This window comes from Tamandua tetradactyla, unplaced genomic scaffold, assembly GCF_023851605.1.
Source record: "Tamandua tetradactyla isolate mTamTet1 unplaced genomic scaffold, mTamTet1.pri scaffold_130_ctg1, whole genome shotgun sequence".
NCBI classification, from domain to species: domain Eukaryota; kingdom Metazoa; phylum Chordata; class Mammalia; order Pilosa; family Myrmecophagidae; genus Tamandua; species Tamandua tetradactyla.
In genome coordinates this window covers 25599-86546 of record NW_027518267.1, presented here as the reverse complement: position 1 = coordinate 86546, position 60948 = coordinate 25599, and the positions used below count along the sequence as shown (strand labels likewise).

Below are 60948 nucleotides of genomic sequence, written 5' to 3'. Positions count from 1 at the left end.
GGCTGGGGCCTCTACCAGGGAAGTCCCCAAGCCCCAAGGACAGGTTGAGATTGTGACTTGTATCTTCCAGATGCTACCCCTGACTCCCAAATCACCTGGAGGGTCTACTCTCACATGGAAGGCCTTTGGCACAGCTGGCCCTGCTTCCTGCTCCCCAATCCCACACACAGCTCAGTTCACAGCCCTGTAGCCCAGCAAACCTGGGGCAATCACAAGAATTGGGCTGATATCTGGTCCGTTAGAGGAACCAGCCTCTGGGACCACTTGGGGTTTCAACAGGGCCTGGTGAGGTCCGGATCAGGGGTTAGTGCAGCAGGAAAGGTTGCTCTGGCTGGATCCAGCAGGGTGTCTGTCCAGCCCTCATTCCAAGAGGCCATTGATGGCTGCCCAGGCACATCATGTCATGTGCCACAGACACCAGATGGGCCACTTGGCCACTTTAGGTCCTGATGGATCCAAACAGCCATGCACATCTTGCTTCAGAGAGTGTGGCTCTGACTGTAGTGTAGGTTCACACCTGCATGCGAGTTCACACCTGAGTATAGTTTCAAACCTGTGTGCAGGTTCCCATGCGTGCAAGTTCACACACAGGTTCAGGTGTGCAGATACCTGGTGAAACAGAGAACATACCCTTGTGCAGGTTCACACTCATGCATAGGATTTCATAAGTACAAGTTCACACTGTAGGTTTCCACCTGTGTTCAACTTCCCTAGTGTACAGGTCCCCATGTGTGCAGGTTCACACCAGAGTGTAGTTTCACACTGTATGCAGGTTCCCACATGTGCATATTCACACCTGTGTGTATGTCCCCACATGAAGATTCCCACAGGTGCAGATTCTCACATGTGCAAGTTCCCAAATATGCAGGTTACCATCTGGCCTGTCCTTGAACCCAATGACACTGCTGTACCCCAGGTCTTCCCAGGCCACTTGTGACCCCAGGCTGTCAGGCTCTAAGGCTGTTGCCTAGGAGATGAGCTGTGGCTGCCCCTGCACAGGTGGCAGTTCAACAGGCACCAATGCTGCCCTGGCTGCACTGTGCTGGAGACACAACCTCATACTCTAAATGAACATTTGGAAGTCTGCTGGACAGCAGAGGCCACCATCTTCCCTTGCCCTACTGGCTACCCCAGGTGGCTCTATGGGGAATGGGAGGTAATACAGAACTAGCAGATCCCCCAGTAACCTCAGAGAGTATCTGAGCCCATGAAGCCCATGTGTGACCCCCACTCCCTCCCCTGGCCCTCTACTGCCTATGACCTGGTGGGCAGGACACACACCTGAGGGACATGGCACAGAGCTGGGACACAGGGCACATAACTGGCGACATAGGGAACACATCTTGGGACACAGGGCACAGATCTAGGGATGCAGGACAAACACATAAGTACATGGAACACACACGGTGACATGGGGTATGTACCTGGGGACCCAGGGTACAGACCTAGGAACATGGGGCCACACCTGACACAAGGACACATCAGGTATGCAGGACACACCAGGCACACCACTGGAAACTCGCTTCTTCTGATCTGGGACTGGGAAGGTAGGCAATGTGTTGTCCCTGCAACTTGCAGCTTCTCACCAAATGCTTTTTTTGTCCTTCATGGGACAAGGGGAGGCTCACCACTCTTTCCCCTGGCATGGGAGGGAGAAAGTGTGTGGGGTAGACACAGAGTCAGGGATTTCTCAGGGCCCTCTCTGGGCCCAGAGTCCAGTGGTGGCTTCTGCTGTGAACAGAGTATGGCCTCATCCCTGTACCCCGAGTGGCCATCCCCATTTCCAGGGTCGCAGAGCCCTGTCTGGCACTTGCCCTGGGCACAGAGGGGTCTACACCAAATACCTAATGCGAGTTGTTTTGGTTCAAGCAAACATGTCTCACATTCCATTGTGGTAATCCGGGTTTACGTGAAACAGGGGAGAAGCAGCAACCGGTCTCTGTGGCTGGACTTTCTGCTCTGCACATCCTGACCTGCTCCTTTGGAGGCTGGAGGCTCTCACAATCCCTGCCCCCACTGCACCTATGCCATCAGGGGACACCCCTGCCCTCCCTCACCACAGAACCAGCCCCTCCCCCTTCCCCCACTCCTCCCTCAGCACAGGTCCAGCCCCCCTCCCCCACTCTCTCAACCAGCACAGGATCAGCACCCCTCCCCTCACACCTTCTCCCAGCACAGGATCAACCCCTGCTCCATCCTCCCATGGCAGCTCTTTCTCAGGTCCCTGACATTTCATGTCTGAGTCTTGTGTGGCCAGAATTGTGTGTCTCTCTCAGGGTTGAACATCTTCTGAGACATGGCCTTTGTGACCCCATGAGTGGGCAACCAAACGTGCCCCCAAGTCCTGTGGCACTGACATGTGTTATTTCCAGAAGGAAATTCCATCACAAAGTGGCCTGCTTGAGGGGGAGCTGGCAGTGTGGGAGGCCAGAACTGGGTCTCCTGGCCTGATTCTTCACTCCAGAGTTCCCTTCACATCCCCCACTTCCCAAGCCCCTTTGCACCCTGCACCTTATAGCATGCACCCTTCACCCCACACCCTGCACCCACCCCATACCCTACACTCTGAACCCTGCACTCCACATCACACACCCCTCACCCTGTACCCTTCACACTACACCCAATGCCTGGCACCTCACATGCCACACCCTACATCCTATTCCCCACAAACAGCTGTGACCCCTCTCACCCTCAAGCCATAGCTCATAGAGCAGAGAAGTCCTGGAGATCCTGCCTCCCTTGGGCTATTCAAGGCCCACCCTCACTGCCCTCGGGTACTTGCATGGCTGGGGTCATGGCCTCTGTCCCTGCAGACCCTGCTGTCCTGCTGGGAGCCACCAGCAGTGCTTGACTTGGAGCAGCAGTCAGCCAGGGACATGGGTCAGTAGAGAGGTTCTGTTCCTTGTCCAGGGAGCCAGAAGTCAGTGGTCTCTGCTTAGCCCCCTTGGAACTCCTGTGACACCACCCAGCCTCGGGCCCACATGGCCAGCTCCTCCCTCCTACGGCTGGGTCCAAAGCCCCATCCAGGTCACCTTATGAACTAGTCACATTTGCAGACACCCCATTTCCAAACAAGCACCAGCCACAGTGAGGGGTCCCTGGGGAATGTACCCACACAGACTCCAGACTCCCACTCCCTAGGGCAAATTTATCTGAGTGTACCTGTCCTCACCTGGCAGATACACTTTATGAGAGGAGGATTTTACTTCCTCCTTCAGCCTTCTCACCACCTAGTTTACTGAAGGGCTGATCCAACAGCCCATTGCAGATGTGCATAAACCCAGCAGGCCCGGCTGCTGTGCCCTCCATGAGGGCTCCTTGGTCTCTGCTCCACTCTGCTGACCATATTCCCAGACACCCAGCATGCCAGGTGGGCCTCAAGTTTGTCTGTTGTACTCAGGGGGCCCTGCCATGATGCACCCTGCCTGCCAGCTTAGTAGAACTTGCAGGACTCTGGCCTGGCTCCTGAGCATGGATCTAGGTCCCAGAGGAACCGTGCCTCCAAGCATGACCCAGCAGGTGCCAGCTCCCTGCATGGGTAGGGGGAAGTTCCGGAAACTGGCCTATGCCTTTGGTGGGTGTCGGAGTGTTTGGGTGTAGGGGTGCACTGCTCTTTTTTAAAAAAAAAATATTGTATATATAACATAAATACAAACCAAAGGAAAAAAAAGCACTCTTTTTCAAAGAGTTCAAAAAAGAGTTTTTAAAGCACTCTTCAACAAGTAGTTACAGCACAAATCTCAGATTTTCTCATGGGCTACCACATGATCCCCTCAGATTTTTCCTTCTAGCAGTTCCCAAATATAGGAGGCGTGAAGGCATACATATTTTTTATCATCACAATCAACTTTTTTTCTTTTTTGTGAAAAATAACATTTACAAAAACCCAATAAATTTCAAAGCACAACACAGAGGGCACATTGCTCTTTAACACAAGGCTACTTTTTCCTAACTACAAAGCACCTGAAGGAAGCCAAGGAGCCAATACCAGGAGCACATCCAGTTCTGATCCTGTCTGGGTGCTCTCCACCTCCAAGGCTCCATGGGCGCACCTATGCCTCCTCATCAAGTGCAGGTGCATGGGTCCCAGTGGTTTTCCCCTTCATGCTGGGCCCACTCACCTTACTCATTCTTTCCTTCTTGTGCCTGGGTGCTGGTGAGGTCCCAGAAATGCAGCATATGGCAAGAAGTGGGGGCAGGGCTCCAGCTTCAGGTCGGGGCTTCTTGGGCCCTGGGTGTGGGGGCACAGCCCTCTAAGTACTGTGAACAGCATCTGGTGGTTGAGCTTCATGGGGCTCATTTCCTGATGGTCAGGATATGGTCTGGTCTCAAGCACATCCAGGGTGGGGTGAGACCCTCCAGTCTGTGCCTGTCCCTGTATGGATGCAACTCCACACTCAGCTGCTGGGAGGTTGGAGGTGAAAGTGCCCCTCTCTGTCCCACACAAGCAGTGCTGGAGACCCTTGAGGAGGCAGTGACAACACTTACGTTTAGGGCCACATGGGTTGGTGGCTCCACGGGATCAGGCCATGAGCTCAGGAGTCTCCACATGGCTGTGTCCCCAGAGGGGTGCCTGGGCCTGGCTACAGACACATCTGAATTGCCTGACTGGGGATACAGTGTGGAGCAACTGCAGCTGAGACATGAGGTCATGGGGAACAGCTGGACCCCATAAGAGTGACCCATGCCTCCTGTTCCAGGTCTGAGAGAGGCCCAAGTGCCCACCACCTCCAGCCAGACGGTTTTCTACAGTAACTTAACAGCCCAGGGCCATGTGTGGATGGAGGCATTCCCAGGTTCCCAAAACTACAGACCAGTGTGGCCTTAGGTGGGAAGGAATAACAGATAGTGGGGGCTGGGGATCCCACTGCCTGACTGGGCTTGGGAGGGGCTTCACTCCACAGCCCTGCACTGGTAGGTGGGGCCTGTGGGTGTTGTCATCTGGGGGTACCCTCATTCCTCCAGGAGAATTCTGCCATCCTCCTGCTTACCTGGGTGCTTTCTCAGGGAGGTCGCTGGGCCTTGGGGTGTCACCCACAGGGTGAAGCCTGCCCATCTTTGCCTCCTAGCCCATCCTGGGAGCCGTGGAGACCTGCTGAGCATCCTGTCCTGTCACAGGCTAGTAGGAACATGGCTTCAGGCAATGTGGCAGCAGTGACACCTCCTCTCCCCCCCAGGAGGGTGGCCAAAAGCAAGCTAAGTTGGCCAAAGCTGCCAACAAGACACCCCCAAGTCTCCTGGGGGCCCCACAAAGTATAGAGCAGATAAGAGGCTGTTGCTGGGGTCAGAAGACACCCAGGAGGGCACAGCAGGCATGGGAAACAATGCACTGGAGGAGGTCTTCCAGAGGTTCACCATGCATGGGGAAAAAATGGCCAGTGGGAGGTATATGCATAGGAAAAACTGGTCAAAACTGTGCAGTGATTGCTGGGTGATTGATGGGAAACACTACCATTACCAATGTGGACATCATCTTCATCAAGATCAAGTAGGTGCCCAGTGGGTGGCATATTTCTTACCAAATGGGGTGGGGGGTAAGCATGGTATGGTGAGAATTTGAGCTGCCTGTCCCTCTGCATGAGATGCCAGGCATGTGCATGTGTGCAAGTGTGTGGACTACATGCATCTGTGTGTGCCTGTGTGTGATCTGGGTTCATGTGTGTGTCCACCTGTGCCCAGCCCTGGGACAAGCTCCCAGGAACCTTGGCCTTGGCCTGAGACTCTTCCCAAGCAAACAGCACAGAGCGGGACCTGTAGGAGCTGGTGGGAAGGTGTCTATGCTTCCTGTCCATGGTGCCAACATGCTCCCCACTTGCCACACCCTGGAGGGGTGGCTTCCCCAAGGTAACCCTGAGGTCGGTGAGCAGCTGTCTACCTCTGGCTATGGGCTGGACAACTGCAGGGACTATTAGGGAGGGGGGTCTGCAGGAAACCATGAAGGGCTAAAGTGACTCCTGAGAGTAAATAATGGGAGCATGAGGCAGCCCCAGGCACAGGCCCCCAGGAGGAGGGAGAAGGGGGGCCCAGCAATAAGGAGAAGATAGCCTGGGAGGAGAGAAAATGGGGGTGAAGGAGGAGAGAGAGTGGCACCAAGGACATAGGGACCATATCCAAAGAGGGTTCTGCTTGGTGATCATGGCTGTGACCCCAAATGCTCTCCACAGTTCTGGCTTGTCCTCTCTGCAACCATGGAAATTTGTGGCCTTGATGGACATTTTCCAATGCTGTCCTGCAGAGAAGCTTCACTTTTTGTCCAGAATGTGAAGGTGGAGGAGGGTTTACTCATTTTGGGAAGTCATACTGGAAAGGGTGTGACCCCTGCCTGGGGTTGACTCTTCAAGGTCAGGGCCGTATGTGTTATGGGCTCATCTGGGCTAAAACCATCAGTTACTTCTTTACTTAGGTCCCCCATTATCTCCCCCAGATCCACAGGAACCCCTCTGCCCCAGGAGTGGGTGGGCCAAATTCAGTCTCCCTGGGCAGCTCTTGCCTGGCCACTATGTAAGGTATCTTGGGGTCACTTTTGCACACTTTAGTGTCCTGAGCCTTGGGAATGATAGACCCCCACCCCCAGGCCTCTGGCAGGCACTCCCAATATGGATCTACTGGAGACCTAAGGCCACAGGAGCCCACTCCCTTGTTCTCACTGGACTTGTTGTCGAGACTGTGGCTTCAGCTTAGCACTACCACTCATCTCCCCACAGGATCACCTCACCCCACAGGGTTGCCTCCCTATAGGGACACCTACCTGTAGGTTTATCCCCCCCAAAGTGTCAGCTCCCCACAAGGTCACCTTATCATAGGGTCACCTCCACCAACAAGGTCACTTCCCTGTAGGGTCACCTTCCCACAGTTACCTCCCAGGCCTTCCTGCAGTGGTGCCCAAGCAGAGCAGACCCCTCTCCTTGAAGGCTTCTGCCACCCCACCCTGGCCCCCTGACCTTGCATCATCTCTGCTTCAGCCCTGGCCATACCTACAGTGTCCTGGTTGTACAGGTGAGGACTTAGCCCCATGTCTCCCCTCCTATGATATCCCATTTGTCCACAAACAGGTACAAGCATGCCATACTGGGACCCTGTGCACTGGGGGTACTGGGGCACTTTATAGACATGTGGCTGACCATGGGTCTTGGGCTGAGGACTCATCCCAGATGAGGTAGAGTCCCTGGAGAGCCTCTGGTGACCATGAGGAGAGATGCAAAATGGCCCATGCGTGGGGTGAGCAGGGGGCTTGCCTCAGTGCTGTGGGTGAACCCCATCCTGCAGGTGCCATCAAGGGTAGGAGGAGCCAGGCCAGAGTGTCATGTTCATGTGACATGGGGCAGCTGACACCTCCTGCCCCATGGGGTCCCTGCAAGTGCCTTCTCACTTGGCATCAGGCACTACCAACCTGGCTCCCCTCCCCTGCCCAGGGCTGACACCTGCATCTGGCTGAGCAGTGTGTCTAGAACATGGCTGTTGAAGCAACCAGTCAAGGAGGAGCCTGGAGACCAGCAGGGCAGAAATATTAGAGGGGCCCCTTAGAGTCTCAGTGGGACTTCCCTTTACAGGGGGCCTAGAACTCTCGATGCAGAAATAAAGGACCCAGATTCTCACCCTTCCCTTTGTCCCCAGGGAAGGGAGAGGCCCTCAGCAACCATTACCCCAGGTGGTCATGCCCAGGGTGGCTGTGATCTCAGATGTCCATGACCTTGAGTGATCATGACCTGAGGTGGACATGGCCTTGAGTGGGTGTGACTCTGGTTGAACTTTACTCCAGATGACTGTGACCCTGAGTAACCATGACCCTGGGCAACTATGGTCCCAGGTGGCTGTGACTCTTGTTGTCCTTAACTCCCCATGGCTGTGACCCCAAGTATTGTGACCCCAGGTGTATATCATCCCTGCTGTCTGTGATCCCAGGTGTCCTTGATCCCAATGGTTTCGACCCTGGGTGTTCTTAACCTCAGTTGGCTGTGACACCAAATAGACATGACCCTGAGTGGCCACGACCCCAGGTGCCTACAGTCCCAGAGGCTGTGGCCCTGGGTATCCTTGACCCCAGTGGTTGTAATCCTTGTGGCAGTTAGTGGGGAATTGCTCCTGGAGTGGGTCAGAGCATGGGGGCAGTGGCACAACAGAGAATGTCCTGCAGGCTGGGGAGGTGGTCCTACCCTGGCTCATGGCCCTTCACATGGAAGGTGCATCCCAGGTGGGCATGATGGAAGGCAGCAGGAAGTGACAATGGGTACTAGCGAGGGATGTGCATTTGCTTCCAGGCAGTTGGCATGGCAGCGAGAGTGGGAGCAGCAATAGTCATGACATGTGCAGCTACTGTGCACCCCATAAGCCCCAAAAGCTGTGGGGCCAGGCCACACTTGCTAACCAGTCTGGGCTGCACAGTGACCCAGGGTCCCATCTGTGACCAGGGCCTCTGCAGGGGGCATGGCAACTGACATCTCGGGTCCCATCTGTCCCCAACTGTTTTCTGTCCCCCTGCTCAGTGACTGCACAGCCACTGGCAGCCTCTTCAGCCTTTTCTCATCTCTTTTGGGGCAGGAACAGCAGTCACATGAGGCCCTTAGGCCCTGCCTCACAGGTGGGTGGACAGGGGAAAGGGGCTGAAAGGGGTGGACAGATGGCTGGGCAGCTGAGAGTGTCACCAACATGGGTCACAGGCCAGGGCCTTCCTCCATCGCTGATGAGAGTCAGTGGGTTGGGCCCACAACTGAAGGTCTCAGGAACCCCCTCATTTCCCTGCTGTGGGGTGTCCCTGCTCTGCATGAGCACCCTGGGCCCCTTGTCCCTCAGTGTTCTTCTCAGAGAAGTGTGGGCCAGGCCAGTGGGAGTGGCTCCAAGGGCTGGTGTCACATGTTAGCTGGGACAGAGAGGCCCTGCTAGCTGGGGGACAGCCACTCTACCTCTGCCTCCTCCATCTCCACAGACAGGCCAGGGCTGTGTCCTAGGCCAATGAGCATAGTTCATTCCCAACTGCCCATGCCCACCACATCACAGGTTCCTTGCTGTGGGCACTGCTCACCACCCCATCACTGAAGGTTCCAGAATGTGCCAGGAAAGACTAGTCATGATTCAAACCTTGTGTCCCACTACCTGGACTTGAGTGTCCCCTCCCTGGCATAACTCCCCCTGACTCATAAACAAGGTCGTCAAGATGGGGCCACTCCCAGCCTCCATGGCTGTGTGTACCAAGTATGCTGTCTCTACCCTTCCCCGCAGGCCAGCCAACAGCATGCTGACCAGGGCCTGAAGAATGTGGTCTGGAGCCCATGGCATGGAAGGGCCAGGCAGAGCACCCCATCTTCTGCTGCAGATATTTGGGTGGTAGTGATGAGTAACATGACCTGGATGCCTGGGCTGTGGGTCCAGTGGAGGTGCCACAGGTCCTCTCTCTTATTTTTACATGTCCAGCCATCCTGACAGTGTGCAACAGCTCCTCTAGGCTCTGTGTGCTCCCCTGGGATACACAATGCTGGGCCACCTGTGTCTCTCTGCTGAGGTGTCAGTGCAAATATTTTGCCCAATTTTAAGAATTGGGTGTCTTATTCTTGTCAAGTTTTGAGAATCCTTTGTTTTAGGTACAACTCCTTTATCACATACATGTTTTGCAAACATTTTCTCCCAATCTGTGATTTGTCTTTTCCTTCTCATAACAGTGTCCTTCAAAGAAAACAGCTTTTTAAATTTTGGTGAAATCTGGTTTATCCATTCTTTTTTCTTCTATGCTCTGTGTGGTTTCTATGAAATCTGCTTAAAGTCAAGTCACAAAGACTTTCTCTTAGGTGATCTTCTGGAAGTTTTAGGTTTACAATTCCAAGACCAATTTTGAGTTATTTTTTTATATGATGTAACTCAGATCAGTTACTTTCTTGTTTCATTTTGTGTATGGTTGTGCCATTGTCCCATACCTCCATGGCCACCAAAGGCCCCTCTGCCTACCGGGTCACCTTGACCTAGTCACACATGGTCCCTGATTTACAGGGGGTGGGACACATGTTTGTGTCTCTGCCCCCCAGGGTCCCCTCCAGAAATTCAGCTCTGAGACCAGAGGTTACACACATGGTCTATCTAAAGCCAGATCAAACTTTTGTCTGAGGTCCAATTATTCTTAAAGGATGTGCTTCAAATTTTTTCTAAGAAAGTCTATACTAGCTGCAGTTGCCAACAGTGACCACCTACTGGATGTAAATAGCTGTGGATGCAGACTGGGTCATGGCCACACTGGGCCTTAGGTTCATAACCAAAGCCAGACCCGCAGCTCAGAGGAGTGTGGTCTTCGATCTGGGCCCAGGCCAGGGGCTCCTGGCATAGGTAGTGAGCAAGGCCCCCATCCCTTCTCCCATACTGTGTCCCCTTTTCCCTCCCTGTCCCCTTTTTCCCCCACCCTGCATCTCCTTCTCCCCCATGTATCCTTCTAACCCCACCTTGTATCCTTGTACCCCCTGCATTCCCTCCCCCTCCACCCCATGACCTCTGCTCTCTCCCCACCACAGCCTCAAATCATATCTCTGCCCTGGACCTCTGCCCTGCTGTAGGGTCTATACATGGCCATTGTCTTAGGCTCCCATAAGTTATGTGGGACTTGAGGGCCAAACACTCCCCAAGGAAGCATTGCAGGATAGGAGACTATGGCAGGGGCCCCAGGCATTTATGACCCCATGCTTGCTGCTGCTACACCTCATCTCATGATCTCCTTTCATGGATCCTCCCTTGACTCCACATCTTGATCCCCATTTCTGGACAGGAGTTGGGTATTGCCCTTATGGACAGATGAATGGGCAGACACACAGAAGTCTCAGCCTTCACCTCAGAACTGAAGCTACAGCCTGAGGTTGGCAGCAAGGTGCCTGGTGGAGGTGGTGTCCCCCCCTGTGCGCCCCACCCTGGATGTGTCTGTCAACACCCTACTTGTGGGGGACAGTGCAGACCGCGGCTGACTGATGTGGCTCCCAGATTATTCTGTGGCTTAGAAGCTGGCACCCAAGGTGGGTCCTGGCCCCATTCCTTCCTGACAGACCTGGATGCCCTGGAGTGTTGCTTCCTGTTGAAATGGAGCTCGAAGGATATTAAGGAATGATGAGAATGAAAGAAAGGAAGAAGGAGAGAAAGAAAGACACAGACGGGTTCAGGGGTTCTGAAGCTTGAGTTTACTTCAGACAGACTTCAGAAAATTTTATTCTTAACCAGATCCTGGTTATATACCACAGGATGACAATAGGCATGCATGCATTTCCTGAGGGAACAAAGTTCTTATCTTTCAGTGTTCTTCCTTCATACTTAAAAATAACCATTTGGGATAAACAAACATTCCCTTCCTCCCAGACTGCTCTACATAACAATCTCCACAGTTTACTTCCACCATCCTGAGGCCAGCTTCTTCCAACAAATTCTGCAGGTCTTGTTTTAACACTTGGCTCCTACACTGCAGCCAGAGATATCCTTCTTGGGATGGCACTGCTGCACTCCATGTCCCCCCAAGAGGCAGCAGCATGTTGGGGTGATGGCTCCTTGGCTGCAGGCTGTTTCCATGTGGGTGATCCCTATCACCCCTGGCCCCCTCCTAGATTCCTTGTCCCCACCCAGAGGGCCTGGATCTGAAGTTGGGGCTTCTGCCCACCCCCTTCTAATCTCCTTGCCCCTCCTCCCTTCTAGCATCTGCACAGCCCCTCAGCGAGTATTTCAGGGGGTGTCCACCTGCCTTTGGGAAGCCCCTGCCACCAGGTCCATTGTCTAAGCCTGGGATCACCACCTTCACCCTGAACAGAAGGGCCCTCTGCCAGTTGTCCCCAGGAAATTGCAGGGGCCAGGGAGACCCCCATTTCCCCATTTCTGCTGGGCAGGGGGACTGTGGTCAGCAGGCAGCAGATCTAGGCTGCTGGTTGCCAGGCAAGCCCTCAGTTGCCAACATGAGGCCCTCTGAACCTTCTCAGGGATGGGGTTCCCTTGTCACTCTCAAGTCCCAGGGGAATAGAGCCCCCTTGCCATCAGGTCTCTGGGTTGGTTCATTGGGGAGATGGGGTCTCCCATTTTTGGGGCCCCTGATTCTGGGCTCAACCAATGCTCAAGGTGGAATCCCCATCCCCCAGGTTTTTTCCCAGGGCTGCCCCATCGCAAGGGTCTCCACAGCCCCCTGGTTGCCATCCTTAGTGCCCCTCTCACTCACAAGGGCAAGTCCTACCAAACCATCACATTTGAGCAGGAGGCGCTGGAAGAGCTGGCCAGGAAGTGGCTCCAAGACAAGAGCAGGGAGGAGGCCGTGGGGGAGGTGCAGAGGCTGGAGGAGAGGAAGTTCCCCATCACTGCAGAGTGATGATGAGCACAGGGTGTGTGCGCTGTTCATAGGGGGTGCCCAGAGGTTCCAGGCAGGTGGTGGAGGTTCATGTCTTCCATCCCCTCCCTGTATCCTCTTCAGAAGGCCATCTCCTCTCCCACCCATGTCACAGTTCGTGGTCACCAGCAAGTTCAGTGGCTTCCACAAGGAGTGGTTCGACCTGTCCAACAGGGCCAAGGGCAAGGTCAGCCATATGGATGTGGTGGCCGTGTCAGTCTACATGCTGGACTACAAGCCTGCCGGGCACCTATGACCAGAAGATGCAGGGGCACAAGTAGAACCACAGGGGCCTGTGTGCCAGCGCTGTTGACTCTGCCTCCACTACTTTACTGTCCATCCTAGGTAGCCACAGAAAGGATGCTGTGGTCCCCTCCCCACTGCACCCCCCACTCCTTCTTTCCCCCAGCATGTTCAGGATCTGAATCACCCCTCTAATAAACCCCATCCTGAGCCTTAAACTCACCAAAGTTGGCACATATTGCCCTTTTGTTTTATTACTTGTCCTCCTCCTTCTAACACAGTAGCTCTTAACTAGTGGCAGATTTGTCCCCAGGGGATATTTGGCAATATCTGAAAATGGCCAGAGGGTAGAGGACAGGGATGCCAGGAAAACTGCAGCTCACAAATGACCCCACCAGGGAGAATGACCCACCCAAGGCATCAGTGGTGCCATGACTGGGAAACCTGTCTGGCTCCATGGCACCCCCTTCTAGGGGGACTATGGCTAACTCATGTTTGTATCACCTTCAGCAAAGCCAGCCCTTTAGTAGAGTAGCTTCCCAGTGATACTCATTGAGTAGTATTTCTTGAGTTGATTTTTCAGATACTTTTGGGCATGCAGCTGGCCTCAACTGTCATGAATCCTTTCTTGTTTTCAGAGCTCAGTTTCTTTCTAGAAGGTTTACTGTTATTTCTGTGCAGTAATAGGCCAAGGAGGGTAAACCAAGGGTATTGGGTTGACCACTGGTTAGGAATGAGAAACTTTTATTTCTTTAATTACATTCAGGAACAAGTACATACTAGAGAGAAAAGAAGGGTTTGGGGGTGAACAGTTGTGAGTGTTGGTTGATCAACCCAAAAGAAGAAAAATAGAGTACTATATTTCCCCACTGATTATAATTTGAAAAGTCTAAAACCGATTTCTTTTGCTTTTCCATTTTCTCTTACTATTAGTTACAATTCTCTCTAATGCAAATACTGCACTTTCCATGTGAAATAATTTCATGTTTGGTGACTTGAAGTCGGATGAGGCAGAACTGCTGTAGTCCACCTGTGGAGACAAGATGGGCATGCAGTGTGTGCTGAGGTGAGCCTGGCAGGCTCTGCTGAGTGAGACTTCCAGGAAAACCTCTCACTTTTTCTGTGGAAGGAACTTCTGTTGAGTTCATACATGTCTGTGAACCTGCTGGATGAGAGGCTGCCTCTGGTTATGCACAAGAATCTCCATGTGCTCATCAATAACCATCTGGGTTTACTGCTGGCCCCTTAAGGTCCATCTGTAACTCAACCACCATTTTGAGACAGAGCAGACTGAATGCATATGTGTCCTGATCCTGCCTTTACCATGGGCCTTCTCCTGGACCATTCCTGGAGTATCTGCAGGGAAGTGGAAGCAGTTGTGCCAGCCATACTGCTAGGCAGGAGCTGGAGTGCCTGTGTCCCTCCCCTTGGCATGCTCCCCCACATTCTTCTACAGATGGCCTGCACCTCCTTACTTTGAAACCATGTTTGTAATGATATGATTATTCACTGCTCTACAGCGCACTGCTCTACAGTGAATGATTAAGTCTTGTTGCAAAACTTGCTATGAGAGAATCTCAGTTCATCACAGAGTAGCTTCTAGATGAGCTGTTTGGTGTCCTGGTTCTAGGTTGAGTCTGCCCCTTATTTTCATCTTTCATATCTTTGCTTTCTCAAAAGGTGATACACTCATGTGGTCACAAATTCAAGCAGTAATGAATGTGCACTGCCCAGCGTCTGTTTGCACCCCCAACTGTCAGGGTCCCACTAATCACCATGTCCCTCCACAGCCACTTGTGTTTCTTAGCACATGCCAAATAATGGATTACACATTATTATTGTGCCATCTCACATAAAAGATATCACAATACTGTGTTGAGTATGTATATATGCTGTCCTTCACTTCACTTTAAAAAGAAAATTACTATTTCTTGGTAATCTTTTTAAACTTTTGGGTCTTGAGCCACTGTGAAAATCTACCAAAGGCCATTGATTCACCCTGGAGAGAAACACCCACCTGGAAGGCTCAAAGATTCCCTAGGGACCTGTCTTACAGCAGAAGTCTGATGAATTTTGCTGATTCCAAACATTCCAGGCTTCTGGATTCATGAGGACAAAACTTGATAGTGAAGTCTTGATAATTTTGGATCATGAGAGATTGTTTCAGGATGTTCTCTCACCTGGACCTTTTCCATCCTTCAGGACTTTGTCAAGGATGCCAGGAGCTACAGTAAGAAAATGGTGGATGACCTCCTGGACCAGGTTATAGGTAAGGGCAACTCCAGGATGCTGTCCCAGTTGAGGCAGGTGGGCAGTGGGCCAAGCTATCACATGTTGAGCAACTTAAACACAGCTACTCCACACATACAAGTATGACTGCACACTAGAATTCCAAAGACCAGCACACAAAGGGAATGTAAAATTTCTCATTTGTCACTATCTTATATGGGTTACATGTTGGAAGGCGATAACTTCAATATGTTGGTAAAATGAGATAAGTAACTAAAATTAATTTTAATATGGTTACTAGGAAATTTCACAGTAGATTTGTGCTTCCATTATATTTCTCTTGATTTGGATTGAATTTTATCATCATCCTTTAAACAATGTTGATAGTAGTTTTGGCAGAGAATACAGTTGCTTGTGGAATGCCTGGTTCTTAGTTATGGTTTGTGTTTAGGCTCATTAGAACAGGTCCAATATGGACTTTATTCTAGGCTAGTATACCTGACTGCCAAAGAGTGGCCCTATTGGATTCTCTTCTGAAAACTGAAATTTTTCAGTGAGGTCTCCACTCTGGTTGCATGGAGCTTAGGCATGTCCCAGCCCCGTGTGAGCTCTGAGAACTTTTTGGCTCACAGATATCTGGCAGTTTTTCCTTGGCCTTGTGGATTTTTTTTCTGAATGTGCTTACCTCTGTGAATTATGGCAGAGCTGAAGGCACCTCTGAGTAGATTTCTGGAGCTCTTTCTCTAGCAGAACCATCCTCTCCAAGACTCTGCCCTTCCCTGTTCCCCTCTCCTTGTAGACATTTAAGTTGCTCAACAGCTACATGAGCTAGTGACTTTTGGATCAGCCCAAATGTAGGTTCTCAATAACTTAACATTCATAATGTCCAACATCCATTTGGACATTTGGTGACCACCCATCCTTCCTCACTCTCTTTTCTCTCTCAGAGTTTGTGGTTCTATGTTGCCTATCAGCAGTGTCTGAAATCAGCACTTCATATGCTTTGTTCAGCTTTGTGGTTGGTTCCAGCAGGAGGCAAGTTTACTCCCTCATGGCTCCTTCAAATTGCTTGCACCATTGGCCTACATTCTAATTGCAACTTGATTACTTTTCTATAAATAGGCTATTGTTAAAAGGTTAATTTTGACTGCTCACATCACATTAAATAATAAATGTTTAATACTAAATGGACATTTTGTGGCCTTTTAATGTGTAGTATTAAAAGAAGTTTATATGAAGAAACACACATTATAACTATGGCAGTATTTATTTTTCTGATTAAAAAATCATTGTAAAAACATGAGTGAATCTCAAAATATTATTTTGAGTAAAAGATCCCAGATTCAGAAGCATGCAAACTGAACGATTATTCACTTTTCAGGCACATTCCTTACATCAGGATATTTTTAAGGTAATGTTTCTGCCAGATTACAGGACATATGCTCAGAGGTGGTGGGGTGAGGGTCCTGTAGGGACAGACAGTACCTGCTGGGGGAGGCACCCCTCTTCTGTGGCCTGTGCTTAGGCCAGGAGTGGCTTCTTTGTTGTTTAGTGCATGTTTCATTTTCCAGGTCTAACTACCTGGCTCCATTTTGTTCCTGAGCTACCCTGGGGAAGGTTTTATGTATGATCTTATCTGTTGGGGAAGTTTCCTTCTAGTATGAGTTTTTACTTTAATAAGTGGAAATGCTTTGTCTGCGTATTTTTACTCATATTTTTCAATGTGGCTTATTACATTAATTTATTGTCTTATATTGAAGTGCTCTTACATAACTGGAATAAATCCCACTGTATAATGTTATATAAATGGAAAGTTAACTATTTTCATTTACTTTTGGATTTTGTATGCTAGCATTTTGTTGAAGATTTTTGTTTTTATATTCATAAGGGATTTTGTTCTGTAATATTTTTTCTAGTTATATCTTTATCTGGGTTTGGTTTGAGGTTGCTGCTGGCCTCAGGAAATGAGTTTTTGAGGAACTTTGATGGAGTTTAAGCAGGACATGTGTTGATTCTTGGAATCATTGGTAAACTTCAGTAGTGAAGCCACCTGATCCTGGACTTTTCAATTTTGATTACTGCCTTAATATCAACTATTTATTTTATGTTCATGTATTCTATTTCTTTTTTATTCATTGTAGGCATGTTAATGTTTCTAGGAATTTTCCATTTTATCTAGGTTATTTAATTTGCTGGGATTTATTTGTATAATATGGTATCCTCCTATAATTCCTTTTATCACTGTAGGGTCAGTAGTAATGCCCCCACCCTTTGTTAGTATAGTTAAATATTAGACAATTTTATTGACCTTTAAAAAAAAGACAATTTTATTGACTTTTTCATGATTCTGGTTTTTTAATCTTCTATTTCATTTCTCCTGTTCAAACATTTATAATTTCATTCCTTCAGCTCACTTTGGGTTTGCTTGGTCTTCTTTGTCTAATTTTTCCAGTTATGAGCTTAGATCTCTATTTCAAGATCTTCTTTTTTGGAATTTTCAAGCATTATTTCAATATAACTATGCTTGCAGAAATATACTCATATTGGCTAGTAGAAAGAAATTTAAATTTAACTTATGCTAAACAATTTGAACCAAAAGCTTCATGCATAATTTACGATTAAAAAATAAAAATGATTTGCAATCTGATTTTATTTTCATCTATTAGAAATATATAAAAGATTCTCTTCTCCCTCAAATGCTGCTGTAGTAGCCAGCAAGAATCATGAGAAATTTGTCTTTGCATCAGAAAAATAGCATGCATTGCACTGTGAAAATTTTAAAAATTAGTTCAGAAACATATTATTTTCCATTTGTTTCCCAGAGCCTGCCAATGCAAAACAAAACAAAGCATCATTTTAATGTTTCAATGCTGGTTTACATAATTCAGTAACTAGATGTGTGTGGGAGAAAGGGAGTGGATAGGCAAAATACACAGTAAAATTGTAAAAGCTGTCTGATTCCATTAATATTGCAGGTAGATTGCCCATTTGCACAAACCAGGATAGAGATATTTTCTTGAGTCTAAACATTATCAGCTCAGAGCAGCTGTTAATGTACAATGAGGAAACACGGCACACTGAGTGCCATATTTACTGATTTATAGAGGAAAGGACAAAATTAAGTTTTATCTCCAGCTTTTCAGGTCAGAACTGAAAACATTTCTACCAGAAAATTATTCCATCCTACAGAGTCAACATTCATGAGGTGACATGCCATGGATCTACTGAAATTTAAATTTGTATCAGCACTCATATGTAAAATAGTTACAAAATTTCAAAGGCCACTTGTCTTTAGAAGTTACTCAAAAATAAAAAGGGTCTTTCCAGAATGACTGTAGCAGAATATCTACCCAGTTATAAGAAATCCTTAACAAAAGCATCTAGGTCCTTGAGGACTTTACCTCAGAAAAAGGAGCCCAAAGTGAAGAATAAGCTCTGACAAGGAGAATAAAATATAACTTACAATATCTTGAAAATAAATGTGAATATATGCTCAAAAGATGGTAAAAGAGATAAATTTTCATAATCCTATCTAGGATTAGGCTTATCATGTTTGTAGTACAACCTCTATCTGATTACTGAAAATCAGTTTACAAGGAGAATGCTCATGTTTTCCTCCTTTTTTCAAAAGGTAAAATTCTATGGGAAGGGACTGATAATATTAAATCTTCCACAAATTCATCACATTTTTCAAATGGAAAAACTCCAATTGGACTAGAAAGTTCATTTTATCTATATACTTACATTGTTTCCAAAATGTGTGATTATAAGTATAATTTTGCATTCTGGTTTTTCATGAAATTTGTGTTATCATTCTTCATACCAGGAAATAATAACAAATGGAAATTATTATAGATTTTATCATAGATTTTTCCAACATTTAGACTTGACAGCATTTATCATGATATTAGTATTCATTTTTAGTTTTTAAATATTAGCCAAAAGCATATATTTTCTAATATTTGGAGTTGCATCTACATCAAATGTCATTTTGAAGTAACTTCTTTTTAACTTTTAATTCAAAGTAATATCTGGCTGTGGTAGTTAGGTTCAGATGTCAAGTTGGCCAGTTGAATGTGCCTAATTCTGTTTCTGTGGACACGAGCCAATGGTACATGAACATCATCTGTTGCTCATTACATCTGCTGTCAGCTAAGAGGCGTGCCTGCTATAATGAATGATGCTTGATTTAATTGGCTGGCGCTTAAATGAGAGAGTTCAACATAGCACAGCCCAAGCAGCTCAGCATACCCCATCTCAGTACTCACAACTCATCCCAGGCCTTTGGAGATGCAGAAAGAAATCACCCCAGGGAAAGTTGTTGGACTCCCAAAGCCTGGAGAGAAGGCAAACAGAGATCATCCCTGTGCCTTCCCACATAAGAACGAACCTCAGTTGAAAGTTAACTGCCTTTCCTCTGAAGAACTAATGAAATAAATCCACTTTTATTAAAAGCCAATCCATCTCTGATGTGTTGCATTCCAGCAATAGCAAAGTAGAACACTGGCCTTCATGAATCAATGAGAAAATCTTTTTCTTTACCTAGTGATTTGCAAAATAAGGCAAGAAAACTTTAACCCCAGGGAAAGTTGTTGGACTCCAAAGGCCTGGAGAGAAGGCCAGCAGAGATCATCCCTGTGCCTTCCCACATAAGAAAGAACCTCAGTTGAAAGTTGGCTGCCTTTCCTCTGAAGAACTAATGAAATAAATCCCCTTTCATTAAAAGCCAATCCATCTGTGGTGTGTTGCATTCCAGCAGTAGCAAAGTAGAACACTGGCCTTCATGAATCAATGAGAAAATCCTTTTCTTTACCTAGGGATTTGCAAAGTAAGGCAAGAAAACTTTTTTTTTGACATACCACACTACATCCACTCAACTGTAGACCACCCCACATAATTGAAACAATGAAATACCTAAATCAATAGACTAAAAAGCTCTTAACCAATATAACTGGAAACAGTCTCTCAATTTGGAAGATTATTTGGTATCTTTGACTGACTAATATTTTTATTCACCCTCATGGGTCTGGCACTAATAGAGGAGAATTATAAATACAGAAGAAATTGTAGAAGGTGGGGCAACTGCTACAGATAGGTTTATTCCAAATTGTTTAGTCTATGGGTGTCTAAATTACTCAGATGTAAAGATAAATGCAGTCAATGAATGTTCAGTTATTTTTTGAGCTCAAGGTATTAAGAATTTCTGAAATCTGCCCAATATCTCCATTTCATTTTTCAGAATCTTACTCTTTCCCAATCAACACAATTAATCAAAAAATAGATAAGTTGGCAATATTATGATTACAATGTTCAATGCAATTCAGCCACTCATAGAATAAGAAACTATATATGGTACCCACAACATCGACTTGTAGCTAAAAGAAATAAAGGATTATATTAGCTAAGGCTCAGCAACCCTTTGCTTTCCTACATTTGCCTTGAGCTTGGAATTTAAAGTCCTAAGGGCATTATTTTCTTTCTTCAGAGTAGTCAGAAAAATCTACACCACCTCATTTTTGTGAGCTATACCAATCAGGATTCGTCTTGGAAATAGTCACTCTAAGTATCCAGGAATTAAGTCTTTAAAATGTTAGAGGAGTTGGAAGAAGCAAAAAGTGAGAAAACTCACAAAAAGCTCTGAAATTGCCTCTTAAGATTTTGGTGGGTAGCTATTGTAATCTAAGGGTTCCAAGGAAATACCCACCAACTATCATAGTAAACACGAAACAGATGGTTCTCAAAAGTTTCCAGGAATGCTTTATTAAACTTATATCCATCCACATGTCTGGCTGTAATATCTTGGAGAGAAAAATCCTGGTTTTTGTGCTTAATTTCCTCCCTCAAAACTGTGTTATTGATAAATTCTTTCCCAGAAACATGAGGGAAATGAGACTCTGGAATAGGTGGCTTTTGCTGTATATCTGGAAGGCAGCAATAAAATTAGAAGCAGGTAATAATGATTCCAAGTTGTTAATATTCAATTCCACATTGAAATCATTCAATCTGGATCTGGATTAGATAAAAATCCATGTCTTAATCATGATATTATGCTTCTTAATATATGGATTATATATGCACAAGTTTTCTCATATTACTTGTAGACTCATCAATTTAAATTCCTTTGGAATCCTCTGAATCCTTACTAAAAAGAAAAACAAATGAAGAATTCATCAACATTCAAATAAACAAGCTCTCTACCATAACAGAATATTTCAGTCCTAAGTTGACCTTTTTTTTAGACATTCCTTCTGAAGAATTCAGAATTGTTTAATTCCTGGTGATTTTCCATAACTTTTGTGGGAAAAGTCCATGACTGACTGTTCTTACTAAATTGATAATTTTGTCAGGACAGTCTACATTCATCATTACCTTTATCATTATTTGTTTTAGTTTGCTAAATCTTCCAGAATGAAGAATGCCATAAATGGGTCTGCTTTTTTTTTTTGTTTGTTTCTCACTTTTTATTTTAAATTGTTCTAGATTTACAAAAAGTTGTGTAAACAACACTCATACATGCTTCACCCAGCTTTTCCTAATACTAACATCTTGTCTAAGCTTGGTACAGTTATCAAAGTTAAGAATAAATGGGTCTGCTTTTAAAAAGAGATCTATTATATTACAAGTTAACAGTTGTAAGGTCATAAAAATGTCCAAACTGAGGCATCTTTCTTCTCCTAGCTTCCCTTGGCTCTCTCTAGGTACTGTCTTGCTTAGGCCATTCTAACACGTTTGGTATTTGCAAACCACAGCAGCAGCACCTCACTCTCCAGTACCAAAATCTGTTCTAGTTTTCTAGCTGCCAGAATGCAACATACCAGAAACCAAATGGATTTTTAAAAAGAAAATTTAATAAATTGTTAGCTTACAATTCTAAGACTGAGAGAATGTCCCAATTAAAACAAGTGTATAGAAATGTCCAATCTAAGGCATCCAGGGAAAGATACATTGGCTCAAGAAAGCCAACAGCATTCAACATTTCTCTCTCAGCTGGAAAGGCACATGGTGAACATGGCAGCATCTGCTGGCTTTTTTGTGGCTCTACCAAAAAGGGACTTTCTCCAAAATGCTTCCTCTTTTAAAGGATTCCAGTAAGTAACTCCACCTTCAGTGGATGGAGACCCACCTCCATGGAAACCATCTAATCAAAAGTGACCACCCACAGTTGGGTGGGTCACATCTTCATGGAAACAATCAAAATGCTCCCACCCAGCAATGTTGAACAAGGATTAAAAGGCATGGCTTTTCTTGGGTCCACCACAGATTCAGACCAGCACACTGAGAAATTGCCAGACTGACTTCCATAATGTCCATTTTACGTTACCACTAGCACTGAATATGACCTCCTACTTCACCAAATCTCAAATTCTTTGTAGTTTCATGTTTGTTTAATAGTAGCCTTTGAGAGTATGGGAGGTGTCATCTCATTGTGGTCTTGATTTGCATTTCCCTAATAGCCTGTGAGGTTGAGCATTTTTCTTGTGCTTTTTTGTCCTCTGTATTTTCTCTTTGGAAAAATATCTTTCCTTGCCCTTTGCCCATTTTTAATTGAGATATTCATCTTTTTATTGTTGAGTCATAGGAAATGTCTGCCTTTTTAATTTTAATATTTTTATTGTAAAAACTTAATATACAAACATATATTTTTGATATAAAAACATTCCATCATTCCATACATGGTTTTCCAACAACGGCTCACAATATCATCACATAGTTGTTTTTTAACATTTGCATAATTACCGGAAAAGGAATAAAAAGAAAAAAGAAAAAAAGTCATACATACCATAAACCTCAGTTTATTTTACACTTTTTCTGCCCTATTATTTCTTTATTTATTTTAACCATATTTTTTACTCATCTGTTCATATCCTGGATATAAGGAGGATCAGACACAAGGTTCTTACAATCATACACTCACATTGTAAGTGTTATATCTTTATACAATTGTCTTCAAGAATCTAGTCTGCTGGAATACAGCTCAACCATTTCATGTACTTCCCTCCAGCCACTCCAATACACCATAAAGTAAAAAGGGATATCTATATAGTACATGAGAATAACCTCCAGGATAAATCTCATCTCCGTTTGAAATCTCTCAGCCACTGAAACTTTATTTTGTCTCATTTATCTCTTCCCCATTTTGGTCAAGAAGAAATATCTGCCTTTTGACTGACTGGATAGTTTAATCTATTTACAATTAAATCACTACTGACAATGCATTCATTCTTCTGCTATTTTGCAGGTTAGCCTTTGTATGTTTCATGCATTTTTGGTTCCTCAATTCTCCTGTTAATGCCTACTTTTATATTTGTTTGATTTTTGTTAATCCATGTTTAATGCCTCCTCTTTTCTATCTGGATATATTTTCCCTCCATTTCCTTGTGGTTACCATGGGGTTAAAAATTAACATCCCAAAGATATAATAATTATATTTGGTTGGACACTGATAACTTAAAAAACATTCACATATACTTTTCCTATAACCCTCTCTGCCTGAACTTTTTTTCTTGTTCCTTCTTATATCTTTATACATTATATGAATTTATAGATAATTTATAGATATATGTCTATATGACTATATATCTATGTAATTATTATATAGATTTATAATTACATTTTATGCATTTGCACCTTAGCACCTGTAAGAAATAAGAATCACACTCATGTACCAAACAATATAAACAACAATACTGGCATTTAATTGACCAAATGGCTATCTTCACTGCAATCTTCATTCTTTGTGCCATTTTGAACAATTTTCTATTTTATTTTCCTTTCACATGAATACATCCCTTTAACTTTGCTTGTAGGGCAGCTCTAGTGGTGATGAACTCACCTTTTCCTTATCTAAGAATGCTTTAATCTACATTTTGAAAGAAAGTTTCACAAATTATAAAATGCTCTGCTAACAGCTGTTTTCTTTCATTATATTAAGTACTTCAACTAACTGTACTCTTGCCTCCATGGTTTCTGAGAGGAATTTGCACTCACTGTAATTGGGACTCCCATTTACATAATATGAGACGTTTGTCTTGCAGCTTTCAGAACTGCCTCCTTTTCCTTTGTATTGGATAGTGTGATCAATATATGAACAGATGCATTTTTCTTTATGTTTATCCTGCTTTTTGTTCTATGAGTTTCTTAGAAGTGCATATTCATGTCTTTTGATGTCATGAAAGTTATTAGTAATTATTTTTAAAAATATTATCTTTGCCCCTTTATTTATCTCTTTTCCTTCTTGGATTCCCATAATGTAAATGTTGTTACACTTGATGGGGTGTCCCACAGGTGTCTTAGTTATTATTTGCTTTTAATAATTCTTCTTTTCCCCCTCTGAATCATTTCAAGTGTCTTGTATTTAAGTTCATGGATTCTTTCTTCTACCAGCTCTAATCTGTGAAAACTTCTGGGGAATATTTCTATTTTAGTTTTCTTCAACTACAGAAGTTCTGTTTGGTTCCTTTTTAAAATTTCTATAACTTTACTAAGATTTTCATATTGTTCAATATTTGTTTTCCTGATATCCTTTAGTTCTTTCTCTGTATTTTCCTTCATCTCCTTAGGCATTGTTAAGAACATCTTTAAAGGTTTCTTTCAGTATGTTGACATTCTGGTCTTCCTTGGGTATGCTCTAGATTTTTATCCTTTTCTGGTGGATTGACCATTGTTTTCTGTTTCTGTATTGCTTTGTGCTCTCTTTTGGGGCAGTATACATTCTAATATTTTTTCAAAAAATAGTATAAAAAATTTTGAGGAGATCCAAGATGGCGTCTTAGTAAGGTACATGCGTCTTAGTTCCTCTGACTCCAAATCAACTAATAGGTGAACAGAAACAGTACAGAACAGCTCCCGGGGCTACAGCAGGGAATGGACACACAGCGTAACCCAGTCTGGGCTGATTAGTCTGACTGCGAAACTCGGCTGCGGTGAGTGAGATCCCTGAGCGGCGGGTGATTTCCTGAGCAGCCGCAGCTGCGGTGGTCCGAGCTAATCCCTCCCTCCTACCCGGGCTGGCTGAGAGACGCGGAGAGACAAGCTTCCCAGCCGAGGCGGCCGCCACCACACTTTTGCGGGCGGCTTCGAGTCTCGGCTTCGAGTCCACGACTACTAGTCTCAGATCAGAGGGCTATCCAAAGTCTGGGCTGGCAAGTCTGACTGCGAGACTTGGCTGCGGCGAGACCCCCAAGCGGCCGCAGCTGCGGCGGTCCGAGCTAATCCCTCCCTCCTTCCCGGGCTGGCTGAGAGACTCAGAGAGACAAGCTTCCCAGCCAAGGCAGCCGGCGCCACACTTTTGCGGGCGGCTTCGAGTCTCGGCTTCGAGTCCGCAGCTACGAGTCTCGGATCAGAGGGCTATCCAAAGTCTGGGCTGGCAAGCCTGACTGCGACTCTTGGCTGCGGCAAGACCTCCGAACAGCACGCGATATGCCGAGCAGCCGCAGCTGCGGCGGTCCGAGCTAATCCCTCCCTTCTTCCTGGGCCAGCTGAGAGTATCGGAGAAGCAAGTTTCCCAAGCCGAGGCAGGCGGCGCCCTTCTTTTGCGGGCAGCTTCGAGTCTCGGCTTCGAGTCCGCGGCTACGAATCTCAGATCAGAGGGCTATCCAAAGTCTGGGCTGGCTAGACTGACTGCGAGACTCGGCTGTGGTGAGACCCCCCGAGCGGCGCGCGATTTCCCGATCAGCGGCAGCTGCGGTGGTCCGAGCTACTCCCTCCCTCCTTTCCGGGCCGGCTGAGAGTATTGGAGAAGCAAGTTTCCCAAGCTGAGGCAGGCGGCACCCCTCTTTTGCGGGCAGCTTCGAGTCTCTGCTGCGAGTCCGCGGATACGAGTCTCGGATAGGAGGGCTATCCAAGCCGTGGTAGCCCCCCACAACGGGAGGCTTCCTGGTCCAGTGGGGAATCCCCCAGGCCCGCTGCGGCCCGCAACCAGCCACAGGGTCCCCTCAAGCTGTGGCAGCTGATGCCCTCACCACGCACAGCCCCTGAACCAATGGAGAGAATTGGATCCGAAATCCCCAGGCCACGGAGATCGGTGACTGGGGGAGACCCATTCCAAACACTTGAGACAAACGTGTGCCACGTGCGCCATGTACTGGGCAAGATAAGAAAAACAGATCCCAGAGATTTCACAGAAAAATCTTACAACCTTGCTGGGTCCAACACCCAGAGAAATCTGAATAAATGCCCAGACGCCAGCAGCAGAAGATAACTGTCCACGCTCAAAAGATTGAGAACATGGCTCAGTCAAAGGAACAAACCAATAGCTCAAATGAGACACAAGAGCTGAGACAACTAATGCTGAATATAGGAACAGAAATGGAAAACCTCTTCAAAAATGAAATCAATAAATTGAGGGAGGACATGAAGAGGACATGGGCTGAACATAAAGAAGAAATAGAAAAACTGAAAAAAGAAATCACAGAACTTATGGAAGTGAAGGATAAAGTAGCAAACATAGAAAAAATAATGGATAGCTACAATGATAGATTTAAAGAGACAGAAGATAGAATTAGTGATTTGGAGGATGGAACGTCTGAATTCCAAAAAAAAACAGAAACTATAGGGAAAAGAATGGAAAAATTTGAACAGGGTATCAGGGAACTCAAGGACAATATGAACTGCACAAATATACGTGTTGTGGGTGTCCCAGAAGGAGAAGAGAAGGGAAAAGGAGGAGAAAAACTAATGGAAGAAATTATCACTGAAAATTTCCCAACTCTTATGAAAGACCTAAAATTACAGATCCAAGAAGTGCAGCGCACCCCAAAGAGATTAGACCCAAATAGGCGTTCTCCAAGACACTAGTTAGAATGTCAGAGGTCAAAGAGAAAGAGAGGATCTTGAAAGCAGCAAGAGAAAAACAATCCATTACATACAAGGGAAACCCAATAAGACTATGTGTAGATTTCTCAGCAGAAACCATGGAAGCTAGAAGACAGTGGGATAATATATTTAAAATACTAAAAGAGAAAAACTGCCAACCAAGACTCCTATATCCAGCAAAATTATCCTTCAAAAATGAGGGAGAAATTAAAACATTCTCAGACAAAAAGTCACTGAAAGAATTTGTGACCAAGAGACCAGCTCTGCAAGAAATACTAAAGGGAGCACTAGAGTCAGACACAAAAAGACAGAAGAAAGAGATATGGAAAAGAGTGTAGAAAGAAGGAAAATCAGATATGATATATATAATACAAAAGGCAAAATGGTAGAGGAAAATATTATCCAAACAGTAATAACACTAAATGTCAATGGACTGAATTCCCCAATCAAAAGACATAGATTGGCAGAATGGATTAAAAAACAGGATCCTTCTATATGCTGTCTACAGGAAACACATCTTAGACCCAAAGATAAACATAGGTTGAAAGTGAAAGGTTGGGAAAAGATATTTCATGCAAATAAGAACCAGAAAATAGCAGGAGTGGCTATACTAATATCCAACAAATTAGACTTCAAATGTAAAACAGTTAAAAGAGACAAAGAAGGACACTATATACTAATAAAAGGAACAATTAAACAAGAAGACATAACAATCATAAATATTTACGCACCAAACCAGAATGCCCCAAAATACGTGAGGAATACACTGCAAACACTGAAAAGGGAAATAGACACAAATACCATAATAGTTGGAGACTTCAACTCACCACTCTCATCAATGGACAGAACATCTAGACAGAGGATCAACAAAGAAATAGAGAATCTGAATATTACTATAAATGAACTAGACTTAATAGACATTTATAGGACATTACATCCCACAACAGCAGGATACACCTTTTTCTCAAGTGCTCATGGATCATTCTCAAAGATAGACCATATGCTGGGTCACAAAGCAAGTCTTAACAAATTTAAAAAGATTGAAATCTTACACAACACTTTCTCGGACCATAAAGGAATGATGTTGGAAATCAATAATAGGCAGAGTGCCAGAAAATTCACAAATACGTGGAGGCTCAACAACACACTCCTAAACAACGAGTGGGTCAAAGAAGAAATTGCTAGAGAAATTAGCAAATACCTCGAGGCGAATGAAAATGAAAACACAACATATCAAAACTTATGGGACGCAGCAAAGGCAGTGCTAAGAGGGAAATTTATTGCTCTAAATGCCTATATCAGAAAAGAAGAAAAGGCAAAAATTCAGGAATTAACTATCCATTTGGAAGAACTGGAGAAAGAACAGCAAACTAATCCCAAAGCAAGCAAAAGGAAAGAAATAACAAAGATTAGAGCACAAATAAATGAAATTGAAAACATGAAAACAATAGAGAAAATCAATAAGGCCAGAAGTTGGTTCTATGAGAAAATCAATAAGATTGATGGGCCCTTAGCAAGACTGACAAAAAGAAGAAGAGAGAGGATGCAAAAAAATAAGATCAGAAATGGAAGAGGAGACATAACTACTGACCTCACAGAAATAAAGGAGGTAATAACAGGATACTATGAACAACTTTACGCTAATAAATACAACAATTTAGATGAAATGGACAGGTTCCTGGAAAGACATGAACAACCAACTTTGACTCAAGAAGAATAGATGATCTTCACAAACCAATCACAAGTAAAGAAATTGAAGCAGTCATTCAAAAGCTTCCTAAAAAGAAAAGTCCAGGACCAGACGGCTTCACATGTGAATTCTATCAAACATTCCAGAAAGAATTAGTACCAACTCTCCTCAAACTCTTCAAAAAAATCGAAGGGGAAAACTACCTAATTCATTCTATGAAGCCAACATTACCCTCATACCAAAACCAGGCAAAGATATTACAAGAAAAGAAAACTACAGGCCGATCTCTCTAATGAATATAGGTGCAAAAATCCTCAATAAAATTCTAGCAAATCGTATCCAACAACACATTAAAAGAGTTATTCATCATGACCAAGTAGGATTCATCCCAGGTATGCAAGGATGGTTCAACATAAGAAAATCAATTAATGTAATACACCATATCAACAAATCAAAGCAGAAAAATCATCTCAATTAATGCAGAGAAGGCATTTGACAAGATTCAACATCCTTTCCTGTTGAAAACACTTCAAAGGATAGGTATACAAGGGAACTTCCTTAAAATGATAGAGGGAATATATGAAAAACCCACAGCTAATATCATCCTTAATGGGGAAAAATTGAAAACGTTCCCCCTAAGATCAGGAACAAGACAAGGATGTCCACTATCACCACTATTATTCAACATTGTGTTGGAGGTTCTAGCCAGAGCAATTAGACAAGAAAAAGAAATACAAGGCATCAAAATTGGAAAGGAAGAAGTAAAACTATCACTGTTTGCAGACGATATGATAATATACATCGAAAACCCGGAAAAATCCACAACAAAACTACTAGAGCTAATAAATGAGTACAGCAAAGTAGCAGGTTCCAAGATCAACATTCAAAAATCTGTAGCATTTGTATACACTAGTAATGAACAAGCTGAGGGGGAAATCAAGAAACGAATCCCATTTACAATTGCAACTAAAAGAATAAAATACCTAGGAACAAATTTAACTAAAGAGACAAAAAAACCTATATAAAGAAAACTACAAAAAACTGCTAAAAGAAATCACAGAAGACCTAAACAGATGGAAGGGCATACCGTGTTCATGGATTAGAAGACTAAATATAGTTAAGATGTCAATCCTACCTAAATTGATTTACAGATTCAATGCAATACCAATCAAAATCCCAACAACTTATTTTTCAGAAATAGAAAAACCAATAAGCAAATTTATCTGGAAGGGCAGGGTGCCCCGAATTGCTAAAAACATCTTGAGGAAAAAAAACGAAGCTGGAGGTCTTGCACTGCCTGACTTTAAGGCATATTATGAAGCCACAGTGGTCAAAACAGCATGGTATTGGCATAAAGATAGATATATCAACCAATGGAATCGAATAGAGTGCTCAGATATAGACCCTCTCATTTATGGACATTTGATCTTTGATAAGGCAGTCAAGCCAACTCACCTGGGACAGAACAGTCTCTTCAATAAATGGTGCCTAGAGAACTGGATATCCATATGCAAAAGAATGAAAGAAGACCCATATCTCACACCCTACACAAAAGTTAACTCAAAATGGATCAAAGATCTAAACATTAGGTCTAAGACCATAGAACAGTTAGAGGAAAATGTAGGGAGATATCTTATGAATCTTACAATTGGAGGCGGTTTTATGGACCTTACACCTAAAGCAAGAGCACTGAAGAAGGAAATAAATAAATGGGAACTCCTCAAAATTAAACACTTTTGTGCATCAAAGAACTTCATCAAGAAAGTAGAAAGACAGCCTACACAATGGGAATCAATATTTGGAAACGACATATCAGATAAAGGTCTAGTATCCAGAATTTATAATGAGATTGTTCATCTCAACAACAAAAAGATAGCCAACCCAATTACAAAATGGGAAAAGACTTGAATAGACACCTCTCAGAGGAGGAAATACAAATGGCCAAAAGACACATGAAGAGATGCTCAATGTCCCTGGCCATTAGAGAAATGCAAATCAAAACCACAATGAGATATCATCTCACACCCACCAGAATGGCCATTATCAACAAAACAGAAAATGACAAGTGCTGGAGAGGATGCGGTGAAAGAGGCACACTTATCCACTGTTGGTGGGAATGTCAAATGGTGCAACCACTGTGGAAAGCAGTTTGGCGGTTCCTCAAAAAGCTGAATATAGAATTGCCATACGACCCAGCAATACCATTGCTGGGAATCTACTCAAAGGAATTAAAGGCAAAAACTCAAACAGACATTTGCACACCAATGTTTACAGCAGCGTTATTTACAATTGCAAAGAGATGGAAACAGCCAAAATGTCCATCAACAGACGAGTGGCTAAACAAACTGTGGTATATACATACAATGGAATATTATGCAGCTTTAAGGCAGGATAAACTTATGAAGCATGTAATAACATGGATGGACCTAGAGAACATTATGCTGAGTGAGTCTAGCCAAAAACTAAAAGACAAACACTGTATGGTCCCAATGATGTGAATTGACACTCGAGAATAAACTTGGAATACGTCATTGGTAACAGAGTTCAGCAGGAGTTAGAAACAGGGTAAGATAATGGGTAATTGGAGATGATGGAATACAGACTGTGCAATAGGACTAGATACAAAAACTCAAAAATGGACACCACAATAATACCTAATTGTAAAGTAATCATGTTAAAATACTGAACGAAGCTGCATCCGAGCTATAGGTTCTTGTTTTGTTTTGTTTTGTTTTGTTTGTTTTGTTCTTATTATTATTACTTTTATTTTTTTCTCTATATTAACATTCTATATTTTTTTCTGTTATACTTCTAGTTCTTCTAAACCGATGCAAATGTACTAAGAAACGATGATCATGCATCTATGTGATGATGTTAAGAATTACTGATTGCATATGTAGAATGGTATGATGTCTAAAAAAAAATGGTCAGCACAATACTGCCTAATTGTAATGTAACTATGTTGGAACGCTGAATGAAGCTGCATCTGAGCTATAGTTTTTTTTTTTCTTTCTCTTATATATTTTTGTACTTTTTATTTTTATTTGTGTTTTCTCTGTGTTATCACTTTATTTCTTTTTCTGTTGTCATGCTATTTCTTTCTCTAAATCGATGCATATGTACTGAGAAATGATGACCATACACCTATGTGATGATATTAAGAATTACTGATTGCATATGTAGAATGGATTGATTTCTAATGTTGTGTTAGTTAATTTTTTTTAATTAATAAAAAAAAAATTTTGAAATATTAAAAAAAATCCCAGAGAATAGGATTCATTTTCTGAGACATCTATTTCATGTGTTTTGTAAGCAGCTGGGGATAAGAAGAAATTTTCTTGAGCCTTACATCTCCTATCAGGAAGTTATGCAAAAGATGAATGCAGTGTACAGGGTTTCCCCTGTCTTTTCCTGTGTATTGTCCTAGCCTTTTGCTTGTTATTTGTTTTGGATTTCCCTTGTTTAATGAAGACAAACTATTTCCCAGAAGATAGACCTCCATCTCCAGGGTGTTGTGAAGCTGGAAAGCCTTTGTTCCAGACTGTCCAGCACTAAAGTTTCTTTCACTTTTTTCATTTTCTCAAGCCACATTTGCCTGAAGTGAAAATTCTAGGAGGAAGGACATACTGGGGATGCCTTTCTCCTGTCAATTTCCCAGGAGAAAAGAACCAGGAACTCATAAAATAGGTGTTTAAAAGCTCCAAAATGCCCTATAGAAGAGGTTAGGGATGGGACCATTAACTTCTTCCATGACTCCCCAAAGCTGAATTTTCTTGTACTCTAAAAAAAGGGAGACACATAGAGCCTGGAGATACATAAAGCCACATACCAACTTAAAGTTCTTGATTGACAAAATTTTAGAAGCAGGGGTCCTGTTCTGAAAAGGATTATTTCTTTTTTGCTCAGTTCCTATTGCTTAACAGCTCAGTAAAGGCAACTGCAAGTCTTCTCAGTCCAGAGCACTGCCCTAGGCAAGAGCAGAGTTAAGCTCATCTGAGAGACAAAGTAACTAGTCAGGTGAAATGAGTTAAATCAGTAAAGGTCCAATAAGACTATATGTGTATTTCTCAGCAGAAACCATGGAGGCAAGAAGGAAGTGGTATGACATATTTAAGCTTCTAAAATAGAAAAACTGCTAACCAAGAATTATATATCCAGCAAAATTGTCCTTCAAAAATGAAGAGGAGAATAAAACATTTTCAGGCAAACATTCATGAGAAAATTTGTGACCAAGAGACCAGCTCTGCAAGATATATGAAAGCGAACACTACAGGTAGATAGGAAATGGCTGGAGAGAGAGGTGTGAAGACTGTAGAAATGAAGACTATCAGTAAAGGTACTGTGCTGGTCTGAACCGTGGTAGATCCCAGAAATGCCATGCCCTTTGATCCCCATTCAATATTGCTGGGTGGGAGCATTTCGATCATTTCCATGAAGATGTGACCCACCCAATTGTGGGTGGTCACTTTTGATTAGATGATTTCCATGGTGGTGTGGTTTCCACCCACTGAAGGTGGAGTTGCTTGCTGGAATCCTTTAAAAGAGGAAACATTTTGGAGAGAGTCCCCTTTTGGTAGAGCCACGTGAAAGCCAGCAGATGCCACCATGTTTACCATGTGCCCTTCCAGCTGAGAGAGAAATGTTGAACATCGTTGGCCTTTTTGAACCAAGGTATCTTACCTCAGATGCCTTTGATTGGACATTTCCATACACTTGCTTTAATTGGGACATTTTCTCAGCCTCAGAACTGTAAACTAGCATCTGATTAAGTTCCCCTTTTTAAAAGTCATTCCGTTTCTGGTATATTGCATTCTGACAGCTAGCAAACTAGAACAGGTACAAAGAGGGAAAAAAGACTAGATATGACAAATAAAATCCCAAAAGCAAAATTATAAAAGAAAGTATTGCATTTAAAGTAATAACACTCAATATTAATGGATTAAACTCTCCAATCAAATGGCATAGAGTGGCAGAATAGATTTAAAAATGGCCCATCTATATGTTGTCTCCAGGAGACTCACTTTAGAGCCAAGAACAAAAATGGGCTGAAAGTGAAAGGTTGGAGAAAGGTATTTCATGCACAGAAAATCAGAAAAGAGCAGGAGTAGCTGTACTAATATCCAACAAATTAGACTTCAAATGTAAAACAATTAAAAAAAGACAAAGAAGGGCAATATTACTGATAAAAGGAACAATTCAACAAGAAGATACAACAATCATAAATATTTATGCACTGAGCCAGAGTGCTTCAAACTATATGAGGCAACCACTGAAAAAACTGAAGGGAGAAGCAGACACCTCTATCATAACAGTTGGAGATTTTAATTCCCTGCTGTCATCAATGGATACACATCTAGAAAGAGTATTAGCAAGGAAACAGAGAATGTAAACAATATAATAAAGGAATTGGATTTAACAGACATTTATAGAACACTACACCCCACAACAGAAAGGAAACACCTTTTTCTCAAGTACTCAAGTATCATTCTCAAGGATAGATCATATACTGGGTCACAAAGGAAGTCTCAATAAATTTGAAAAGATTGAAATCATATAAAACACTTTCTTGGGTCATAAAGGAACGAAGTTGGAAATCACTAACAGACAGAGGGCCAGAAAATCCACAAGCATATGGAAGTTAAACAACACACATTTAAACAACAAGTTAGTCCAGGAAGAAATTACTGGAGAAATCAGTAATATCTCTAGGCAAATTAAATTTAAAACAAAACACATCAAAATTCATGGGATGCCACAAAGGCAGTATTGAGAGGGAGCTTTATTGCCTTAAATGCCAAAATTAATGAAAGAAGAGGTTAGTGCAATGGTGGCACAGTGGCAGAATTCTTACCTGCCATGACAGAGAGTTGGATTTTATTCCTGAGGCCTGTCCATGCCAAAAAAGAAAAGAAGAAGAAGAAAGAGCAAATATTGAGAAATTATCTGCTCAGTCGGAAAAACTAGCAAAGAACAGCAAACCAAAAAACAAACAAAAAGAAACAAATAACCATACTTAGAGCAGAAATACATGAAATTGAGAAGACAAAAACACTCAAGAAATTCAACAAAACCAGAAAGTTGGTTCTTTGAGAAAATCAATAAAATTGATGGACACTTAGCTAGGTTGACAAAAAGAAAAAAAGAAAGGATGCAAATAAATAAAATAAAAAATAGAAAAGGAGATATAACCTACTGACCCCCCAGAAATAAAGGAGTTAATGAGAAGATACTAAAAGCAACAATATGCTAATAAACTAGACAATGTAGATGGAATGGATAGCTTCCTAGGAAGGTATGAACAAACAACCTTGACTCAAGAGGAAATAGATGACCTCAACAGACCAATCACAAGTAAAGAGATTGAATCAGTCACCAAGAAGCTTCCAAAAACAAAAAGACCAGGTCCAGGTGTCTTCAGATGTGAATTCTACCAAGTATCCAGGAAAGAATTAGTGCCTATCCTACTCAAACTGATAAAAAAAATTGAACAGGAGGGAAGGATAGCTAAGTTATTCTATAAAGCCAAAATCACCCTCATACCAAAGCTAGACAAAGATAAAGAAAATTACAGACAAATCTTCATAATGAATATAAATGCAAAAATCCTCAACAAAATGCTTGCAAATTGAATCCAGCAGCACATTAAAAGAATTATACACATGGCCATGTGGGATTTATCCCTGGTATGTAAAGATGGTTCAACATAAGAAAAGTAATTAATGAAAAATACCACACCAACAAGTCAAAGCAGAAAAATCACATGATCATGTCAGTTGATGCAGAAAAGGCATTTGAAAAATTCAACATCATTTCTTGATGAAAAGAGTTGAAATTCTAGGAATAGAAGGGAATTTCCTCAACATGATAAATGGAATATAAGAAAAACCCACAGCTAACATCATACTCAATGGGAAAAGACTGAGAGCTTTCACTGTAAGATAAGGAACAAGACAAGGAAGTCCATCATGACAACTGTTATTCAACTTTGTGTGAGAAGTTCTAGCCAGAACAATTAAACAAGAAAAAGAAATAAAAGGCATTCAAATTATAAAAGAAGAAGTAAAACCCTCACTGTTTGCAGATGATATTACACTACCTGTCAAAAAAACCCAAAAAATCTACAGCAAAGCTACCGGAGGCAATAAATGAGTACAGGAAAGTGGCAGGGTACAAGATCAACACCCCAAAATCAGTGGTGTTTCTGTATACTAGCAATGTGCAATCTGAGATGGAAATCAAGAAAAAAATCCATTACAATAACAACCAAAAGAAGAAAATACTTAGTTGTAGACTTAACTAAGGATGCAAAAGACTGATATACAGAATACTACAAGAAATTGCTAAAAGAAATCACAGAAGACCTAAATGAATGAAAGGGCATACCATGTTCACGATTTAGAATACTAAATATAGTTAAGATGTCAATTATAACTAAATTGATTTTAGATTCAATGCAATACCAATTACAATCCCAAAACTTATGTTGCAGAATTAGAAAAACCAATAATGTATTTGGAAAGGCAGGATGCCATGAATAGCTAAAAGTATCTTGGGAAAGAAAAATGAAGTAAGAGGTCTCACATTACCTGACTTTAAACCATATTACAAAGCTACATTGATCAAAACAGCAGTTTACTGGCACAAAGATGGATATATTGACCAATGGAATTGAATAGAATGTTCAGATATAAACCCTTTCATTTATGGACAATTGATCTTTGATAAGGCAGTCAAGCCAACTCACCTAGGACAGAGCAGCTTTTTCAATAAATGGTGCTTAGAGAACTGGATAATCCATATGTAAAATAATGAAAGAGGATGCATAACTCACACCCTATGCAACATTTAACTCAAAATAGATCAAAGACCTAAAGATTAGAGCTAAGACCATAAAAATTTTAGTAGAAAATGTAGAGAAATGCAATACTAGATCTTACACCCAAAACATGAGCATCGAAGAAAGAAATAAAGGGAACTCTTCAAAATGAAACACTTCTGTGCATCAAAGAACTTTGTGAGGAAAGTAAAAAGGCAGCCTATGCAATGGAGACAATATTTGGAGACCACATATCAGATAAGGGATTCTTCAACTCAACAACAACAACAACAAAAAAGCAACTCAATTAAAAAGTGGGCAAAAGGTATGTACAGCCACTTCTCAGAATAGGAAATACAAATGGCTAAAAGGCTCATGAAAATGTGCTCAGCTTCACTTACTATTGGGGAAATGCCAATCAAAATAACAATGAGATATCATCTCTGACCCACCAGAATGGCTGTTATAAAAAAAAAAAAAACAGAAAACAATAAATGATGGAGAGGATGTGAAGAAAGAAACACACCAACTGTTGGTGGGAATGTAAAATGATGCAAACATTGTGGAAAGCAGTTTCATGATTCCTCAGGAAACAAAGTATAGAATTGCCATAAGATCCAGCAATCCCATTCCTAGGTATATATTCAGAGGCCATGATGGCAAGGACACAAACAGACATTTCCACAACAATGTTTATAGCAGTAATATTTACAATTGCCTAGAGATGAAAACAGCCTAAATGCACATCAACAGATGAGTGGCTAAAACACCTGTGATATATACATATGATGGAAGACCATGCAGCTGTAAGACAAAATAAAGTCATGAAGCATGTAACAACATGGATAGAGCTTAAAGATATTAGGCTGAGTGTAATTAGCCAGAAACAAAAGGACAAATAGTGTATAGTCTTACTGGTATGGACTAACATTAATAAGTGAAGTTGGAGAATTTCAGTTAAGAACAGTGGTTATTAGGAGGTTGAAATAGGGGAGAATACTACCTGATTGTAGCACAATAATGTAAGCACATTGAATGAAGCTGAATGTGGGAATGATAGAGGGAGAATGGCTGGGGGCATGTATGAAATCAGAAGGAAAGGTAGGCAATAAAGACTGAGATGGTATAATTAAGGAAGGCCTAGAGTGTACATGATGGTGATTAAATGTGCAAATTAAAATTGTTTTTACATGAGGAAGAACAAAGGAAATGTCAGTATTGCAGGGTGTTGAATATAGATGGTCATACATATTTTGAGACTTCAATTTCTGTGTAAAACTAAAGGGAGAAATGTTTACTTGATGCAAAATTTATATTTTGACTAGGAGATTTCTTAATTTAACTTGTACAACCAGTTTAATTCAACCCCATAAGTACATGAAACCTTGAATAGGGCATGAGATTTTGTTGGCTTATCCAGGTTAGTGTGATGGTCTGATAAATCCCACAGTGATTTGAACCGAAATAAAGTATTTGAAAGTCTCCTTGGGGAAATGGGGAGATAGGAGGAAATATTAAATCTCCTCTTTTGGAGAATTACTGATTTTCTTGCAAGTAGTGGGGAGAAACAAATCAATAGGTCTTGCCCTCAATCCCCGGGTTCACCCCTATGAAACTTGTCCCTGCAAAGGATATACAAAGCATTTTTAAAATTAGGCCTAAGAGTCATACACAGAGAACCTCTTCTGTTGCTCAGATGTGGCCTCTTTCTCTCTAAGTAGACATGGCAAGTGAATTCACTGCCTTCCCCCTCTATATGGGGCATGACTCACAGGGGCACAACCCCACAACCCAGCAATGTGGGTCAGAAATCCTGGGATGAGGTGGGACTTGGAATCAAGGGATTGAGAAAACCTTCTCAACCAAAAAGAAGAAGAGAAAAATGAGACAAGATAAAATGTTAGTGGCTGAGAGATTTCAAACAGAACTGAGAGATTATTCATGAGGTCATTCTTACACATAATATAGATATCCCCTTTTTAGTTCATGGTGTATTACACTAGCTAGAGGGAAGTACCTGAAACTGTAGAACTGTGTTCCAGTAGCCATCTTTATGAAGATAATTGTATGATTATATAGCTTTTGCAATATTGTAATAGTTGACTGTAGGATTGTGAAAACCTTGTGTGTGATGCTCCTTTTATCTATGATATGGACAGATGAGTAAAAAATATGGGTAAAGAAATTAAAAATTGGGGAAACAGAGATTAAAACAAATTTGAGTAGATTGAAATATTAGTGATCAATGAGAGGGAGGGGTAAGGGGTATGGAATATATGAGCTTTTTTTCTTTTTGATTTCTTTTGCTGGAGAGATGCAAATGATCATGGTGATGAATACATGACTATGCAATGATATTGTGAGTCACTGATTGTACATCATATATAGAATGTTTGCATTTCAAGAATGCTTGTATGTTTGTTTGTTAAGGTTAACAATAAAATACATTTTTAGAAAATAAGATTTATCAATAAAAATATATTTGTAAAAAGCAATCCTAATATTATCACAGTTGGTTGAAGTAGGGAATGACAACATGCATCCAAATCACTAGAAAAACAAGAGAAAAGAAAATGTAATACATAAAGTAGAAGGCAGGGAGAAATGATGTAAATTTTTAAAAAGTATGAAAATCAATCCTTATTTTAAAAAGGATGTTATATTATTTATGACTATGATTATAAAGAGAAAATAATTCTATCAAGGCACCAATAATCTCATTTATGTGAGATATAGCTACTGGACGCTTTTAACCAGTAGTCCACCTTGTAAATGACATAGAATGATTGAAAATAAAGGTATGGACAAAGATCTATTAGACCATTTCAAATCAAAGTAAACCGGGGATAAAAATATCAGTGAACATAGAATTCAAAGTAAGAGGAAATAACATGCCAAGAAAAAGTATTGCATGGACAGGAGGTTCAAGCCATAATGAAGATACAATATTGTGGAGATTTATGTAATGAATAGCATAGTTTCAAAAAGTATAAAGCAAAGACTCTAAAAAATGAAAGTAAGGAATATAAAGAGAAATAGCCAAACCATAATTTATTGGAATACTTTAGCACTCTTCAACACATCAAGAAGATAAAAATTAGGAAATTTTAAGTAGTATGTTCATATTAAACTTTTAGCCTCCTGAAGAAAAAAAAGATTATTCTTGAACATCAGTAGATCATTTATAAGAAATAAATCTCCAAACTCAGAAATTCTTAAACTGTGGCTGAGGCTGGGATGCCTTACACAGATTCACCTTCAAGAATGAAGGATTTGCTCTCCCAGCCACTGGGAGTCAGCCATCAGTTTACTATAGGGTGGGCATCCACTGCAGAGTCCAAAGCCATGGCCATTGCCTCAGACAGCCTGCATTCAATGACTGATTTAGTGGGTTTTTAAATAAAGATCTCTTCTCTCCCACCTTCTCCAGTCTTGATTATAGTGTGAAATATCTTCCCAGCTTCAAAGCTGCTCATGGGATTCCCCAAGGCCTATACAGAGGCTCCATCACAGCCCAACTTCTTCTCCTGTCCAGACCAGCTTCATCCCTTTCCCTCCAAAAGTGTTGATCCTTGAGCCCAAGGTCACTTCCTCATAATTCACCTGCACACTAATCTCCATCTCAAGTCCTGCTCCCCAGGGAAATAAACCTGAGAAACAGACCATGATCCAATAAAATAGAATTGCTTCTAAAATATTTAAACAAGAAAATGAGAAGGATATATATGAACATATATATTCTAATAGATATAAGACTGAGACTCAAAACTTTAATTGTAGATGACTTTGAAACTACTGCCACGGAGAATTTCACAGAAGAAATCATTAATATATGCTAATTCTGTATTCAGAAGCACATTCATAATCTTAAATGCTTTTTCTATAACATATAAAAAGGTATGAAAAATCTGTAAGCTAAGAAATTCATCCAAAAAATGTGAGAATAGAACCACAAAAAATATCTAAGGAGATAAGGAATATAGAGTATTTTGAGGTGCATTCTGAAATGAATAGGGGACAAATGACATGATTTCTAGGGTTTTCTTTAAGATATTTTGGCAGAGAAAGCAAAATAAACAGAGAAACATGAAGTAAATGTCATAAAATTTTGATAATTATCTAGAATGATGGGAATATATGGGTGCATTATATTAATTTTGAGTATTTAAATATTTTCATAAAATTAAAATGAAAAGAGGAGAAAGGAATAAAAAAATAAATGAAGACTAATGTATTAGGAAAAATTATAAACCAATAGAACTGATAAATATAAAAATTGGTTCTTAGAAAAATCAATAATATAAATGATTCATCCTATCAAATCAAGGATAAAAGAGAGGATAAATGAATGCATATAATTAACAATATGATTGCAGATCAAAAGTTAGATTTAAGACTAGTCTTAAAACTTTTTGCTGATAAATTTTAAATTCCCATTGAATTGGCCAATTTGTGGGAGGAATATAAATTACCATATTAGCATAGGATGTAGAAGAGTTGGCTAGATCTTTAATGGCAGATAATTTTAACAACTGTTATAGAATTGCTAGGAGCCTTGGGCCCAAATCACTGAAGAGTAAGATCTTTCAAACTTCCAAAAACTAGCAATGCTAAATTTTACAAACTGAACTAAAACATAGCCAAAACTTAAAGTGTCATCTTTGGAACTATGAGATTTGCATAACCTTGGCATCAAAAAAGAAAATAGCCAATCAGTTTTACATTGAATATAATTGCCAAAATCCTGAATAAAATGTTAGCAAATGGAGACCAGAAGTTTATTAAGAGGTAAATGCAGCATAACCAATGAGAGCTATCTCAATATATCAAATAAGAAAAAATATTTTGATCATTCATATTATCATCCCTGTGTCTGAAGCCAACATCCATTACCAATTTATTTCAAATGTTCCTGCACTGGGAATAAATTTGATAAAGAATCTCAAATCTACAAAGAACATCATGCTTATAGGTGGAACAAGCATTCTTAACTAAATCACATGCAACCATCCCTTTTATATCACAATTTCCCCCAGAAGTTCTAATCAATGCAATGAAGCAGGAAACTGAAATAACTGGATCATTACTTCCATTTCAATTCTTCCCCTCTATACTGAGGTGAGAGATTCTGAAACCCCTTCTTGGAAACTGGGCCACTCATTACCAATCAGGAATCAACAACAATGAGAAACTATTATATCATCACTTAGGACAGAGAGTTGGGGAAAGGTGAGCCACTGAATTGAACAGTTAAATACTGAAACCCTGATGTAACTATACACACACACACATATACACTTTAGATGATAATCTACCTGATTTTGGGGTGAGAGACATTTTAGAAACATAAGCAAAAGAAAAATCATAAATTAAAATATTGTTAGATTTGACAATGTAAAAAATCAATATTTTTAATTTCATAAACAAGTTTTTAATACGAATGACAAAACCAGAAAAATATTTAGAACATGTATGAGCAACAATGGTTAATAGAACCCTTGTGTTAAAAAAGGATGAATGGCCTCTTAGAACAAATAGGTAAAATGCATGAATTAGTAATTTACAAAATAAGAAATATGACTAATTAATAAACAAAAACCCCACATTATTTCTCAGACACAAATACAAAAAATACCATCACTTACCTATTAAAATACAAAGGACTTTTTTTCATTTCCCTGTGCCTGTCCATGTAAAACAATGCAAAGGATTTTTAATTGAAAATAGATAGTGTTGGAGAGACAGTAAGCAGTGAGGTTCTTTACTGTTAGCTAGTGGCAAGACAAATCCATGCCACCATTCTAGAGGACAATTCATCAATACATTTCAGAAACCTAAAATTGGTTCATATAATTTTACATAGCAATTCCACTTCTAGAATGTGATGGCAGATTCTAAGATCATCCCTAATGATACCCAGCACTCGGTGTTCACACCCTTCTGTAATCCCCTCCCCTTGAGTGCAAGTGAAAGAACAGGATTAAATTTAGCTTTTACACAAAATGACACACAGCAGAAAAAATAAAAATAATTAAACAAAGGGCTGAAAAATTAGCTCAGGCCAGTCCCATAGACAGCAGAAGGAGAGGGCCTCTAATGTAAACCCAGAATTGTCATCAAATCCTTCCTACTAAATTGCAAAGGTTTTAACAATGAAAATAGATGGTGTTGGAGAGACAGTAAGCGATGAGGCCCTCTACTGCCAGGGGGAAGACAAGTTCATGCCAAAATACTGTGGGTAAAAACAAGTCTAAATGAATAACAACCAGAGTCACTGGGATGTAAAAAATAGTCAGAAGTGAAAATTGTCAGTTAGTTAGACTGCCCAGATGGCTGTAACCTCTGGAGCATCCAATCAATGGAGAAACAGGGGAGAGACCTGTATGTTAGGCTTAGAGAATAATTGTTAATGCTTTATGTTGCTCAGCACACAAGCCACCACATTTTAGTCATGCACCCATTCTTGCAAGATCATGAATAAATTATTTTCTTCTCCACAATTGAGTGAGCATTTATTCTCTTTCAGGCATGGCTTTCTTTCCAACACAGGTGAAAACTCCACTTGCTTTTAACAGTAAAATATGACAAAAGTGATGCTGTGATCAAGTGTCATCAGATTGTAGCTTTCATCTTACCAACAGACTCTTTCTCTTGCTGGCTTTAATGGAGAAATTTATCATGTTCTGAGCTATTTTATGGAGCATAAATAGCAAAGAAATGAGGGACATCTCATAGCAACAGCCAGCAAGTACCTGAATCCTGACAACAACCACATAAATGAATTGGAAACAGCTCCTTCCCCAGTTGAATCTTTGGATGAGTTGTGGCCAAAACCTGAAGGTCCCTCAAGCCTTAAGAGAGACCTTGAAGTGTGAGACCCTGTTAAGCTCAACCCAGAGAAAGCATGAGATGACAAATGTTTGTTGTTTTAAGATGGTAAATTTGTGGCAATTTGTTACATAGTATAGATAACTAGTACATAAGGACTTGCCATAAGGAAATAATCATTGATGTGTACAAAGGTTTGGAAATGAAGAAGTCCATTGCAACATTTTAATATTTGGGACACTTTGGAAATAGCCTAAATGTCAATGAATAAAAGTCTGGAGAAATCCATTACAGTATAGGTGAACCATGTGAGGCTGCCATCTTTGTAGGTTAAAAAGGCCAAATATCACTAATACTATATATTTCAACCTAATGCATTCATACAGCCAATGTTCAAATAATATAATAAAAATGTATTTCACAATATGAGGGACATCCTTATGCAATTTTCAAGATTTTTAAAGAGAGAAAAACAGCTTATAAAACTATGAAAATATGGTTTCAATTTTACGAAAAGAGATATACAAACATGCATAGAAGAAAGAAAACAAGTACAGAAATAAGATTAAAATTATCTTTGGATTATGGGATTTTAAGTGATTTTTCTTTCCTTTTTTCCTGTATTTTACACAATGGGCATAAGTTAATTTTTCATTTTTCTTTTTTTTGATGCATGGTCTGGGAAATGATAAGTTAATTTTTTTGTAATCAGAAATCAAAGTTAATTAATGAACGTTGGCAATGAAATAAATTCCTAAGCCAGAGCTAAACTGTCTGTTGCTAGCAGATTATTCTGCCTGACTTCCTGGGCTCATAAAATCATGTGGAGTGGGTTTATAAGTGTCCTATGATATCATCATAAGCTCTACAGGATTAGTTTACTGCTTTCTGGAAATCTGTCACCCCTCTTTTGTAGACAGACTTTCTCATCCTGTGACAAACTCTGGGTTATTTGAGACACTCTCTTCGAATCCCATGGTTTCTGATATTTCATGATGCTGGGCAATAGAGGGATTTTGAGGAAAACAAATGAGCTGTGATTTTCCATGTGTCTTCATCATTTTTTCACTCAACGATTATGGAGAACTCACTGTGTTTGTTCTTTGCTTTGAATAAGGAAATTAGAATGGGAATAAGGGGGCATGTTCTGGAGAGACAGTATGCAAGCCATGTTCCTCATTCTCACTTTAGGAAACAGGATGGTGCAATGCCTACTCATCCTCTCTCATTGCAAAAATATCTTGAATTGGAGAATAGCCTCTGTCATGGGTATAGCTTGGAATGGCTGATTTATTTTCCTTCAAGGTCCCTTCCTCCCCTAGGAAGGCTTCCCTGAGTATACCAACTGGCTGTCTTCTCTCCTCCTAAATTTGTGGCGCAATTTAGATCTGGAAGCAGAGTGGTGCAATGGGCAGTGCATGAACTTTGGAGCCAGGCTGAGTCAGGTGTGGGCAGATGAGTTGTTTCCTCAGAACCAATTTCCTCACCTACAAAATGGGGACAGTAATTCTGAGGCAATGTTTCTCAAAGTGTGGAGCCCAGACCATCGTTATAATCTGGGAACTTGTTAAAAATATAAATCCCTAGGGCTCTCATCAGTTCTATTGCATCAGAAACTTTTGGGGTAGAGCCCTGTAAGCTGTGCTTAAATAAGCCCTCCAGGTGATTTCCATTCATGCCCAAGTTTGGTTAGGGACAACTCATGCAAAGCACCTGCACATAAAATGTGTTTAAGAATATTGGCTATTATCATACCACTTGGCTTGGTGCTACCTTATATTATTAGACCTCTATTATGGGGCAGGTAATATTACAGGTTCTGCATAACAAATGTGGAGTTTCTGAGAGCCAGCTCCCAGAAAAACAGAATAAACAACAGAGATAGATGTTGTGTTTTTGCAAATAATGAAATCTATACAACAGGAGGGATGAGATAGATTGTTTCCACTTTTGGTTAAGCAGTGTGACTTTTGGTTTGTTTCCATTTTAAATCACTTCCCAGTAGCTGAAGTTAACATTTACCCAGTCCAGATTAGGTATGTGAGTTCATTCAATACATGTATGTAACCAGAATTTCCAAATGATGGGTGAAAAACAAAGCCTATTTTAATTAATAATTCTCTAGATGACAGGTCTGATTAAGGAAAATTTAGTCATGTCAATGATCACAAGTCAAGTTACAATGAAGATCTGTCAATGTTACAAGTCTCCATTGTAACACAGTCATGCAAATAGCCAATTTCGTTCTCCTTCAAGGAATTGTGAACTGTATTAATTCGCTTAGCCTCCTCATAGTCCTCATGGTTCCATGTGGCAAAGAATATCATTTTCATACCACATGTGCATATTTCCCTGAAATAAAATGAAAAAGGCATAGAAGGGAAATGTACTTACAATTCCTGTTTGTTGGGCTGTGACAGATATTGAGTTCAGGTGAGAGCTCCTGTAACAATGGCCCTGACTTGTAATGTATATTTTGTTTAACTGTTCATGGCCCTTTTAAAGCCAGTAAGTGGGCAGTGAATTCACAGTTGTAAGAATCTTTAGAAATTCATAATTTTAGAAAAATGTTATTTTTACAAGCTTACTATCATTATTGTTTATTGTGCAAGCAGTCTTATAGCACTGTTAATAGAAATCAAAATAAAAGAGAGAATCCATCCACAATCCTGCTTGATCAATTGTTTTGGTTTTTAGAATTCTCCCCTAAATCTTATTCAGGCACTGAAATAATTTTTACATAGTTGTAACAGTAGGGTTACTATATTTTAACAGAAGGGTTAAAATATAACATTTTGTATTTTACTTTAAAATTAAGATGTCATAGTATGACAATTTCTGTAAAAACATATTTTCTGCAAAATATTGCTGCAAAATATATTTCATTGCATAACTTTTTTCCTTTGGAGTTATTTCCTTGGTATAAAGTCCCCAATATGGGGTCAAAGGTATCCATATTTTGGCAGGTGTAATGTTAGTTCAGTGGTAGAATTCTTGCCTGCCATATGGGAGACTGTAGTTCAATTTATGGCCCTTGGATTCTCTCCCCTAAAATTCAACAAATAGTGGTGCAATAACTGGATAGTCAGGGAAACAAATTAAATGTGATCCTCACCAAACAGCATTAAAAAATTCATTTTGGGGATAAATGGGGCATATTTGAATATGGTCCAAATATTAGATGACACTCTGAAATTATTGCTGATTTTTATGTGTGAAAATGGTTTAGTGGTAGTAAGACATTTTAGAAATACATGCTAAAGTATTTGGGGGTGTAGTAGTTAGGTTCAGGTGTCAACTTTGAAGGTAATTGTGCCCAGGGGATTTAATATCAGCATATGTATTTCATCTATGATTGATTACATCTGCAGTCAGCTAAGAGGCGTGCCTGCCACAGTGAGTGAACCTTAAAAGGAGAAGTCAGAGGAGGCTAAAAACAGCTCAGCACAGCTCCTGGGATCTCAGAGCTCAGGAGCTTTGATACAGACATTTGGAGATGTAGAAAGTAATCACCTGGGGAAGCCATTTGAACCTAGAAGCCTGGAGGTAAATCCACCAGACATCACCATTTACTTTCCTAAATTAGTAAATTTATAATGAACCCCCTTTATAAAAACCATTTTATTACTGTTATATTGCATTCTAGCAGCCTTATCGAATTACAAAAGGGGGTAAAATGTCAAAATGTTTCCAATTTATTTTTTTCAAAGATGAAGAAAATATAGCAAAATGTTAAATCTAGATGATGGTAGTATGGGGCCTATGAAACAATATCTATATTTCTTCATGTTTGAAATAGTTCATAATATAAAGTCTTTCTTTAAAGGAAAAATTAATTGGCAGAGGATTCCATTTCTTTATCTATTTTTTAGCAAATAATATGGGTACTATTTCTGGTTAAAATTATGGAAGAAAATGCCATCTATAAGTCAGGTAGATTTAAATGAACTTAAATTTGAGTTATTGCCACCCCCACTGTGGCTGGGGATCTTTAGACTATGAGAGTATGAGGGAAACAGGAGCAGTGAGTCAGGAGTCATATCTGCAATGTTTAAAGATTTCAAAAATAGTAATACTAAGATTTACCTAAGTTACTAGTAGTGCTGTTTTATACTGTATGCAGAATTAAGATTTCCTCTTATTGAATATGCACCTTAATGATTAAGAGAGCTCTCTGTGTAAAATAATTCACCAAAAACTATGCAAATAGAGTAAAAAGTGATTAAATCCCCATTATGTTTCTAAAAACTCTTGCAATATTTATAAAAATAATAATGTGACAGTATTTGACTCAAGAAATTTCACTTCTACTCTAAGTACATATTATACTGATACTTTGTTTATTGTAGTATATTTAAACTATTAAATAATAAGTGGCTGGATGACAATTTAAAGAAAAAATGATTACCCTTACCCAGCCAAGATGAATTTTAAATAGCGTGGTCTACAAGATGAAGTGGTGCTAAAGTGAAATACAAGTAAGCTTAATTTTTCAGGAACTATTAGAGTTCTAGTTTTGTTATACATGGAATCAGTGCCATGGTTGAAACTCAAATTTTACTTGATATTAATTCTTTCACTAAGAGCTGAATGTGATGAAAATGGATCTTATGTTGCAAGATGGAATGATCTTATTAGTATGGCATTTGAATAGTTATTCAGAACAAGATTAAATTAGTTGTGCATCCATAGCCACGTAAAGGCATTTGGTGTCAGTATCTTAAAAGATTAAGAAGCTTTAAAATGAAACTCATATGAATATCATATTTATGGAATTATCTGCATAAATAACTTGAAATGCCTATGGCTTCAACTGTCTGCCTTACTGCTGAGGTAGTTGACCAAGATTCATCAAAATATATAACAATAATTTGGAAATTTCCCTAAGAAAAACCTTGCATAATCAGTTGGTGTCTTAAACCCATGCCCAGTTTTCTTTTGATGGCTATTCTATTTTGTTCTTTTCTTTCATTTCCACCTTTTAAAAGAGGATGTCCAAACAGCTGGTTCCTTAAACTCTCACTGGATCACATCTCATGTATTCTTTTGTCCATGGGCTATCTATGGAGGAAGGTTTAACCTTTATGTTTTTCTCTATATTCACAGTAGTGTTGATGTATTCTATCTTAGTTTTCTCATATTTTGTTATCTTTTCAGTCTGGGTGGTATTTTTTGAAATAAAATTTCAATTTATGACCTATAGTTCACTTTATCTTTGTAGTTATTTATTTGCTTTAAAATTTCTATGACAATAAGACAAATTGCTATTTTAATCATTTTAAAGTATACAATTCAGTGGTGGTCATAACAGTTACAATGTGTGCACCAATCACCACTGTCTACTACCAAAACTTTTCCATCACCCCATCAGAAAATCCGTACTCATTCAGCAATAACTTCACTCCCCTCTTTTTCACTCCTCCCCTGCCCCGGGTAACCTGTAGTCGACTTTCTGTCTCTGCTGTGAATTTGCCCAATCTAGGTATTTCATACAATTGGAATTTATACATTTGTCTTTTTTTGTGCCTGGCCTATTTCATATAGTCTGCAGTTCTTTTACTACTTAGAAAGATTTGGCTTTTTTCTAGCCATTACCTTTGTAATTTTAAGTTTATAAAATGCTTGTAGACCTTTATTTCATTGAGGAGTATCTATTTAATAACATACTATGAGCAAACATATAATTAACATACCCTCTTCCTCCACTCCTTTTCTCTCCTTCCACCACCTGAATTTAGGCAATGATATTTGGCTTTTTATTGTTTAACCTGAAACTATTAAATGTGCCAATATTTACATTACAAGATTCCTGGTTTTTAAAGGATATTTTTTTACCTTCTGCTAGACCAGATTCATAAAACTTCCCTACTTCCTCCCTCCTTTCACCCTTTGTCTTCCCATATGTTAAGTGCCTCTTTTCTACCTTGTTGGCATAAATAGCTTTACCTATTGTCCTAACTGTTTGGTCTTAGTTCTACTGTTAAATACATTCAAAATTCACTTTTTGTCCTTTTGCCATAGCTTCTCCAGGCATTTCTTATTTGGCTAAGGTTTGTTTTTTAATAGTTTTTCAAGAAAGTCTCATATATTGCATTTCTTGAGAACTTTCTTGTTCATCACTGTTTGTATGTAGCCTTAATACTATAAAGTCAGTTGGTTGAAGGTAAAGTACTTGACCTAGACTTCTTACCTTGAAAATCTAATGGTAATTGCTCCATTATCTTTTTGTCTTGAATGTTACAGTGGAAATAACTGAAATTAGTATGATTTTCTCCCCTTTAAGCAACTTTATTGGTTGCTTAGCTATGCAAGGTATACTTTCTTTATCTTGAAAGCCCAGTTTCTTTTCCAGGAAATGTCTGATAGTTAACCATTTATATGGTTATATATGGTTGTATAACCAACTTATATACTACAGTTGCCATTTCTATATGTCAACTTAAATTTTCTTATGTTTCTGAGTAATTTTATTCAATTCTATCTTTAAATATTTCTTCTGTTCCCATTGTCTTCTGATTCCATTGTTCCAACAATTCATATGTTGAATCTCCTTTACCTACTTTTAATAAGCTCACTTTATTTTTAATATTTTTAATTTTTTCTGTTTTCTTCTATAATTATTATTCTTCATATACTTTATTTTGTTTTCTGAAGTTTTTATTCTCCCTTATGACCTTACCAATTTCTTTGGTAGCTTTACCTTTTACTTATAATTGTTTCCTGAATTCTGAAAGCTCATGCTTCATCTCTTCTTGTTGTCTTATCAAATCTTTTCTCAATTCATGCATTTCTGCATTGTGGTCTTCCAATACTGAGGGAGATTACTTCATTTGTTTTTAAAATTCGTGGTGAAATATTTGGTTAGGATTTTCATCTGCTCTCTGGCAACATTTTCCTGGTGAGTGTTCTTTATTTTTTGGTAAGTTTTGTTACAGATTTCAAATTTTTAAAGCTAGAAATTTTATACTGATGCTGTGCCAGTGATTATTTCAGCTTCTCTCACACTTCTGTACATCATCAGCATTTATAATTGCACCTGCATGTGGTAAAAGCATAATAAAAACTTGAAAGTGGATGATAGGTAAATAAGATAAAATACAGAAATGTAAATATACTCTTTAAAGTGATTATGAAAACCACAAAAAATCTAGAAACAGAAATTGCTACCAATCATTTCCTGTGGAGAGAAGGGAGACTTTACATCTCATTTTTTACTTTTCTATACTGACTGAAATTATCTTAAAATTAAAATTTATTCTCATACATTGGTTCTATAAAAGAAGTGATGAATAAGAAAGTGAAAGAAACAGCAATTTCACTGATTATGAAGGGATATGAGAGATCTTCGTTATATATTTTATTTGATAAGAACTGTATTAAAGTATTAAATTGTCATAATGAAAATATATATGAATGAGATATTTTTGGATAATGATTTCTGTAGTTAAGGTATTAGTAGTATTTTTAACAGCAGCATTATATTACATAATCTACCATGCCTTATCTAACCAGTACTCCATGATTTTTTCTTTAGATAAATTATTAAAATTTGCAAAGTGTTTTTGCAAAGAATGTGCAAATTTGTGTATTACATCATGTTTTCACTTTAATTCACATCTGTTTTAGTTTGTTTGACTGTTCAGGAAGACATCATTCAATGGTTTGGCTTAAACAATGTAATTTATTTGCTTAGGTTGTGAGTTTAGAAAAAATGTGCAAATCAAAGCATCATCATGCAATGCTTTCTTTTCAAAGTTTGTGGCATTCTGTGGCTGACTGCTGGTGATCCCTAGTCCTTAGCTTGTCACATTTCAAGGCATATGGTGGTCTCTTCTGGCCCCTCCCTCCCCTTCTGTGTTCTGTTGCTTTCAGCTTCTGCCTACTCCTTCTGTGGCTTTTTCTCTAAGTTGGAATGTCATTTGGCTTATAAAAGGCTCTAATAATAGGATTAAGACCTATCTTTAACTAAAGTAAATTCATCAAATGTTTGAACTTACAATAGGTTCACACCCACAGCAATGGATTCAGTTTAAGATTTTTTGGGGGGTACATACAGTTTCAAACCACGAAAACATCTTATAGAATGTTTGTCAAGTAAATTTTAATTATTTAAATTAGTTTCTGTTTAGACACCATACTTCTTAACTTCAAACATTTACCATTAAGTGTATGATTATTAAAACTCTAGTATAAAAAGGCTACATTTATTTGAACATTTATAACATTTGAACAATTAAGCTATTTTATGATAGATGACTTCTGCACAATGTGTGCAATAGGAATAGAACATTACTGAAGGGAAGGGCCAGCTAATGAGGGGCCCCTACACTGTCCAAATAGGCTAAGAGGACCAGCATTAACAGTTCAGCTTGTGGATTTCCAGTTCCATGTTTATATACTCACAAGCTATGCAGTGAAATTTATCTAAAAGTACACCTATAGTATACCTATATCTATGCTTTAAAAAGATAAACAGAAGCAGGTTCAAACTACACATATGAAGTTCTAAACACTTCTTTTTACACACTTAATACTTTTACTTATAGACAGCTTGCCATGTATACCAGTCAGTACATAGATGTTTGCCTCCTCCTTTATAACAGTGACATGAAATCCTATTACATGATAAATTACGACTAATTTTACCAGTCTTCATTTGAGGGACACTAAGAAACCTTGCTATTTCTTAAAATGTTCCTAAAGAAACTGACCCAATCCTGAAAGACATTTTTCTTAAAGCAATCTACTTTCTATAGAACAGACATCCTTAGATTCAGATATGGAAAAGGTGTGTTATTCATGTATACTTCTTTTTTCTCCATTTGGATCAATGTTTTGAATGTAAAATAAAACCAGAACAGTAGCCTCAATGTATATTGTAATAATTCATTTAAGTGCTGCACATTTTACCTAAGAAGCCTGTTTCTCCTTTAAAGGGATTGGTGCCAAGAATTGCATTGCTCTGTGTAAGTGTGGCCATGTGTGTGTGTAGCCACTGTTCTCCAGGGACAAATGTGGTGAGTAGTAACTGGTTTAAATGAATCCCCACAATCAAATGCCACATCTGCCTTGCTGTAAGAGAGATTGCTTTTTGAACACAAAGTAACTGAAATGTTATGGGTGATCATACAGGCAAGCACACTTGCACACAAGCCATCAACATCTATACTCATGTGCAGTCAGCCACACTCTTGCACTCATACACATGCTCACATATACAATCATGTACTTTCCCACACATGTACTTACATTCAGACATGCACACACATACCCACACTCATGCTACAACCTCAGACCCAGACATAGTCTGCTCATATATATGATCATTGTAGTCAGTGAAACAGGACAGCCACCAAACAGAAGACCTTGTGCTAGGGTATGGGGTTAGAAGAGGGCAGACAAGGGCTGGAGAAGCACACAAATCTTTCAGGTGATATTCCCTGCCCTTGGCCAGCAAGAGTGAGTGAGCTGAGGCTAACAGCCATTGGGTCAGCTGCTCCTTCTAGTCCTTTCTCTGGGAAGGATCTGTGCCACTAACCAAGAAGCTGCTCCAAATTGTGGCCAGCTCTGTGGTACAGGGGCATGTTCAGGGCAAACATTTCTGTCTGTAACTTTTTATGTTTGTTGGGGCCCCAAGGGTTCCTTTCCTCAGTCTGTGGTAGGCATGGAAATGTTTTGAAGGAGCATCCAATTTGGCTGTGTTTAGCTGATGTTGCTTTAATGCAAGGAGCTTTGGCACAATGACCTGCCCTCAGGACTATTTTTTTTTTGGTCAGGAGTGGGTTTATGACATAGCAATCCTGCTTCTGATAGCAGAATGTTTTTTGTAGCATCACAGTAAACTTTCAGCACATTCTGGCTACTAAGCATCACTGAAGGAAGAGAAATAATGTTGCTGCTCTATGGCAAATAGAATTTTTTACGATGGCAAGTGAGTGTCTTTCCTCCAATACCTTAAAACAACATTAAATCCAGCATTTTCATGATGCATTTAAAAATTCAAGGAGTACCTTTCTTATCTCTCCTCTCTTCTTTCCCCAACTAAGATCCTTCCATAGAAATTTAAGTGAGAGTTTCTCTTTAGAGAAATAGTTTCCCTGCTTCTCTCTTTCTTGGTAAATATAGTGATTTTTTAAAGGTTCTATATCTTGTGTGAGTAGAATGCTTGAACCTGATGTAGAGTAAAAGAACATGAAGGTATATCAAGAGAAAGGAATTTCAAGCTGACTCCCATTACATTCTTTCTGTGGATGCTTATTGAACACAAACATTGTCAAAGGTCTTTAAGGGGCAGACACACTATAAACAAATAACTCCATCATCAGTAATTAACTACTAGGTTGAAAAATGAACCAGGGTAATAGCAAAGGGGTGCATAGGAATGGTCTGTTCAGCTGGCAACATAGAGGAAGTTCTTCCCGTGAAGTTGACATTTGAGCTTGAAGAGAGACCTGAATATATTGAGCAATAACTGTGGAGAATAGTGGAAGAAGAGTGTTCCAGGCAAAGGGTTCAACACGTACAAAGGCCCTGAGATTGGGACAACACATCTTTCTCTGGCAACCAAGGTGACTGAAGCACAGTGAGAAATGGAGGGACAAAATTGAAGGTGAAATTGGAGGTAATGGGTGGCCGAGGGCCTTTTGTGCCATGCTAAGGAGTTTGTATTTCAGTTTAAAATAGAAGCCATGGGGAATCTTGAGTGGATCAATGGTTATGGCCTAATTTTTTATTTTTAAAAGATGGCCCTGGTTACTGTGAAAAGAAGGAAAGAAGGGATTTACTATTAGTTAGAATTGCAGAGGCAGGGCTATTCATTTAGATAATTCCATCACAGGCAAAGTCATTTGATGTGTCCTCAGATGATTTATCAGATTCACCCACAACAGAAAGTATGGCTAGCTCTTCCAATTTGTCATGCTTAACCAGTGACCTAGGTGCCTGAGAAAAACCAGGTCTGTGAACTCACTAGCACAAGTGTTGATTTAAAAAACAAAACAACACATTGTTAGAAGGGTCTGGCACACACTGCACTCTGAGTGGCAGCTGAGTTCTGGCTATGTCTGCAGGCACTTTGGGACACCTGGAACCTGGGTGAATTACTGTCACAATATTGACATGACAGTAGGTCCTGTGTCTGACGGGATGCTGAAAGCTCTCAGTGCTAGAGGATGGGGAATCAAAAGGAATTTGAACTGAATGTGAAAAAGAGTGAGGCCTCTTAAAACCAATAAAGTGCTACGGGCCCTGGCTGAGCAGATGAGAAAGGCTGGATATGATAAATTTTCAAGGGTCATCGTGCCAGGTGATCCACAGATTGAAATAGACCATTCCTATGCACCCCTTTGCTATTACCCTGGTTCATTTTTCATCCTAGTAGTTAATTACTGATGATGGAGTTATTTGTTTACAGTGTGTCTGCTCCTTAAAGACCTTTGACAATGTTTGTGTTCAATAAGTATCCTTATTTTGTGGTTTGTTTTATGGTGTCCAGATGTCATTGGGTTTTTGAGGAATATTATTGTTTGAAGATTTGCATAATTTAGCAGTTTGTGATCTCTGTCTGTGAACTGCCTAAGGGTAAAATCCAGAATGACCTCTGTTTTAAAACTCTTAGGCATATAAACTCTATTTTCTTTTATTTCTCTTAAATTTTCCCTCTTTTGATAGAAATCTTTATTCTAAGGCATTGCTGATGAACATTTGATATTAATCCCTCAGTATCAGGGAGTTCCATCCCTGGGATGAGGGGAGAAGGTACTAGGTTTATTTGCAGATTTTGACTTGGGGGTGGGAGGGCCCATTGGAACAACAAGGAGGGTTTTATAGATAACTGTTAGGTGTTATTTATAATTGCATCTAGTTTCATCATTTCTTATATATGTTTTATAAGTGTAAGCTTCAAAAATCAAGGTTTGGAGCATTAGTGTATCTCAGCAAGTGGTTGCACCTGTTATTCTAGAGATGAGACAACAAATAAGAGACATTGTGGTGACAATAAAATAAAAAAAGATTAACAAGGTTTATATATGTTATGAATCAAGTCTCCCCAGATTGAAGATGTAGCCAGTTAAATAAGTGCCTATGGGTGTGGCCAATAACTGTAACCCTTTTATGGAGTCTAAATTAGCATAGATCCTGCAATTTGATAGATAGCATAGGTCAGCAGCTTTTTTGTATGGATGGAAAAAAAAGAATGGTGAAAGGCAAAGAAATTTAAAAGAATGTAAGGGCTAGAATTGGGAAAGAGACAGATTGTGGTGCAAAGAAGTGGTGAGGGAGGAATAAAAGTGAAAATAAGAGAGCTAACAGGATAATAATGAAGATGATAACAATATTATTGAATTCACTTCAGGGTGATGAAAATCTGGTGTGGTCCTGGGTCCTGGGTTAGCCATACACATTAGATGTCATCACTTATGGGTGATTTAAATGAAAGACCACAGTAAGTATTAATTATACAGGACATGTCCCAGGTCTTAGGATCATTTTGTCTGTATTAGATACTGTCTAATTCTCATCCTTGGTGATTTTGAGTTTTAGATTCCCAGTAAGAATGGATTTCTAGGCAGGAATGTGATCTTTCCTTAGATGAAAAATATGAATCCAGAAATAAGTACCTTCTATTATAGCTGCATATGGGCTAGTTAAAAAGTAGCTGACAGGGTCCTTTTCAGTCATGTTGGAATGCCTCTTCATGAAGGTGTATTTTCTAATATATAAAGTCATCAGACTAAATATCTTTGTCTCCCAGGACTTCACTGTAAAAGGATTATTCTACAAGGTTTTATTCTTAAAAAAAATTTATTAATTCCTGACAATCGGTTAATCTATGTGCCAGTTTGAAAAAATTATGCACACCAGAAAAACCATGTTTTAATCCTGATTCAGTCTTATGAAGGCAGCCATTTCCATTAATCCTGAGTCAAAACTGTATGTTAGAAAATTTTGATTAACTCCACGGAGATGTGGCACACCCAATTGTGGGTGCCACCATTTGATTAGGTTTAGACGTGACTCCATACATTCTAGGTTGGTATTGATTAGTTCCTGGAATCCTTTAAAAGAGAAAATATTTTGAAGAAAGTTAGAAATGACAGAGGTGACAGAGAGAGAGAGCTGACACAGATACCAACACTTGGAGAATGGGGACATGGATATTTGGACATGCTTGGAGCCCAACAGACATTGCCATGACATATTAAGCAAGCCAGAATCCGGAGAGATCCAAAGGAAGCCAAGAGATGAAAACCAGACCCAGAAAAGCAAAGTGAGGAGCCCCTACAAGAACAGAGGTTGTAGGCATCACAGCCCAGGATGAAGAGACCAGCAAATGCCAGCCTTAGTTGACAGAGGTGTTTCTGACCCATTGGCCTTCCTTGAATTAAGATATTTTTCCCTGGATGCCTTAGTTTGGACAATTTTATAGGCTTAGCACTATAGACTTATAACTTATAAATTCTCCTTCTAAAAGCCATTCTGTTTCTGGATATCACATTCTGGCAGCTGTTTCATTAAGAAATGTGGTTGAAACCCTAATTTGAACAGGATCAGATTCATGAGTAACACAACTCTCCCCATTTTATGCAAATCCTTATGTATTTATTGATTAATAGAAGAAAGACAGAAAAATTAAGTAAATTACACCACCAGTTGGGAATTCACCAACACCCAAAGAAGAACACTGGGGAATCCCAGAGACGGCCTTTTTGGAGTCTGACTGGGAAAGTTCCAAGTGGACTCTTCTCCCCTCAGATGAGATTCCAAAGGCTAGCTGTTTGTGCATAGTTTGTTTATTGCTTTTTTACACAATGATGGCTAAATTCCAATTAGTTAGGTGACCTGGCTCAAGTGTTTCTCATGTCCCAGGAAGAAGAGATCCCAGGAAGAACTCTCTTGAGCATGATCAACTTTATGAAAGTATATCTCCTTGGGAAGGGTAACTAGTCCCCCCAGTTGGATTGCACATATTTGTGTGTTTAGTAGAAATGGTCACAGAACAGTTTGTTCCTAGGCAAGGCTGTGGACTGAGACTTGTACCCAATTGCCACAGTTACACTTTCTTCCTCATGCTCAACATTTACAGTCACATTTCATTTGGCCCTATGGGCTGATCTTGCTCCAGATACACACTGTTATTAATTTTCTTAGAAATGGTATAAAGAATATATTTCTTTCTACATTAATAATTAATGGATTAGACAAAGTAAACTTGAGCAGTCAGTAAGTAAAATCTTATGATCCGATAGCAAGATGTTACAATGGTCAACCTCAGATGAGGAAAGCAAGTTCCACAAACTGAGTTTCTCTCTTTTATAATTCAGCAGCTTGCAAACACAGCGTATTTCCTTTTATGGGACAAGACTCATATTCTAGAGTATATTTTTATAAATATCCCTGATATAATTTCAAGTGGGGAAAATTTATGTTTTCAAAAAGGAGTACATTTAAGCCTTATGAGTAAGGTTTTCCCATGCATATTGAGAGATTCCATGAATTTTGATGATTGAGTTTTAATTGAATTTAATTATATCATTTTTTTCTTTTTATTGAGCCTGAATAATGGAGGTTATAGGCAAAATGAAAATGTAAAATGGACCATATTTTGCATATTGTTTTCAGAATTTGTGCTGAAACGTGGGCTCCTACATCACTGTGAAATTTCAAGGGAATTCTCCAATTTGTAAGTATGTGTCTTTAATAATACATTTGGATGGTAGCTGCAATAGCTTGTATATAAGGAAAGTCTTCAACCTAATGGGAGTACATACAAATCATTATTAAAACATTTATAGCCTTGGGATGTAGTAATTGAATCAAGTCCAGTTGCTGAGTTTCAAAAAGTCCAGTAGGTAAGAGATAATGTAGTTGAGAGCTACAGAAAGGTTTTCCTGGATTGTAATTGGGACAAGTTAAGTAATTATGATATATTTTATAGTTATTTTAGGGGAAAGTCTCCAGAAATGTTTGTTTTCCTCAGCTTACAATGTTATCAGTATCCCAGGGAGACATATATGAAACGCATTTCCAAAACAGAAAAAAATTTCCAAAACAGATACCTAGAGGCAAGTAGGGAGGACTGATTTCCCATTAGGGCTAAACCATTATTTTATTGCAGTTTGTAATAGCACCTGGCATTTTCCCCCTTTCTTTCTCAATACAGTTGTTTAGTTCAAATATCATTATAGAAGGAAGACAAGGATTACATTTTGTTAACTGCTTTCTTTAAAATTGTATCTGCCATGTGGTTGCCATTGCTTTTCTTCATATTTGCCCAAGAATGAGCACCATGTTGACTAGAAATTTTAATTATAGCCAAAGTCTTTGGTAACAGTGTAGCCTCTAACAGTTCCTTAGCATAAGAGCTTTTTCTTTGTTTTTCCCCTTTGAAGAGTAAGAAACTTTATTTCCATAATATCCCCAAATCATGAATGACCCAAAGCATGCCAACTATTAGGTATATATTTGCTGTTTTTTTCCTGAAGGTATATAAGTTATTTGAAGGCAAAAATTTTAGCTTGTTAGGTTGAGACAAGATTAGGTAAAGAACTTACTTCTATTATTTCTTAATTAGAGGTAATAACATATCCAAAGAGATAGAATCCTGAGTTATCTTTTAGGTGGGAACCATCTGTATGCCAGATAACATCTGCGTTATCAGTTGGAGATTCTTGTAAATTTATTGGTGGTTTTAAGTAGTCAGTTAATGTTATGTAGTTTTGGTCAGTTTTGTCACAAATTGTAGGAAGTGAAGTAACAGATTAAGGTTGTGGCAAAAAACAAAGATATTGGGAAAAGGAAGTATGAATTTCATAAGAAATTAGTCAGTTGGTAGTATTGGCTTCAACAGAAAGAGAGGTATAAACAGTTAAGGGAGGGCCCATGATTAATTGTTCAATTGATTTGGAAAATTATGCAATCACAACAATAGACCTCATCCAAGGGGGAGTCTCTTGTCTAAGGTATCTGGTTTCTGGTTACCACATCCTAGAACTCTATGCTGGTTTATATGCTCATGTGTAGGGAAAACTAAGACATTCCTTCTTGTTCATGCATAAGGAGGGAAAAAAAAGGTAATTTATAATTAGGGTGGTCCAGAGAGGAAGTGCCAAGCAAGCTATGTGTTATTTCCTTAAAGGAATTTTGACTAGTTTCATCCCAAATAAGGAGTTCAATGAGTTTATTTTTAAATAAGGCATTTAAAGGTTGTCATCACAGAAAAATTAGAAATCTAATTTCTATATTTCTCTACATAGCTGTTCTAGTTTGCTAACTGCCAGAATGCCGTATACCAGAAATTGAATGGCTTTTAAAAAGGGGAATTTAATGAGTTGCTAGTTTACAATTCTAAGGCTGAGCAAATGTCCCAATTAAAACAAGTCTATAGAAATGTCCAATCTAAGGCACTCAGGGAAAGATACAGTTTCCTGATACTTGGTTTAAGAAGTGGATACTTCCTGAAAGATATTTGGTTTAAGAAGCAGATGAAGTTCATGGTTACTCTCCCAAGTGAGAAGGCATATGGTGAACAGAGCTGGGGTGACTCTCTCATCTGGAAGGTCACCTGGTGAACATAGCATCATCTGCTAGTTTTCTCTCCTGGCTTCCTGTTTCATGAAGCTCCCTGGGATGCACTTTCCTTCTTCATCTCCAAAGGTCACTGGTTCGTGGACTCTCTGCTTTGGGGTGCTGCAGCATTCTCTGCTCTTTCTGAATCTCTCTTCATTCTCCAAAATGCTTCCTCTTTTATAGGACTCCAGAAACTTATCAAGACCCCCCCAAATGGGTGGTGACATGTCATCATCTAATCCAGCTTAACAACCACTCTTGATTGAATCACATTTTCAGGGAGATGCTCTGATTACTGTTTCAAACATACAGTACTGAATAGGGATTATTCTGCCTTTATGAAATGAGATTTAGATTAATACATGTTTTATTTTAGGGGACATATATCCTTTCAAATCAGTTCATTCAACTTCTCTACATAGCCTAAAATTCCCTTAGTTGATGTTTGATCTTGGGAGGAAGGAAAGTTAGAATGCTTTGAGTTCAGTTCAGATGTAGGAGGGAGCACTGGGTACAGGTATAGGTGGAAGAGAAGAATGTGGCTCACATTCCTAGGTCATGATGGCCATAAATTGGTTGGAATAGTATTTCCAAAGAGGGTGCTGTTTAAATAGTATTTCTTTGATTCAAAGGCCAGGAATATGTGTGGAACTTAATTCTTTACTCTGGTCCATTGAATCTAGTTCTAAGAGTCAAAATTAATTTCCTCATTTTGGAGATAATAGGTATGTTCTTAGGATAATCTAAGGAAATATCTTCCCAAAAGGTGAATTGCAGTAGAGGGGAGAAATAAAAATTGATGAGCACCTTGTAAAGGTTCTATTTGAAAGGAAATTGGGAGGGTTTAAAATGGATTTGTGAGTGATTCCTACCATTTGTATTGTTTCTGTACTCTGGGGAGGACAGTTAATGACAGTGGTGGGATTCAAGACACAGAAGATGGTCTTAATATCATTACAGCCCATATGCTCTAGTTTCCAATTGTCAGATCTCTTTTGCCTGAAGATGTGTCATGGACAATTGGAAAGTCCTCAGCCATTTCCCAGGCAGTCCTAGCAGTCATGTTAAAATGCATTCTGCTTTCTTGGAGGGTAAAGTACATAAGGTAAGTGGTAGGGTTTGTTGCTGTTTTCAGGAAGTGTTGGACAATCTCTTTTCCACTGCCCAGGTTGTTTGCAGTAATCACAAGTACAGAAGTCCTGAACTTGGCACTTAGCATGAAAATAAACTCCAAGAAATCTTCTGATCAGGCTGGGGAGGATTTCCTTTTCTCTGACTTTTAAATATGCAATCTACTTGATATTTAAACTTGATTAAACTATTAAGTTCCACTGAGGCATAATTTAGTTGCTTACACTTCAGAGTGGGGCTAAGTTTTCCTGAAAGGCCAATAACAAAAATATAATTAAATAGGATAGGGGCTTCAGAGTGAAT

General features: G+C 40.1%; 1 pseudogene; it reads left to right on the top strand.

The window, feature by feature from the left end:
* The first annotated feature begins 1411 nt into the window (after positions 1-1411).
* LOC143673100 (tubulin polymerization-promoting protein-like) lies at positions 1412-12606 on the top strand (annotated as a pseudogene).
* Positions 12607-60948: the final 48342 nt, after the last annotated feature.